Source organism: Camellia sinensis, chromosome 5 (assembly GCF_055761805.1).
Source record: "Camellia sinensis isolate YWXY chromosome 5, ASM5576180v1, whole genome shotgun sequence".
Classification (NCBI taxonomy): domain Eukaryota; kingdom Viridiplantae; phylum Streptophyta; class Magnoliopsida; order Ericales; family Theaceae; genus Camellia; species Camellia sinensis.
The window spans coordinates 155,270,962-155,343,050 of NC_138965.1; the positions used below are offsets into that span (position 1 = coordinate 155,270,962).

At 36.2% G+C, this 72,089-nt stretch overlaps 1 protein-coding gene across 2 annotated transcripts; it reads right to left on the reverse strand.

Annotated features, from left to right (window-relative positions):
* Nucleotides 1–13,051: 13,051 nt before the first annotated feature.
* LOC114300893 (cuscuta receptor 1) lies at nt 13,052–29,545 on the reverse strand. Of its 2 annotated transcripts, XM_082870238.1 has the most exons (10): nt 29,133–29,545; nt 28,929–29,012; nt 28,727–28,801; nt 27,841–27,996; nt 23,493–23,558; nt 23,028–23,183; nt 15,326–15,391; nt 14,877–15,032; nt 14,022–14,087; nt 13,052–13,921 (listed from the first exon to the last, which is right to left on the reverse strand). In XM_082870238.1, the coding sequence occupies exons 1-10, from the start codon at nt 29,485–29,487 to the stop codon at nt 13,764–13,766; spliced, it is 1,338 nt and encodes a 445-aa protein (XP_082726364.1). In that variant the 5' UTR covers nt 29,488–29,545; the 3' UTR covers nt 13,052–13,763. The 2 variants fall into 2 exon arrangements, with proteins under 2 accessions (XP_082726364.1, XP_082726365.1); XM_082870239.1 differs by lacking the exon at nt 28,727–28,801.
* Between the last annotated feature and the right edge of the window lie 42,544 nt (nt 29,546–72,089).

Sequence of the window (72,089 nt, forward strand, 5' to 3'; positions counted from 1 at the left end):
TTAAATAGACAAAATAAAAATTCAGAATTTATTTATTATAAGACTCAAACCCTGAGGAATTTTTTTATAACTTCACCTTTCTCCCCCCCCCCCCCTGCAAATTGATATAACATTCAAAAATAGTGTGCTTGGTTTAATGTTGAAATCAATTTATCAGAGCTCAAAACCCAAAATTTGTTTAGTTTACAATTTTCTCAAAACTGTTTTCAATCACTTTTTCTATTTCCTCTCACCTTCTCACTTTTACTCTCTCTTCTCTCATTCTCTCACATCCGACGCACCATTCAATCATTTTTTTTCTCACACCCATCTATTCAACTACAAAAAAAAAAAAAATACAAATACAAATCATCTGAAACTACAAAACTTCAACTGCAAAATTAAAAAATTACAAAACAATTTTCAAAATATACAATCAAACAAATTTTTAAATTTTGAAAACTCTTTTCAAAAATTTATCTTTCAAAATTGATTTTACAACCAAACCAAACCAAACCAGACCAGACCAAACCAAACGGACCATAATTTTAGAATTTGAAAAGGGACTCACTTAATTAAACAAGATTGGAGCCACATTAATTTGTATCAAAAGTTTTGTTTGTTTGTAAACCTTTACTTTGTACAAAATATTCTTTACGAGCATATAAAGGTTGGTTGTATCAATTTTTCATTTTTCATTTTATGTTGCATAAACTTAGTCCAATTGATAGCTGCCATTAAAAATTAGATAGAATTCATAGAAATGATCCATTTATAAAGGAACAGGCCATTTTCAATTGGATAATAACCCCTTTAAGTGAATGAACTATTTTACTTATTGATTTAAGTCCAATTTTCACAGGGAAAATGCTACAATATGCACCCCTAAAAGGGTCTACATCATAAAAAGTCCCCAATTTTTTTGTGGTAAAAGTTATAATTTTTGTAGCAAAAGTCAATTTTTTTTGGAAAAAACCTTCTCTCGGCACTTTTCATGATGCAGGCATCATTCAATAGTTAATTTAAAGGCTACAATTAATGATAATGACTACATGTTGAATTGTAGCATTTGGATCAACTGTTGGATGATAGCTAAATCTGAAAAGTGCTGAAGAAAATCTGAATGCTATTTTTTATGGTAAAAGTTAAACATTGTTGTATAAAGTGCATAGCATATACACCCTTTTTGGGTGTGCATGATAGCCTTTCCTTTTTAAAGAATATTATTAATTGAATTAAATTAACATAATGTGAAAAAATCATGGTTAAAACTGATGTCATTAGAACTAGAACTGTGCAAAATATTGTCCAATCCAGTACGATCCATCCATTAACCATGGATTAAAGTTTGAAATTTATAATCCGCTTTCAAAACCGTTCCTCTCCACTGTAATTAATACTTATATTTTTTTATAACATCTAATGAAATATGAAAGATGATGTATAATCAGCTTTTGTGGGTGGCAGAAATACCCTGGATGGTGTGCTCATTGCCAAGGAAGTTGTGGATTGGTGGAAGAGATCAAAAAGAAAGGTTTGATTTTGAAACTTGATTATGAAAAAGCTTATGATTATGTAAATTGAGAATTCTTATTCTCTATGCTTTCCAATTTTGGTTTTGGACCTATATGGATATCTTGGATGAAAACTTTGTGTCTACTTCAAGAATCTCAGTGTTGGTCAATTGATCCCCTACTTCTGAATTCTGTCCTGAGAGAGGAGTCAGGTAAGGGATCTCTTCTCACCTTTTTCTGTTTAACTTGGTGGCTAAAGGGCTTAATATTTTGATGGTAAGAGCAAAAGAATTGGGGCTGTTTAAGGATGCAAAAATTGGGCAGAATGAGGAGGTCTTAACTCACTTGCAATTTGCAGATGATACAATTTTGTTTTGTGAAGCAGACTGGGTGGAGGTTATGAATTTGAAGAGAATTTTAAGATGTTTTGAGATTATGTCAGCTCTTAAGGTTAACTTCCATAAGAGTAGTGTATATGGGATTGGTGTATCTGAAATAGGAATGGCAACGGGCCGGGGTGGGGCCGGGGATGACACTCCCCGTCCCCGATCCCCGAAGGTAGAAAAATCTCCGTCACCACCCCCGATCCCTGACGGGGAACCCCTCACCTCCCCTACCCCCGTCTCCTAACGGGGATCGGGTTTCCCCGACCCCGAAACATCCCCGGCAAATCTGTTCAACACACAACCAAAAAAAATAAAAAAAAATTCTGTAGAATGGAGGTTTCATGGTTCATGATCTGTTCTTCAACACACAACAATCATCAACAACGACAGCAAATATATATAACTTAAAAAAAAAAAAATGTTCTTCAACAACAAATATATATATATATAGAGAGAGAGAGAGAAAGAGGGCAACCGAGGATTCATGGTTCATGATCTGTTTCACTATCTTTTTTTTCTTCAACAACAAATATATATATATAATGTTCCAGACCCCCTTTTTCCCCAGTCACAGAGACACATACTGATCTGTATATGTAACATACAGAATCAACATAAAAAAAAAATAGATCGGTATATGCAACATACAGATCTGTGTATCTGTGTCAGAGAGAGAGAGAGAGGAGGCCGATCGCGACGCCGCGACGCCAACAGTGGCGATGAGCGACGGAGGAGGCCGATCGGCGGAGGAGGCAGATCTGTGGCTGTGAACGACGCTGTGAACGACGGAGGAGGCTGATCGCGACGCCGACAGTGGCGATGAACGACGGAGGAGGCCAATCTATGGCTGTGAACGACGGAGGAGGCCGATCGCGAAGCCGCGACGCCGACAGTGGCGATGATCGACGTCATGAACAGGGCCAGAGAGAGAGAGAGTAGAGGGGGAAGAGAGAGAGAGACGGAAGACAACTGGATGAGGGTTTGGTTTGGTTACTATGTGTGTCTATATATATATCTAGGGGTAAATTAGTAATTTTAATTCGGGGAAAAACCGGGCCGGGAAATGGGGACGGGGACGGGGACGGGGACGGGCCGGGTACGGGGTTGGGATACTTATCCCCATTCCCGGCCCGAATCTGTTCGGGGATTGATTTTTAAATACCATTCCCGTCCCGTCGGGGGTATTTTTCGGGGAAAACCCGCACAATTCGGGATCGGGAGGTCGGATCCCCATCAGGCCGGTTTCAAATTGCCATCCCTAATCTGAAGATCTTCTTGAAGACTTTGCTTTTAAACTGAATTGTTCTAAACAGAAGCTCCCTTTCACATACTTAGGGCTGCCACTTGGTGCAACTCCAAGAAGAAAAAGTACTTGGGAGCCTGTAATTGCCCAATTCAAAATGAGGCTTGCATCATGGAAGAGGAAGTTCCTATCTTTTGGTGGCAGACTTACCTTGATCAGATCAGTACTTTTAAGTTTACCTATTTATTACCCATCTCTTTTTAAGATGCCTGAGGGAGAAGCAAAAAGTATTGAAAGACTTCAGTTTGCTTTTTCTTTGGGGTGGTTCCGATCTTAAAAGAAAGGTCATGGTTAAGTGGAGGATATTACCAGGGCCAGCTTTGACATTTGAGGCCCAAAGCAAACTCTTGATATGGAACCTCTCATATGTTTGAAAAAATATATATATGATCAAAAAGATCATGTATTTAAATTTTGATTATATATATGATTATTAAATTTATTTAAATATATAACAAAGTTCATAATAAATATAAAAAAAATTAAAATAATTCAAGCTAAAATACTAAATAAAAGGGAAACAAGCTATACACTTAAACATCAACCTTATTGAATTTTTAACTACAAAAATGCTAATCTAATTTGCATAATTCAACTTATTAACTAGATTATTTTCAATGGATTAAATTGTAAGTATTTTCAATCTTTCTTGTGAAATAGTTAACTGAAGATAAAATTTATTCAATTTTAAATTTGAGAAGTTTATTTTTCCAAAAACAACTATAACTGGTACAATTAATCTTGTTCTATACACAATCCATACTTTTAAAAAATAACCATCCATTAATTTAAAATAATTCACCATATCAATCGACTTTTAAGTTTTTGGCAATAAAAACAATCATATATTTGTCTTAAATAATTCGCTACAACAATCAACTAAACTTTGTCGGGGTTTTCAAATTTATATGGATTTTTTTTTGAACTAGCATAATAGCTGAAAAAATTTTGAGGCCTTTTTTCCACTCAATTTTTGGGGGCCCAAAACCGTGGCTTTGCCGGCTTTGTGCCAAAGCCGGCCTTGGATATTACCAAAAGCAAAGATCAAGGGGATTTGGGTATAAGAAGGATTAGGGACTGCAATGACTGCTTGCTTGCAAAATGGTGGAGGTTTGGGGGTGAGAATATGGCACTATGTAGAAGAATTATTTGTTGCAGATATGGTTCTTTTGGAGGTGGTTGGTTACCTGAACTGGATCCCAGCATTAAGTATTCTAGAATTTGGCTAGATATGGCTTTAAGCAATCCCAGCCTTAGGAATTTTTTTGTGTCTAATATTGAAATTGTTGTTGGTAATGGGAATAGAACAAAGTTCTGGAGTGATGCTTGGATAGGCAATCAACCACTCAAGGACGACTTTCCTAGATTATATGAATTGTCAACAGACAAAGATGGCTCCTTGAGCTTGTTTTTGGAAAATGGAGTTTCAGTTGGGTCTTGGAAGCTGTCTTTCAGAAGATCACTTCATGTCTGGGAGGAAGAGGAGGTTTCAAGGTTGCTAAACAAGTTGAATGCAGTAGCACCTATGTTGTTGAATCATGATGATTATCTCAGATGGAATTCAGGCCAATTCAATGCGTCTGCTCTGTATTTTAGGGATGAAATGGAGGCAGTCAAGTGTGTCCACATTTCTGACCTGCTATGGAGGAATGTTGCGCGCCCCTAACAATCCCCCCCCCCCCGGGGGCAAAGGTACAATTTCTGGGTTGGCTGGTTTGGAGGAGGGTTAGAGTCAAAACATCACTGAAGTGGAAAGTTTTAATGTTGTGTCTCCTAATTTGGAAGCTTGCTCTGAATTGTAGATTGGTGGGGAGTTCAATGGGTCATGCCAGGATCATTAAGTGATTTGTTTGGTGGTCTAGTTACAAGTATAAGAAGTTGGAAGCTAAGATCTGGAAAGCTATATTACTTGTTGCACTGTGGTCGATTTGGAATCACAGGAATGAGTGTAAATTTTAGGAGTTGCAGCCAAATCTGGTGAGTCTCACTGATCTAATAAAAGTTAGAGTGGCTATTTGGGTGAAGTGTAACTCAGGTGAGGTCTTTTATTCTATACAGGACTGTGTGTCTGACTGCCATATCAGACCTGCCTTGTTGACTACTTGCTACTAATTGGCTCTTGACATCTGAGGTGTATCAGCTAAGGTGAAAAGCTATTTGGACCCCTAGTCTGTGTGCTGCTGCTCATATTTGCTCTGTTTCCTCTACTGTGGTGTGCATCTAGCTTGGCTTTGAACTGATTTCAGTGGTTCTTCAAGGAGTTTGATGTTCAGTGGTTCTTCTAGGAGTTTTGATGTTAAGTTTGGGTGCTTTTGTTTTTTGTTCTTTCTGTGTGTTTGGTTTCTCACCAAACCCAGCGTGGTGCTAACATATAATTGAGTGTTCATATCAGTGCCAACATAGTTGGGATAGGTATGGTATGTTATGATGCTTTGTGCACTTGCCTTCCCTCTATTGATGTTGTATCATTGTATCTATTACTTTTGGTTCATCAATAAAGGTTCTTTTTTGTTGATAAAAAAAAAAAGCAATGTAAAAATTGTTGGTCAATCTTCACTGTATTTAAAAAGATTAAATTCTGTTGTGTACAAAACAACAACAAGAATAAAAGAAATAGAGAAAAGGAGAGAATTTGTTTGATTACAAAAATCAAACTCGAAATAAAAAATAAATAAATAAAACCACAGATTTTATTTTGTTACAAAAACAAAAATAAAATATGATTAAATAAACAAATAAAAACAGAATAAAATTAAACAACTTACTTGGTTAATTTATTTGAATAACTTTTCTTATCAAGTCCAGTGTTTAACACTGTGTCCTTAAGACAGATTCGTCCTCTCCACGGTGCTTTTAGAATTTGGACGTCTATCTCCCAAGATGAAATGATCTTACCACAAACAATAACAGCACTACAAATTGTTTGCCTTACGAACACACTAAGTGTTTACACTCTTTCTTTCGGAAATAAAATGCAGCAAGATGAAGAATATAATTTGCAGAGGATGGAGTACGAAAATTGGAATGAAATCCAAATTGGAGGCTAGTCTATTTGTAGATACAAAGGTGACTCTTGGTTTTGAATTGAACAGGAATGAAACTTGTTAGATTCAAATTTAAACAGATTTGAATCTGTTGGGTTAATAAATCAAACAGATAAAAAACGGGAAGGGCTCTGTTTGGATGAGCAATAAATCCAAACCAGTTTAATTCTGTTTGAAAACGGGAAGGGCCCTATTTGGATGCACAGAAAATCCAAATCAGTTTAATTTGAATTCTGGATTTTATTTTACCAAAAAATAAAATTAAATTCAAATGTTTTTTGCCCAAAAAGATTAGAAGCCCAACCCAACCACACACCACGCACCCAAGCCCAGGCCCAGCCCGCCTGACCGGACGGACGGCGGCGGCGCGCGCGTGTGGTGATTTTTGGGTCCAATGGTTCTAGCCCATTTTGCCCATAACCTCTCCCTCTAAAACACTTGGGTACCCCTTGGGGCACACCCCAAGTATCTCACCCTAAGCCTTATAAACCCTTTCAAAACTTCCCACCAAATCAATGTGGGACAAGCCAATTTACAACTTTAAGGAATTTCCACCATAACTCCATTTCCATGGAGCACACTTTGGCTTCAATTTCTCATTCACTCGGTAATGGTTTTGAGCAACCAAATATACCACGTGAATCACAACGCGGCATAGAACGCGTTACCACTTTGACCCGAGTAAATCGATGCTCGGGGCCCACCTAAAAAATAGACCAAACTTGAGAAAAAATTCTGGTTTTACCCAGAATTTTTCTACCATTTCCAACAATCCCCCACATGAATGGAATTTGATGACAACGGAAATGCAATAATATGCAGACTTTAACGAAAGAGTATAAGTCGAAAATATCTTGCATCAGGATAGGTAGTTTTCGGCCTTGAACCTTCCCTAGTGATAACTTATCGGACTTACTGGCTAACCAATGGACGCGATGCCTTGAATTGTTCAGCCGTTTGTGTAAGCCAAGACAATAGATTTCACACAAAATATCTTCTAACACATCGTGGTTCTCACTGTTGTGTTCATTTTGGCCTTGAACGCGCCTGGTTTTCATAAGTGTTTCTAGAGAATTTAGCCTTTTCATTCTCATAGAACCGGCCCCAGTTCAACACTCATATAGGTGATTCTTATTGTGAGTATCTCCTTATACTCATCTTGATTTTATGCCTTAACCAAGATATAAGTAATCATTAAAAGCAAAGCTTATCCTTATACCCCTCCAGACAACATATGTTTACAGATATCACTCTCACCATAGGAATGGGTAGGAATTTTAATCCCTTGGTGATTTCTGGCGAGCCATACATAACTTAGTTGTCCCTTTGAACTTAGTTCTTGGGATCTCCAGTCATATAAGTAGGGTTACCATTATGACGACTCTTATGTAATAGGCTTTAATCCCATCCCCTTCGATGAACTATACACTAGCTCTTTTGTCAAACCTTTTGTTAACGAATCCGCAATATTCTCTTTAGATTTTATATAATCTATTGAGATTATTCCGTTTGACAATAATTGCCTTACGGTATTATGTCGACGACGAATATGTCGTGACTTACCGTTATACATGTGATTCTGTGCCCTGCCTATTGCAGATTGACTATCACAATGAATGCAAATAGCTGGCACAGGTTTTGGCCACATTGGAATGTCTTCTAGGAAGTGACGAAGCTATTCTGCTTCTTCACCTGCTTTGTCTAAAGCAATGAACTCGGATTCCATTGTAGATCGTGCGATGCAAGTTTGTTTCGTGGACTTCCAAGAAACAGCAGCGCCTCCTAGAGTAAAGACATATCCACTAGTGGATTTTGAATCTTTAGTATCCGATATCCAATTGGCATCACAATAACCTTCGAGTACTGCTGGATATCGAGTAAAGTTCAAACCATGATCACGAGTAAATCTTAGATATCTAAGAACCCGAATGATCGCTTTCCAATGGTCTTCTCCAGGATTACTAGTGTACCTACTCAATTTACTGATAGCATAAGCTATATCATGACGAGTACAATTCATTAGGTACATTAGGCTTCCAATGATTTGGGAGTATTTTAACTGAGATACTGCATCACCTTTATTTTTCGATAAATAAAGACTGATGTCTACAGGTGTTCTAGCTAAATTCAAATCATCATTGATAAATTTATCAAGAATTTTCTCAATATAATGAGATTGAGATAATGTATATCCGTCAGATGTTTTAGTAATTTTCATTCCTAATATAGCATTTGCGACCCCCATATCTTTCATATCAAATCTTTTGTTAAGCATTTGCTTAGTTGATTTGATCATGTTTTGACTGCTTCCAATGATAAGCATGTCATCCACATAAAGACAAACTATGACATATCCTTGGTCAGTGTTTTTAACATAGACGCATTTGTCACATTCATTTATCTTAAACCCATTAGTAAGCATTGTATGATCAAATTTTTCATGCCATTGCTTAGGTGCTTGTTTTAATCCATAAAGAGATTTTACAAGTCGACAAACTTTCTTTTCTTGCCCTGATACTACAAACTCTTCGGGTTGTTCCATATAGATCTCTTCATTTAGATCACCGTTTAAGAAAGCTGTCTTAACATCCATTTGATGTATTTCTAAATTAAACAACGCTGCTATAGAAATAAGCATGCAAATGGATGTTATTCTTGTCATAGGGGAATATGTGTCAAAATAGTCCAGACCTTCCTTTTGTCTGTAACCTTTAACAACAAGTCTTGCTTTATACTTGTCAATTGAACCATCTGCTTTCATTTTTTTCTTGAATATCCATTTATATCCAAGAGGTTTAGAACCTAGTGGAAGATCCACCAATTCCCAAGTATGATTTTGCATAATGGATTCAATTTCATTTTTAACAGCCTCTTTCCACAAAGGTGCTTCAGGACCTGTCATTGCTGCCTTAAAGCTTTGAGGTTCATTTTCTAACAAGTATATCAGAAAATCTGGACCAAAGGATTTTGATGTTCTCGCTCTTTTACTTCGTCTTGGTTCATCATTAGGTAAATCCTGTTGGTCGAGACTATTACTAGTCTCTTGTGTTTGATTGTCATTAGTCTATTGACTTTGTATACAATCATAAGTTCTTTTCTGTGAACTTAATTCATGTCCTTTCTTGTAAGGAAAGACATGTTCAAAAAACACAGCATTCCTTGACTCTATAATAGTGTTCACATTTATATCAGGTATTTCTGATTTATAAGTCAGAAACCGATATGCACTACTATTCTGAGCATAACCAATAAACACACAGTCTATTGTTTTTGGTCCAATCTTAGTCTTTTTAGGAACAGGAACTTCAACTTTTGCCAAACACCCCCACACTTTTAAGTATTTGTAGGAAGGCGATCGACCTTTCCACAATTCATAAGGAGTGCTGTTGGTTTTCTTGTAAGGTATTCTATTAAGAACATAATTAGCAGACAATATTGCTTCCCCCCACAAGTTCTGTGGTAAGCCTGAACTTAGTAACATGGCATTCATCATTTCTTTTAGGGTTCTATTCTTCCTTTCAGCAATTCCATTTTGCTGTGGAGAATAAGGGGCTGTAGTTTGGTGAATAATGCCATGTTGTGCACAAAATTCATTTAATGGTGCATCATATTCACCACCCCTATCACTTCTAACCATTTTAATGGTTTTACCAAGTTGATTTTCAACTTCTGTTTTGTAGAGTTTAAACATTTCTAAGACTTCATCTTTACTTCTAAGTAAATAAACATAACAATATCTTGTGCAATCATCGATAAATGTTATGAAATACTTTTTGCCACCTCTAGTTTGAATAAATTTTAAATCACATACATCAGTGTGAATTAATTCTAGAGGTTCGGTTTTTCTTTCAACCGATTTAAATGGAGCCTTAGTTAGTTTCGCTTCTACACAAATTTCACATTTATGATTAGGATTAATTTCAAACTTTGGTATATGATCTAAACCAATTAATCTACGCAAAGCATCAAAATTCACATGTCCTAATCTACCATGCCATAAATTTGACTCAAGAATATAAACAAAAGATGTGTTATTCTTATTCATAGCAACTTTCGATACAACTGTCATTACATTCAACTTAAAGAGACCATCACTCATGTATCCCTTACCAACATACATACCACTCTTTGTTAATACAAATTTATCAGACTCAAATACAAACCTAAAACCATTTTTACTTAACAAAGACCCAGAAACTAAATTCTTCCGGATGTCAGGTACATGCAGTACGTTGTTGAGGGTTAATTCTTTCCCTGATGTCATCTTCAAGATCACTTTCCCTTGTCCAGCCACAGTAGAAGTAGAAGAATTTCCTATGAAAAGTTGTTCACCATTTGCAGCCTCATTGTAGGTAGTGAACATCTTCTTGTCCGCACAAATGTGACGAGTTGCTCCAGTGTCAACCCACCACTCTTTGGGATTTCCAACCAAGTTAGTCTCAGACACCACAGCAGAGAGGTTGATGTCATTCACTCCGTCAGAGATGTAATCCAATTCTGTTACATTGGCCTGATTGGTGGTCTTCTTACTTGTACTTCCATGACCCTTCTTAGGGCGGTGGCGGCAGTCAGAAGCTCGATGTCCAGTTTTGCCACAGTTATAGCATTTTCCTTTGAACTTCTTGCTACTATCGCCTTGTTTAGGACCATCTCCAATAAACTTTCTCTTTTTGTTATGTGGTTTATGAACTTGTTCAACCACATTAGCCTTAGACTCAATGGGATTTTTCCTATTCCTCTTTTCAGCCTTTCGGTTATCTTCTTCAATTCTTAATCTTACAATCAATTCATCCATAGTCATCTCTTTGCGTTTATGTTTTAAATAATTTTTGAAATCTTTCCAAGCCGGTGGTAACTTTTCCACTAAAGCAGCGACTTGGAATGACTCGCTAAGAGACATACCTTCTGAATGAATATCATGCAAAATTATTTGAAAACTTTGAACTTGAGATATTACCGTTTGGGAGTCTACCATAACAAAGTCCAGAAATTTACCGATGACAAATTTCTTCGTGCCGGCATCTTCTGTCTTGTATTTCTTCTCCAAAGAATCCCACAATTCTTTTGCTGTTTTCAGAGGACTGTATACATTATACAGCATATTGTCAAGGCCATTTAGGATGTAGTTTCTGCACAGGAAATCTGAATGTTTCCAAGCATCTACAGCGGCAACAACTTGCCGATCACTTTCACCCTCTTTAAGTGCTGGAGCCTCTTCATGGAGAAACCGGGCCAAATTAAGAGTTGTAAGATAGAACAGCATCTTCTGCTGCCATCTCTTAAACTCGGTACCGTTAAATTTTTCCGGTTTTTCTCCATGATTGATTGGTACACGAACATGGTTCTGGATAGGGACCGATGTAGGTGTAACAATAGGAGTACCACTGCCAGATGCAGTTTCAGTTGTAGTAGCCATAATCTCTGATTACAAAAATCAGAAAAAATTAAAACACAAATTAATTTTCTAGTTACTAAAACCAGAAAATAAATTATAACAACAAAATAATTTTATTTCCCTTGTTACTAAAACTAGAAAAATAAAATATCATAAGAATTTTCTGTAATACCAAATAATATTCTGAATTGTTAATAACACCAGTATCGTACTACTAGTTGTTGTTAAAGAAAAGAGACAGTATATTACTACTATCTGTCAAATAGCATAAATCACTATTTGTTTTTCCAACCAGAATATTAATTTGAAAACACAGAAAATTAAATAAAATGAAGATACCCAAAAAGGAATTTGTCTTAAGATTGTTGGTCAATCTTCACTATATTTAAAAAGATTAAATTCTGTTGTGTACAAAACAACAACAAGAATAAAAGAAATAGAGAAAAGGAGAGAATTTGTTTGATTACAAAAATCAAACTCGAAATAAAAAATAAATAAATAAAACCACAGATTTTATTTTGTTACAAAAACAAAAATAAAATCTGATTAAATAAACAAATAAAAACAGAATAAAATTAAACAACTTACTTGGTTAATTTATTTGAATAACTTTTCTTATCAAGTCCAGTGTTTAACACTGTGTCCTTAAGACAGATTCGTCCTCTCCACGGTGCTTTTAGAATTTGGACGTCTATCTCCCAAGATGAAATGATCTTACCACAAACAATAGCAGCACTACAAATTGTTTGCCTTACGAACACACTAAGTGTTTACACTCTTTCTTTCGGAAATAAAATGCAGCAAGATGAAGAATATAATTTGCAGAGGATGGAGTACGAAAATTGGAATGAAATCCAAATGGGAGGCTAGTCTATTTATAGATGCAAAGGTGACTCTTGGTTTTGAATTGAACAGGTATGAAACCTGTTAGATTCAAATTTAAACAGATTTGAATCTGTTGGGTTAATAAATCAAACAGATAAAAAACGGGAAGGGCTCTGTTTGGATGAGCAATAAATCCAAACCAGTTTAATTCTGTTTGAAAATGGGAAGGGCCCTGTTTAGATGTACAGAAAATCCAAATCAGTTTAATTTGAATTCTGGATTTTATTTTACACAAATGTTTTTGGCCCAAAAAGATTAGAAGCACACACCACGCACCCGCGCCCAGCCCGCCCGGACGGCGACGCGCGTGTGGTGATTTTTGGGTCCAATGGTTCTAGCCCATTTTGCCCATAACCTCTCCCTCTAAAACACTTGGGTACCCCTTGGGGCACACCCCAAGTATCTCACCCTAAGCCTTATAAACCCTTTCAAAAATTCCCACCAAATCAATGTGGGACAAGCCAATTTACAACTTTAAGGAATTTCCACCATAACTCCATTTCCATGGAGCACACTTTGGCTTCAATTTCCCATTCACTCGGTAATGGTTTTGAGCAACCAAATATACCACGTGAATCACAACGCGGCATAGAACGCGTTACCACTTTGACCCGAGTAAATCGATGCTCGGGGCCCACTTAAAAAATAGACCAAACTTGAGAAAAAATTCTGGTTTTACCCAGAATTTTTCTACCATTTCCAACAAAAATGAGTGTGAAATAGATTTAAGATGTGAAATTTGTTAGTAGTTATATATATAAAAAATTATTATATAAAATTAGTTTGTATTATATATATGAAAATATTATGCAAATTAGTGTTATATATTGTGCAAATACTTGATAATTGTTTAAAAATATTATTCAATCAACTAGTAAATTAAAATTGTCCTAAACCGCAGTTTGGTTATTTGCCAATTCACCATTGACGGTTTGGTTTAGAATTTTATTCTCAAACGCCCGAATAGCATCGCGCACATCCCTAATTATAACTACAAAAAATCAAATTGACAGGTACAAATTACAAGTACTATGCTTGTAATTTGTCTAAAAAGATAATTGATCTAATCGATAGTGTTTTTCACTTCTTATTTTTTTAATGGCCTAATAATAGAGCTTCGTGTTACTGTGAAACTGTGTAAAAAAGTTTTCTTATATGGGCATTGATTGTTTCATCAGAAAACATTATCAGCTAATTTTAGGAAATGGGTCGTTAAATTTTGTAATTAAGTGAATTAATGCCAATTCAAAGTAAGCTTCAGTTCTTACCATTACTAGTAACCAGTCCTTTCAATTCATTCCATCGGAGGTTCAACGTCTTTAGTGACAATGGTGCATCCAATGTCTGTAGACTACTTGCATGAAAATTGTTATATGTCAAGTCGAGAATTTTCAACTTGCCTAAGCTCTTCAAGCCTGTTGTGTGAGAAAACAATATTCTAAATATATGATCTTGTTCGTAAATCTTTTTCAACTTGGAAAAAGAGAGTACAACCCCTGAAACCTTCACCATTACCTTTTATGTTGTCTATGCCATTGTCACTTAAGTCCAGCTCCTCTAAGTTGCTCATATTATGCAATTCTAAAATGAAAAGAAAAATATTAAAAAAGAAACAAAAATTGACTAAATCTAAAGCCCTATTGGTTTATAAATTCGGCAGGATACACCTTTATATGCAATAGATTCAATCTCAATCAAGGCTTACTCTTTTGGTCCTATTATAATTTTTTTCACGATTATGAAATTGGGTAATTATTCAATATTTCAAAAATATCATGTGGCATTGTATACATGGTGTTTCTAACTAATGATGTTACCAAAACTTTAACAGAAAAGCCAATGTTTTCCCACATTTGTTAAGTTATTGGGAGATAAGGAATGACTCACCTAGTGTATTTCATGATTTCACATTGTCGGAGGCACTGTATAAAAAATGTTACATGATACTCTGAAACTACCTAATAATTTTTTTCCCCTCAAATTTGGTGTAAGACATGTAGCATTGCTTAAATGGTGTTCCAAACCAATTATGTAGCAGAAAATTTTACAAATAGAACATACTGACTAACTTTTCTTGGGTAATTGAAAAATAAAGAATGATTTGTTTCGTGTGTATTATGAGTTTTTGTTTGTCAAAAATACCACATAAACAATAGATTTAAGAAATTTTCTTAACATTGGTCCTAACAAACAACGATAAAGAATATATATAAACAACTTAGGGAATCTTCTAAGGGATTGTCTACCAGTCCTAGTAGGTGTAGAACACATGGATATTGTGCACTTGTTCATGTGGTTACCGATTCAATTTTGAAGCTTGAAAGATTGCCTTTGGTTGTGAATATGTGAAGAGTTTTATACTGGACTTACCTCCTATATCAATTGACCCATTCAAAAGGTTATGAGATAGGGATAAAGTCTTGAGTGATGAGAGCACATCAAGAGACGATAAGGTGCTATTATTGAATGAATTGTAGCTCAAATCAAGTAGATCCAGCTTGCCTAACACAGATAGTCGTTCAGAACCTGCAAAAATCAATTTCCTTTTCAAGTCACCACCATCCGTACAAACTAAAAGGAAATGCAAAATTATTATGAAATCCTTTATATATATATATAAAGAATAGTTAGTTTGTTTACTAAGAAACTTGGACAGCTTCATTTGGGTTTGGGATAATGATATAGAAACATTATTTTTGTACAAAACCTGTTGTGTAAAGTAATAAGTGAATAATATTGCCTGTATACCTTTTTCAGCTAGGAATATGAGAGTACAACCTCTAAATGCTTTTTTTTTTTTTTTAATCACCATTGTATACCTTTTATATCTTCTATTGAATTGTAACTCAAATCCAGCTTCTTTAAGTTGTTCATTTTGCAGAATTCTACAATGAAACAGAGAAAAGAAAAAGAATTGAGTGTAAATCTGATCATATTTCTTTATGAGTCATATGAATAACAGTCCATTGAATTGTCAATAAAAGAAAGAAAATGCCAAAATAATTAACATATCAATGTAACAACAATGCTTGGTAGCCCAAATTTTCATGGCCCGAATAGCTCGAATGTTTCAAAACAACGTCGTTTGGGGGATAAAACGATGTCGTTTTGATACATTCGAGCCATTCAGGCCATACAAATTCGAGCTATCAAGCATTTTTTATCAACGTAATGGCCAATGGGTATCATTTATTATTGAACGTTGGTGGGAAAAAAATTTCATAAAACGATATATATCACCATCGCCGGAGCTTTTAAATACACATTTAAGTTTTTTTTTTTATTTTTTATAACCACCACATTAATGTAGGGAAATATTTTTAAAGGAAAATATTTTCGTTATTACAAAAAATATATATAATTTTCACAATGTGGAAAAAATAAATTGTCTCCCAAAGTTTACTTTCTGTAACGAATGAAATCCTATTGCTAATATTTTTCATCAACAATTTTTTTGTGACGATTTTTTCATTGTAAAAATGTTTTTTCATGTAGTACATCACCTAATATTTATGTATATATGTAAATAAAATAAAAGTAACATGTATATACATTTTGGATGACCAGGAATACTTCACAAACATGATTTTTTTTTTTTTTGGTTTCCATGTTTTTACTTCGATTCAGATGAAGAGAGACAAAAATAGGCTCGAAGACCAAATTTTAATACTTTTCATACTTTGGGAACTAAATTCATATAATCTAAATATTAAAAATTAAAATGATACAAATCTCATACTTTGGAGACAAGAAGAGTACCTTTTTAATTGAATTTTTATATTTACTTTTTTTTTCTTTCTTTTTTTTATAACATCTACAAATGTAATTAGGTTGGGGATCAAATCGTAACTTTTTTTATATATTAAAAATTAAATTGATACAAACCTCAAAAATCGATCTAGATAAGTGATTTTCTTCGTATTGTTTTTGTTTTTGAGTCACATTGTAATTTTCACTTTCAATCACATTCCATAAATGACTTACAGAAGCCAAGTGGGTAATTTTAGTAAAACAAAATTAAAAATGTAAGATCCAAATTATTCAAATTAAAATTATGGAAATTAAAGTAATACTTCACTCAAACTAAAAGGATCAGTGGTATAATTTATCCAAAAATATTTTACCCAATTATACGTAACCAAACACCAAAAATTTAGGAAAATATTTTGTAAGAAAATATTTTACATGCAAACAAAACCTTAGAGAATAAAAAGGTAACTAACCGTTGTTTATAAATTTGCCAGACTATCTTATGTATTAGATTCCATCTCAATCTGATGGACTTACTCTTTTGGTGTTGTTAATGTATATATTAGATTTAGATTTATACTTATATCCTTGTATTGTAGATATAGCTTATCTTTATCTCTCTCTATCTCCATCTCCTTGTATCTCTATCTCTCTCTATCTCTATCTCCTTCTATACTTATCTAGGTTTGTGTTCAGCCTATAAATACAGACTCTCATATTATATTCAATTCAATTCATTATAATACAGATACACATTTTCCATATTTCTTTCAACCATTCTAACATGGTATCAGAGCACTAGGTTCTACACTTACAGTTTTTCTTTTTGTGCTTAGTCCCGCACACAGTGGCATTATAGTATTCATTCCATCACTCATACACTTTATTATCTTTGTTCTAGCACTACTTCATCGTTATTTTCACCCAAAATTTTTTCCTTACCACCAAACTGATAAGAATATCCTCACGATTCCAACGGCACCAACCATGTCACCAGCAAGTACTCCACGCGCCCTCGCGTGCTGTTTTTGTGCTCGACACGTCTCAACCTTCCACCGCCACTCTCTCACGCGCCATCACGCGCCTTTCAGTTGCTTGCTCACGTTAGCACCTGATGTCAGCCCTACGCCCGCGTACGCCGTTCCTGCTGCTGTGCGCCACGCGTACGCCGTCCTGCTACCATGAACCCACATGCGTCGTTCCTACTACCGTGCACCCGCATGCACCGTTTCTACTACTGTGTACCACGCACGCCTCTGTCACTACCATATGCCACGCGCCTCTTCTTCTAATGTGCGTCGCGCATGCTGACATTATCCACTGGTTGCTAACGTCATTTTTGGCCTATTTGTCATCTCTAGGTCCATTTTTTGGCTATTTTTGGGCCAACTAGCTGCTCTCTAGCTATTTTCAACGTTCCAGATTCATTGAGACACTCTGTTTCACCCAGTTCTACTCTGACACTACTAAGCCCTCTTTGTGACTCACCCAGCTCTACTCCGACAATACTGGGCCCTCTTTGTGACTCATACTTTGATCACTTCATGGATCATTCGGATAGTTCTCCTCTCTACGGTGGATTTTCTGGATCCGTTGTTAGTCGACATGACTCTTCGATTCAGTTTGCTTATGTTGCTGTTGCACTTGCCTTCTATTCCACTCACACTGTTCATGATATTGAAGCTATTATGCAAAAGGTTCTTTCCACTTCTGGTACACCTTCTACTGCTATCTCAATCACCCCAGGTACCTCGTCATGGTATTTTGATTCGGCTTGTTGCAACCATATGACCTCTGACCCTACACTGTTTTTTTCCACTACATGTCCTTATAATTTACCTAGCATTCATACTCCTAATGGTTCTCAAATGCATATTAGTCATGTATGTCATATTTCTACCTCTAATGTCTCTCTCCTTCATACTTGTCTTATCTTTAATCTTATCTCTATTGGTTAACTTTGTGATCTTGTCCTCACTGTTCTATTTTTTCCAACTGGTTGTGTTGTGTAGGATCCGAAGATGGGACGAACCCTTGGGATAGGTCGTAGACATGGACGTCTATACGACCTCATCCACCTTCACATCCCTTCTCCAGTCCTTCCAATGTTGAGATTGCTGCTTCTGCTACTATTAATTCCCTTCTTGCTTAATGGCATTCTCGGTTAGGTCATTTGTCATTTGGTTGTTTACGTTCTCTAGTTTCAAGTGGTCAGTTAGGTGATGTTCCAAATGATAAAGTAGACTGTCTATCTTTTCAACTTGCAAAACAGCCTGCCTTGCCATTTACTGCTAGTACCTCTATGTCTCATGCACCTTTTGATCTTATACACTCTGATACTTGGAGGCCTTCACCTAATACCACTATGGGGGGATCTAAATACTTTGTTATATTTGTCGATGATTTCACTCGTTTTACCTAGTTATTTCTTATGAAATATCACTCTGAGTTACACCAAATATACTATGATTTTTCTCACATGGTCAAAACTCAATTCTCCTCCACCATCAAAAAATTTCGTGCTGATAATGCTTAGGAATACAAAGAAACTCATTTTTTAAAATTCCTTCGTCAAAATGGTACGCTTTCTCATTATTCTTGTCCTGGTACCTCCCAACAAAATGGTTGTGCTGAGCGTAAACATCGCCATATCCTAGACACTGTTCGTGCTATTTTAATCTCTTTTTCTTATCCTGAACGTTTTTTTGGAGAAGCTGCTCTCACTGCAATCTATACTATCAACTGTGTTCCTTCTCTTACCATCAATAATCAAACCCCATATGAGCGTCTGTATAGCACACCTCCTGCCTATACTGGTCTTCGTGTGTTTGGATGTGCTTGTTTTGTTCTTCTCTAACCACATGAGCGTACAAAATTAGAGCCTCGTGTCCGTTTGTGTTACTTCTTGGGGTATGTGATTGAACATAAAGGTTATCGTTGTTGGGATCCTCTTTCTCATCATCTTCGTGTCTCTCATCATGTAGTATTTTGGGAACACAAAATGTTCTCATCTACATCTAAGTTTCATTTGTCCACTCCTCTCACTACACCATTCTTTACAAATCCCTCTCTTTTGTTTGATAAGCTTGATACAGACACTATGACTCCGGCCCATCCTGAGGATTCTGCACTGCCTCTTGGTCCTGTTGCTCCACTCCCTGATCCTGAGCCAGCTTCTGCACCTACTCATGCTCCACCTCCTAGTCCTGTTATCATTCCCTCTCCCAGTGAGCCTCATACATCATCTTCTTCACCAGAGGTACCTCTTCGTCATTCTACTCAGGTAACATAACCTTCTGTACTTCTTCGTGATTTCATTGTTGGTTCCAATATTTTTTCTTCTCATGAACCTACTTCTTATCAAAAGGCTTGGTCTAACCCTCTTTGGCAGCAAGCTATGAGTGATGAACTGCAGGCTTTCGATAAAACTCATACTTGGAATGTAGTTGACCTTCCACATGGCAAGAGTGTTGTTAGTTGCAAATGGGTTTACAAGATCAAAACTCACTCTGATGGTTCTATTGAGTGTTACAAAGCTCGTCTTGTTGCTCAATGATTAGGAAACATTTGCTCATGTTGCTCGGCTTACTTCAGTTCGCAGCCTACTTGTTTTTGCTACTACTTGTCATTTGAGTCTTTGTCAGATGGATGTCAAGAACGCCTTTCTCAATGGCGATCTCATTAAGGAAGTTTATATACAGCCTCCTTCTGGTTTTTTAGTTCCGCCCACCAAGGTCTGTAAACTTCGCCGTGCTTTGTATGGTTTGAAACAAGCTCCTTATGCTTGGTTTGCCAAGTTCAATTCTATCATTAGTGACTTTGTATTCTCTTCTAGTGCCTATGATTTTGCTCTGTTTATACGCAAGACAAAGCGTGGTGTTATTCTTCTTCTTCTTCTCTATGTTGATGATATGATCATCACCGGAGATGACATAGTGGATATCTCTAGTCTCAAACAGTTCCTCAGTTGCCAATTTGAGATGAAAGATTTAGGGTTTGCTTAGTTACTTCCTCAGCTTGGAAATTTCTCATGATCCTTTTAGTTACTTTCTCACCCAGGCCAAGTATACTTCTAACCTCTTGGCTCGTGCTGGTCTTACCGATTGTAAGACTGCTTCTACTTTAGGTGATCCTCAGACTCGCTTCACACCTCTTGACGATCACCTGTTGTCTGATGTTACCTTATGCCGTCAGCTAGTTGGTAGTCTTGTCTATCTCACTATAACTCGTCATGACATTGCCTATGTTGTCCATCTTGTTAGTCAGTACATGTCAGCTCCCTGCACCTCGCATTACACTACTCTACTTCGCATACTTCACTACCTCAAAGACACTATGTTCTATAGACTCCACTACTCTGTTCACTCTTCTCTCAAGCTTTGTGCCTTTTCTGATGTTGATTGGGCTGGGTATCCTATTGATCGACACTCTACCACTGGTTTCTGTTTCTTCTTAGGAGATTCTCTTCTTACTTGATGCAGCAAGAAACAGTTCCTTACTGTCCGCTCTAGTATTAAAGCTGAATACCGCGCTCTTGCTGACACTAGTCAGGAACTTTTATGGCTTCGTTGGCTCTTTGCTGATATAGGTGTTTCTTTCCCTGGTGCTACTTCTCTCTATTGTGACAATCAGAGTGCCATTCAGATTGCTCAAAATGATGTCTTCTATGGTCGCATCAAACATATTGAATTGATTGTCATTTCATTCGATAGCATGTTACATGTGGCATTGTTCGTCTTCTCCCTATTTCTTCTGCTGATCAACCTACTGATATTTTGACCAAGGCTCATCTTCCTAGTCGTTTCAGTGATCTAGTTTCCAAACTCAAAGTGGGTAACTCAAGTTGGTTGATGCTTATCCACTTTGAGTTTAAGGGGGGCTATTAATGTATATATTAGATTTAGATTTATACTTATTTCCTTGTATTGTAGATATAGCTGATCTCTATCTCTCTCTCTATCTCTATCTCCTTCTATACTTATCTAGGTTTGTGTTCAGCCTATAAATACAGGCTCTCCTATTGTATTCAATTCAATTCATTATAATACAAATACGCATTTTCCATATTTCTTTCAACCATTCAAGCAGGTGCTATGGTTTTTGTCAAGTCTGACTATTGCGAAATTGGACAATTGATAATTATTTAATAATATTATGTGACATTATTCATGTAATGTTTAGAGGTATTATCCACCACTCCTAGCAGCCTGCAGAACACATAGAACTCACATTGTTGATAGAAAGATTGTCTAGTTGTGAACATATGAAGTATTTTATTGATGGACTTACCTTTTATATCAATATCAATTGATCCATTCAAATTGTTTTCTCATAGGCATAAAGTCTTGAGTAATAAGAAAACACCAAAAGATAGTAGGATGTAATTATTGAATGAATTGTGGCCTAACACAGATAGTCTAGTAAAATTTTGTATTAGGGGTGTTGGCTGAAAAAAAATTCTGCCATTTTTTTGGCATAATTACAACTAGAAGCATGAGTCAACTAATTTATTGAAATTTTTGCTTAAAATGGAATGAAGTAAGAAATACTCTAGTAGTTCTTTTCAGAAGAAGTTAGGGAAAATTTTCTATTTCTCTCTCTCTCTCTCTCTCTCTCTCTCTTCTTTGGTGTTTACAGATAGTGTTTGTTTGGATAGGTTATGGCTGGAGGAGGGCCAACAGTTGTGAAGAGGCATCACAGACAGATCTGTTCATCTGTTGAAAAATGGAGATAGGGGATTCTAGGTTTCCGACGACTAGAGATGAAGATTGAACAAATCTATTTAAAAAGGCTCAGACCTTGTTCATTCCCCTCTTCCATGGGTCTCTGATCCAGATCTGTTGAATTCAACAAATCAAATTTTTTTTTTTGTTAAACAGATTGAAATTTTTTTTGGATGATTGTTGTTGTTGATGTTGATGACTGTTGTTGTTGATGAACAACTAAAGATAAAAAAAAAAAAAAAAAATTAAACAGACAGAATTTGAACATATAATAAATTTGGACATATAGAATTTTATTTGGGCAGATAGAATTTTATTTGGACAAATATTTAAAAAGATAAGGGAAATTTGAATTGAAAAGATTAAAAAAGTAAATAGATGATAAAAAAAATTTAATAGATAGGAAAAAATTTTGAACAGATAGGAAAATCTTTTAACATATATAGGAAAAAAATTTGAACAGATAGTCAACGAAAGTCAATAGATAAATTAAGGGGTAAAATTGGAAACAAAATGTCCTTCCAAACAAATAAAAAGACTTTTCATCAAATTATTTCACAAATGGTGGATCTCTCACCAATAAAAAGTATACACTGAACCTAATGCCTTATATCTTTCTTAGCTTGGATTTATCACCAATTTCTTTAATTCCCCACAAATTTGGTGCAAGACATGTGGCATTGCTTAAATGGTGTTTCAAACCAATTACGTAGCAGAAAATTTTACAAATAGAACATACTGACTAACTTTTCTTGGGTAATTGAAAGATAAAGAATGATTTGTTTCGTGTGTATTATGAGTTTTTATTTGTCAAAAATACCACATAAACAATAGATTTAAGAAATTTTCCTAACATTGGTCCTAACAAACAACGATAAAGAATATATATAAACAACTTAGGGAATCTTCTAAGAGATTGTCTACCGGTCCTAGTAACTATAGAACACATGGATATTGTGCACTTGTTCATGTGGCTACCGATTCAATTTTGAAGCTTGAAAGATTGCCTTTGGTTGTGAATATGTGAAGAGTTTTATACTGGACTTACCTCCTATATCAATTGACCCATTCAAACGGTTATGAGATAGATATAAAGTCTTTAGTGATGAAAGCACACCAAGAGATGATAAGGTGCTATTATTGAATGAAATTTGGCTCAAATCAAGTAGCTCCAGCTTGCCTAACACAGATAGTCGTTCAAAACCTGCAAAAATCAATTTCCTTTTCAAATCACCACCATACGTACAAACTAAAAGGAAACGCAAAATTGTTATGAAATCCTTTTTATGTATATATGTAAAGAATAGTTAGTTTGTTTACTAAGAAACTTAGACAGCTTTATTTGGGTTTGCGATAATGATATAGAAACATTATTTTTGTACAAAACCTGTTGTGTAAAATAATAAGTGAACAATATTGCCTGTAAACCTTTTTCAGCTAGGAATATGAGAGTACAACCTCTAAATGCTTCTTTTTTCTTTTTTTTTTTCTTTTTTTTATCACCATTGTATACCTTTTATATCTTCTATTGAATTGCCACCCAAATACAGCTCCTTTAAGTTGTTCATTTTGCAGAATTCTACAATAAAAAAGAAAAAAGAAAAAGAATTGAGTGTAAATCTGATCATATTTTCTTTATGAGTCATATGAATAACAGTCCATTGAATTGTCAATAAAAGAAAGAAAATGCCAAAATAATTAACATATTAATGTAATGGCCAATGGGTTTCATTTATTATTGAATGTTGGTGGGAAAAAATTTCATAAAACCATATATATCACCATCAATGGAGCTTTTAAACACACATTTATTTTCTTTTTATAACCACCACATCAATGTAGGGAAATATTTTTAGAGGAAAATATTTTCGTTATTACAAAAAAAAAAAAAAAAATTTCACAATGTGGAAAAAATAAATTGTCTCCCAAACTTTACTTTCCACAATGAATGAAATCCCATTGCCAATATTTTTCATCAACAATTTTTTTGTTACAATTTTTTCATTGCAAAAATGTTTTTTGCATGTAATACATCACCCAATATTTATGTATATATGTAAATAAAATAAAAGTAACATGTATATACATTTTGGATGACCAAGAATACTTTACAAAACATGATTTTTTTTTTTTTTGGCTTTTTTTTTTTTTTTTTGGTTTTCATGTTTTTACTTTGATTAAGATGAAGAGAGACAAAAATAGGCACGAAGACCTAATTTTAACACTTTTTATATTTTGGAAACTAAATTGATATAATCTAAATATTAAAGATTAAAATGATACAAATACTTGGGAGACAAGAAGAGTACCTTTTTAATTGAATTTTTATATGGTTAAATTGCCAATAGGTCTTAATAGTTGGACTTTTTTCCTATTAAGTCCTATTTAAAATAAGTCCTAGTAAAATCATCGTTAAAAATAATTTTTTGTGATAATTTTTTACATATATCGTTAAAAATTGACAATTAGTGACCTTTTTTGTTAAGATTTTTATAAATTTTTGCTAAAATTTACAACTAATGACGTTTTTCTGTGATGAATTTTTCAAACTATCGCTGAAAGTTTAAAATTAGTGACTTTTTTTATGACGATTTTTTAAACTGTTGCTAAAACTTATAATTAGTGATATTTTTGTGACAATTTTCAAACTGTCACTAAAAATTAATAATTAGTGACCTTTTTAATAGTGTTTAATGAAAAATATTATTAATTATTATAAGACCTATTAGATAATAAGTTTACCTATTAGGACTTACACGCAAGTCCCTTTTTATATTTACCTTTTTTTCAAAAACATTTACAAATATAGTTAGGTTGGGGATCAAATCCAAACACTTATGTTATATATTAAAAATTAAATTGACACAAATCTCAAAAATCTAGATAAGTATTTTTCTTCATATTGTTTTTGTTTTTTAGTCACATTGTAATTTTCACTTTCAATCACATTCCGTAAATGACTTACGGAAGCCAAGTGGGTAAATTTTAATAAAACAAAATTGAAAGTGTAGAATTCAAATTATTTAAATTAAGATTACGAAAATTAAAGTGATACTTCACTCAAACTAAAAGGACCAGTGGTATAATTTATCTAAAAATATTTTACCCAATTATATGTAACCAAACACCAAAACTTTAGAAAAATATTTTGTAATACATGCAAACAAACAAAACCTTAGAGAAAAAGAAAAAAAAAAAAGTAACTAACCCTTGTTTATAAATTTGCCAGACTATCTTACGTATTAGATTCCATCTCAATCTGAGGGACTTACTCTTTTGGTGCCATGGTTTTTGTCAAGTTCGACTGTCATGAAATTGGATAATTGATAATTATTTAATAATTTTATAATATTATGTGACATTATTCATGTGATGATGTTTAGAGGTATTATCCACCACTCCTAGCAACCTGCACAACACATGGAACTCATATTGTCCATAGCAAGATTTCTGGTTGTGAACATATGAAGTATTTTATTACTAGACTTACCTCTTATATCAATATTAATTGATCCATTCAAATTGTTTTCCCATAGGCATAAAGTCTTGCGTAATGAGAAAACACCAAGAGATGGTAGGATGCAATGTTTGAATGAATTGTCTCCCAAATCAAGTACCTCCAGCTTGTAATCCATTCAAAACTTAAAACTGACATGTGATCTATTCTATTTATTATAAAATAAATTCAAAAAATAGTTTGTCTGTTTACTAAGAAACTTAGAAATCTTCATTTGGGATAATGATTACAAACATTATTTTTGTACAAACATGTTGTGTCAAACGATATTGTAAATGAAAAATCTTACCGACAAATCTTTTTTAACTTCCAAAAAGAGAGTACAACCTCTAAAAAAAATTCTCCATTATGCACCTTTTTTTTTATTTTCTATTGAATTGCCACCAAAATTTAGCTCTTTTAAGTTGCTCATAAAAAAATAAAAATAAGTAAAATAAGAAGAAGAAGAAGAAGAAGAATTGAGTGTACATTGGGTCCTAATTGTTTTATGAGTTGTATAGGATTGTATCAATTTAGCTTGCAACATATAAAAAATGTGTTTTGATTTGGTCCCCAACTTAATTTTGTCCACCTTTCTGTCTAAACTAGGGGAAAAGTTTGAAAACTATAAATACACGTCATCAAAAATTGAAGAAAATAAAAAAGAAAAGCCAATATCTCTGGAGAGGAATATTCACATTATTATAATAAAATGTAATTTTTGTGATGCAGGAAAAAAAAAAAAATTGTCTCCCAAAGCTTATATTTTACAATGTGTCTGTTTGGTACAGCTTAAAAGCTGTTTATTTCAGCTTTCAGCTTAATTTAAACTATTTTGATGTGTTTGGTTTAGCTTATAACTTATAACTTATAGCTTTTTGTAAGTTATAAACCAACTTATTATTTAAGTGGGGCAGAAGATGCTTAATTTATAAGTCAGAAATCAACTTATGTTCATAGTTATAAGCCATAAGCTGTTAAGGTATAAGTTATAAGTACTTTCCCACAGCTCTACCAAACAGGGCTAATAAATGAGATCCTTGTCGCCCAATTTTTTCTTGATAATTATTTTGGCAATTTTCTCTATTTTTTTCTTGCAATACATCATCCAATATATTTTGATATATGAGCATTCGCTTTTTGTTAACGTGTGTTTATGATTTTTATGTTTTGCCCTCAGTTCAAATAAAGAAAGACAAAATAAGGTTAGAAGACCAAGGGTATGTTTGGCTTGTATTTGAGAGATGTGTTTAAGAGATAAAAAGTACGAAAAATTGTTTGGTTTGATTTTTTTCAAAAGATGTTTTAAAATTTTATTTTGAGAGAGAATTTTAGAAAAAGTGATTGATTTGATATGTGTGAGAGAGAGATTTGTTTGGAAAACTTGTTTGGTTTACAAGTTTTAAGAAATTTTTTTGAAAAAATTTGTTTGATTTGATTACTTTTAAAAACTTATTTGTAGAGAAAATTTCCTAAAAATTTTTTAAAAATACAAATCAAATGAACCCCAAACTTTTTTATAGTAAAAATTTTATTAAAAAATATGAAATTAAAGGTATAAAAAAGCGCAATTCATCGGAAGATGCAATGTATCAAAAGAGAGATTCAAAAATTATAAATTACCCCTATAATTCCTACTCGCAAACATATAACCAATTACTCGGCCGAGAGCCACCCATGGCCGAGAGCCACCCACGACAAGAGCACCTTCCATGGCCGAAAAACTCCCTAGGCTGAAAACTATGGCCGAAACCACACCCATGGCCGAAAATCACACCTCTCCCACCAGTTAAAAAACCAAGAGGCACCACCCATAGCCAAAAACCCACCTCTCCCACCTGTCAAACACCTCCCTGAACCGAACCAGCCGGCACCGAAACACCACTCCCATGGCCCAAAAACTCCCAAGATTTAACACCTCCCATGGCCTCCATCCATGGCCGAAAATCACCACCCATGGCCAACCCCAAAGACCCAGATGAAATCAATAATTCATGAAATCAATGAAAGATTGGTTATTCAATTAGATTGGTAGGATAAATAATCCCCCCTTTTTCACGTTTGTTTTGCAATAAATGTTGAAATATATAATACCAATTATATGTTTATTTTGTATTATTAATTATAGGATTAAAAAATTCACTAATTTTGTTGAATAAAATGTCCAATTGAAATTTAATCTGAATAACAAAAATTACAACCAAATGTTGTGAATTCTATAGATAGATAATCCCAATCCTATGATATAATTTGTCCAATAAAAATGGCCCATAAAACTCACATTGATGCTGCAAAGATTGTCCATATTGATGCTGGAAAGGTTGTTTTAGTTGTGAATAGGTGAAACATTTTACACTGCACTTACCTCCTATATCAATTGATCCATTCAAACGGTTTCCAATTAGGCTTAAAGTCTTTAGTGATGAAAGCGCACCAAGAGATGATAGGATGGTATTATTGAATGAATTCGCATCCAATCTAAGTAGCTCCAACTTGCCTAACACTGATAGTCTTTCAAAACCTGTAAAAATCAATTCCCATTTCAAGTCACCACCATTCTCACGACTAAAACAACACAGAAAATTGACATGTATTCCATTTTATTAAAAAAAATAAAACCAAAAATAGATAGTTTGTTTAAAACTCAATTTTAAAGCATAGTGATCTACAAAGATAATTTTTCTATTGAAATTTCATATAAAATTGTGTGGTTTGTTGTGATCTTTTTATTACAAGCCAAAACATCAATCATTAAATATTATGTAAAATTTTTAATAATTTTTTTTGGGACCCTAACATTTTTGGGCAAATGAGTCCATTTCAGCTATTCAACAAATGTTACATGGTATGACAAGTGGTAGATGGGATAAATCAAGTGATGGACCCATAAATCATGTACAAAGATCGAGTGTTCAAAAAACAAACTTTACCATCATAAAATAAATAAATAAATAAAATACACAAACTTTTTTTCCCAAAAAAAAAAAAATTCACTAGAATCATTAATTCAGCCGCCATCCAAGTAGGCTGTTTTTAATCTTGGGTTGGGCACGGAAGGGTGTTGTCCGGATCTATCACGAGTCTTATTTTAATTATTCAAACTGTTTATTTTGTATGTCACTTTATATATATAATCATAATTTATTTAATTTATCACATTTGTCCTAAAAAAATGTATTTTCGAAACTAGAGCATCTATATTTTTTTTGGTTCATTATTTTCTTCATATTGAAGTGGTATTGTTATCATACCTGGGTGAGTTATGAGACCATCAAACTGATTTAAGCTAATATCAAGCTGCTCCAAGTTATTCAAACCTTTAAGATCTACTCTCAAGACAAGAAAATAGAAGCATTAAGTAGTTGGAAACCAAAGAAACCTGCTTATTTTTTAATTCTTACACTAGTCTCAAACTCTTAGTTAAGAATGAAAAGAAATAGACTTTAAACTCACCATTAATATGAATAGATCCCTTCAAACGATTAAAAGCTAGATTTAGAGACTTTAGAGATGTTAATTCACCCAACTTCTCAAAACCTGTAAAACAGTCAATAATGTATATCATAGCATAGGCCACAACGTGATTTCTGGAAATATTGTCAAAAAGAAAACAATAGAGTAGACTTGTTTGGTTGCTATTCTAGGAATCAAGAAAACCTTCATTCTCAAGCCAACCCGCTAATTGATTTTCTGATAAGTCGAGATTTTGAAGTTCTTCAAATGGAAGAAACATGGAGGCATTCAGATACCAATCTCCAGTGTCCTGATAAATAGTAAAATCGAGTGAGAGTTGGATCACTCGCCCTGTTGTAGTGCTGCACTTGACTCTTTCCCATTCACAGCAGTCAGTAGTCGCTTCCCCGTTCCAAGTCTCCTCCGTTGCATATTTGCTGTTGCGATTTTGGTGGTTAATGGAAGCTTTTAGCTGCAGAAGAGCAATCCTCTCATGCTCCAAACACCCATAGCACTCACTAGCCAAAACCAACATTACCCACAACCACACCAACCTCATCTCTCTAAACACGATGGCACACCTATTTCTTCTTTGAATGTTCTGCACAAACTCAGAATTGCACATTTAGCACCCAAGCGGTCTGAGCCTTTATAAAGGCACTAAAAGCACCACCATCATTCTCTGGGCCCTCGTACTTATTGATTTGGCCAATATTTGTGGAAAAATTAAAGCAAACTCTCTCCTCGATAGGAATTAAGTGGTTGGCGGACTTTGATTAACTTGGGCCTCCTACCTTCAGAAAAGCATTAGATACACGTGAGGTATCATATGATATTATTTATGTAGTAATTTTAGTAAATGTAAAATCGCAACATATAGTAAGTAAATTATCATTTGTCTCTCAATTACTTAATAAAAGTAATTATTGTGTGGGTTTTGGGATTGAAAATTCCTACATATTACCACTGCTACTACATAGAAAAAATAAATAAAAAAAAAAAAAAATAAAAAAAAAAATAAAGTAAACAAACAAACTAGCCTCAATGTTTAACCTTTAACCCTTGTAACAAAATAAGCCTCGAATTTTTAATTTTATCAATTAAAATCTTAATCTTTTGATTTATTTTCAATCTAAATATTTGCTTATTTTTGTTAAGTAAAACAACATAAAAAAATAGTAATTTAGTAATTAAATTCAATATGGATGTACATAAAATGAGTCTAAATTGACAAAATTTAAAAAAATTTATTTATTTTATTTTTAGGATCAAATCTTGAATTCTTTTAAAATTACCCCTAATTATATAAAGAAGAAAAATTATATCACAGCTAGCTAATTTCATGTTCAGAAATAATTAGACAAAGGAAAATCCTATACAAACTAACACTATCAACTTTTCTAACTAAATGACATTATCATGCAATAATGAAATTTTAGAATTTGAAACAAAATACACTTAATGTGATTTGTGCCATATTAGTAAGAAAGAAAATTTTACAATTTTTTTAATTTGTATAGTATTAAATTTAATCCCGCCTCTTACCAAGGTGGTGTCAATAGTAATGTTGCTTTGTTTCAAAATATAGTGATAATTTCCTCTCACTTAAGCTTTTATTTGCTTGCAGAGTATAGTTGGCTCTATAGAAAAATACCAACATGGACTAATTAGACGGACCATAAAGAAGTAATGTTGGCTTTATAGAAAAACACTAACATAGACTAATTAGACGGATCATCAAGAAGTAACGCTGGCTCTGTAAGAAAACACTAACATGGACTAATTAGACGGACCGTCCCTCCTTGAGGTTTTTAACAAATAAACAAATCTTAGTGTAATTTTAGAATTAAAGGGAAGGTCTGTGTATTTATCAATTAAGATGATTCAATTCTTAGGGTACTGTCAGATTAATCTAACTCACTCTATAATGGACCATATATTTATTTTACACACAAATTTATAACTCACTCTATACTTATTTATTTATTTTTATCTTTTCCTTTCAAATGTTGCCATTAAAATTATAGGGAATTTTATTAATTTCTAGAGACATCAATGGTGTGTATCATATGCACCTTATTATAAATTGACATAATTTCATTACAAAATTTTATAACATCAACCACAAAATGAGTAACCTTATCAGAAATTGACATAAAAAAATATTATAACCAAGCCACAAACTTTTATTATATGAATCACAAAATTTTAAATATTTTACTATGCTAATTTGTGGTTGATGTTACAAAATTTTCTAATAAAATTATACCAATTTATAATATGGTGCATATGATACAAACCTTGAAAAAATATGAACCATAGAATTTCCGTAATTTCTATATCTATATATTAACTTTTTAAAAAAAATTCTTCTGTAATGAGTAGTTAATGTTGAATCATAAGTGTTCACATCATTGATGTAGCGATCCTGATTTTGACCTGTCTCTTGTGGTGTTCCGGGCTCGAGTTGGTATGGTTTTGAATGGTGTTATGTATCTTAGTTTCCCTGTATTCCCCGTATTTTGGTTATCGGGTTGGAACGGTGTGTTTGGAACAGGTAATGTTTCATGTTTATATCGGGTTGTAGTGTATCTTCCATGTTTTGCCACTTCGTTGACTATATCGGGGATCGAGCTGCCGGGTCAGCTCACGGGGATCCAGGGGGTAACACCCCTTGACGGGTCTGAGGGCAGTGCCCTGGCAGGGTCGAGGGGCAGCGCCCCCGAAGAAAAAATGCAAAATACATTCGAAGTAGCTTGTCCGCTCGAACGACCGTTTCTGTGCTCTAGCAGAAAATGTTTGATTCTAGAAGTTTGACCTGTCTACAAAAGTACTAGGAAAGTGTATTCGACGCTCGAGCAGGGCTTTCCACGCTCGAGCGGACCATGTTATATCAGTTCGTGAATCTGATATTTCATATCACTTTTGTATATCTCTCTCTCTAAAAACATTTCCTCTCCCTTCTCTCTACATTTCTTTACACAAACTAGATAAAAAAAAAAACTTGATTTCTCAAGATCCATTTGAGTTTTGCCATTGTTTCTTCATCAAAGTGGGTTATCATCTCGAGGGCTTCGTTCTGTGCGGTAAAGATCGAGTTTCGACACCGTTGATTTTGGGGGTTTTCATCTCATTTCTTCTTCAAAACTTGAGGTAGGGATTTTCTTAGAGTTATATATATATTTTTGCAAGATCTATATGATTTTCGAAATCATCTTTCGACAGCTTTGAAAATTGATTGTTAATTCAAGAAGTTGAGTGATTTTGAAAGTGGGCTTGTCTCTTGTTCTTTTAAAATGACCTTATGGGTTTTGATTTTCATTGATTGAAGAAAAGATGATTTTGGAAAGTTTTATTTCAAAAGATTTGAGTTGTATAGTTTTAGTGAAAAAACCTAGAATTTGGGAATTTTTTTAAAAGAGACTGAAAATTCATGAATGAAATTGTTATATTTATTTTGTGGGTCAAAATAAATGGATGTTTGGAAAATTTCTTATTTATATTTATATAAATAATGAATTTCAGGAAATATGAGAATTGTTATTCATTTTGAAAATTATTGTTCAAAACGTTGAAATAGTCTTGAAATGACTAATTGTTGAGGATGCTTGAGAAGAGTGAATTGTGTTATTCCTTAGATGATGAATTGGAATAAAAGTATTTATATTCATCTTGTGTTATTGGCATAACAATTCATTTGATTACATTAAACTTTGAAAGTTGATTTGAAAACTTGCATTGAGAAAAGAATGTTGAGAAACAAGTTTTCATGAAATGGTTTTGGGGTAAATACGTTGGTAAGTCTTGATAGGTGGTGTAGATGATATTGAATAAGTTGGCCTGAGAGTCCGGGGTGAAAGACCGAAAACCCACTCGGATAGGTGTCGAGCTGTAACAACCCCGATCCCTGCGTAACGTTAATCCATACTTAATTATGCCTAATCAGTAATTAAGGAGGAATTCTGAATTTATTTGCATGTGTGCTTTGCGTTATAGTGTTTATATCTGTTTAGCGTAGAAAGATCTGTTCATGTTTTAGTTTCGGTTTGTAAATTGAAGGCCTTATCGGCATCCGATTCAGAAATTGACTTGATATATGTGATATGTGGAATTTATAGAATTTTATGGAAGGTTTAATTGAAATTTGATTTGGAACGATTAAATTAGATTAAATTTATGCCATTTGATTAGTCTTGTTACCGATCACTTAGTGAGCCTTTCTAACCCCACTAGTTCATCTCCTTGCATTCATTATACACATTTGAGCCTCTTCAAGGAAGAAAAATGTGAGAGAGAGAGAGAGAGAGAGAGAGAGAGAGAGAGGAAGAAATAATTGAGTTCAACCCAAGTGATTTGCTAGAGAATTGAAGGCAGCTAAAGAGAATTAGCTTGATCACTCAAGAATTAGACTACTTGAAACTCAATTGGGAAGTTTAGGTGAGAATTCAAACTTTTGATGATATAATTAAGTTAGCTAACTCATGAGATCAAAAGAAAATCCATATTAGGAGAAGGATTGAGCTTGAATAGGTGAATTCCATACATGCATGCATATAGCATAGCATATCGAGTTGAACTTCACATAATTCTAACATGCATGTTCATATTATGGTTGTAAATTAGGAATTCACCATGTTTTCCATCTATTTATCAAGTTTGATCATGCTTTAAAGTGAGTAAGCACAAGGGCGTTCATGCATGCCTAGTTCATGGATCATTCTTGAGTTTCAAGTTGAATTTTTGTACAATTGGCAAGCCATTGAGCCATGATTTCTTGAATTGATCTTTAATTTATGTTGTTTTAAGGGTCTTCATGTATTTTCTCAAGTTTTGGCCCAGAAAAAGGAAGTTTGATACCTTGGAGGTCGAGTTTGGACTTGCAGATCAAAGCTGGAAATTCCAGAAATTTGATCCATGCTCGAGCGGGGGACTTCACGCTCGAGCGAGCACTCTAAGTACGTGCATTTCCGCTCGAGCGACGTAAGTCACGCTCGAGCATGAAATGCATATACCCAGCAGTTCATATGTTTTGCAGTCTACTCGAGCGAGGGAAGTCACGCTCGAGTAAGGATCTGAGTCTCACGCTCGAGCGGGGATCGAGCGTCCGTCGAACGTGAAAATCATGCAACCATTACTTGTATCTACATTTGCTGTACGCTCGAGCGAACCTTCACATTCTGCATGTCCGCTCAAGCGAAAAAAACCACGCTCGAGCGTGGACCCTGTTTTCAGCAAATTTTGAAAAATGTTTTCAAGTGTATTTTTACATCCTCATTCCATCCTAGGTATTCCTAGGCCATGATTAAGACTCCACAATGAGGTTGAAGACTAGAAACACACCAAGAACAAATAAAGCAAGTTATGAATAATTCAAACGTGTATTTCAAGTGTGTATTTGTATGTATGTTCGTGTAGGTCGCGTGCCTTGAACCATTTCATTAATCTACTCTGTTTGTCTACATCCGAAGCCAACTGTGAGTAATAACTTTGTAAAGTTATGTTCAGTTATAAGTATTTTCTGAATGATATAAGATGATCTATTTTCTAAAATAACATTTTCTGTATGAATGATTGGTTGTCCAATGTTTCTGAAATGTATTCGTGACATTCTTAGCTTCAAATGATATCTGTTATCTATTCTGTTACGTCCCAATTATGGGTCAACTGTATGTCTCATGAGCCAACTGTTATGGATCCTTGCGTCCTATTTATGGGCCAACTGTACGTCTCACGAGCCAACTGTACCGTCTCCCTGCACGTGAGTCAACTGTATGCCTTTATGGCCGTTCCTTTATGGGCCAACTGTCTCTGCTAAGGCTAATGAATGTACCACGTACGATTAACTACAAATTTTGATTATGAATATGATTCTGAATCTGTATCTATTATGAACTATGATTTCTGAACAGGTTTATGAAGCCATTTCTGACAACTACTGAATACCGTTTTCTGTAACTATTATGAACAACATTCATTAAACCCTTTACTCTGTTATTGTTCACCGGGCTTCCGCTCACTATTTATTTATATGTATGTAGGTGAGCAAGTGCGTGACCTAGAGATGGCAATTTAAAACCGGCCCGATGGGGACCCGACCCCCCGATCCCGAATTGAGTGGGTTTTCCCCGAAAAATAGCCCCGACGGGACGGGGATGGTGATTGAAAATCAATCCCGAACAGATTCGGGCCGGGGACGGGGATCAGTGTTCCAGTCCCGTACCCGGCCCGGCCCCGGCCCCGATCCCCGGCCCGGTTTTATCCCCGATGTTAAATTACAATTTTACCCTTACATATATATATATATGTATATAAACCAACAGGTCAGTCCTCCCTCTCACCTCTCATTTCTCTCTACCCGTCTCTGTCTCTCATTTCTCTCTACGGTAGACTCTACCTCACTGACTTCTCTCTCTCTCAAATCCACCACCGAGCCTCGCACGGTCGCACCACCACGGCCGAGCCTCGCACCACCACGGCCGACCACCGCCGAGCCTCGCACCACCACGGCCGAGCCTCGCACCACCACGGCCGACCACCGCCGAGCCTCGCACCACCACATCGCAGCTCTCATCCACTCCCTCTCTCTCGACGAGCCTCGACCACCAGATGAGATCTTTTTTTTTTTTCTTTTTTTTTTCAGATCTGTTTCAGATCTGATTCACAATTTCTTTTTTTTTTTTAGATCTGTTTCAGATCTGTTTCTGATCTGTTTCTGATGTTGTATAACACATCCCTTGTGATTAACTTGTATTTTCAGATCTGATGTTGTTGATGTTGTTGTATATTCTGAGTTGTATTTTCTGATTTTTTCTGATTTTTTCAACTTGTATTTTCTGAGTTGTATATTCTGAGTTGATGTTGTTGTATATTCTGAGTTGTATTTTCGGATGATGTTTTGAGTTGTATTTTCTGATTTTTTTTTTTATTTTTAGCCGGGGAATGCTCGGGGTCGGGGAAACCCGATCCCCGTTGGGGGCGGGGGTGGGGACAGGGATAGGTTCCCCGTCGGGGATCGGGGCCGGGGCCGGGGGAAATTCTACCATCGGGGATCGGGGACGGGGAGTGCGATCCCCGGCCCCGCCCCGCCCCGTTGCCATTCCTAGCGTGACCAGGCCTAAAATGCCGCCTGGCGAGTTTTGGTGTCAACCAGCTATCATGCCTCCCGTAGAGGTTCCCTTTTGTGATCTGTTGAGTTTTGTGTCCTTGGGACTTTTGTACTTCCAAAATGTTTATGTCTGGTCTGAACATGCTTGAAATCTTGTGTATGTGGCTTGGGTGATGTAAGGGTACTGTCGCCATATCTGTATATCTGCATATATGTATATGAAAAGTTTTTAATTTCATGTCCCATATATATCTGCACAGCTCTATGGACTATGTAAGTTTGTTTATTTGCTTCCTCAGCCCCTAGCTATATGTTAATCTGTTTAGAGGCCTTCGGTAATCCAAGGATTACTGACCGGTTACGATGCTGAACCTATAGGGGCAAGTTTGGGTCGTGACATGAGCCTTCCGGTTAATACCGGTTAAAATGACAATTTGGTAGTACTTGTATAGTCTACTTGCAGACACCGACCTAGGGATTACCAGAGTCGTATTTACAGACTTTGAAATAAATTGTTAAGTTTTGAACAATTGAAATTGCATGACATCATTGAGCATGATGGTTTTTAAAAGATGAAAATGTGATTTATCTTCAAAAAGGGCATAGCATGACATGTGCATTTCATCTCTTGAAACTTGTATAAAATGTATATACTTTTTTAAGGATTTCCTACTGGGCTTTATGCTCACCCTACGGGATTTTTGTGCAGGAAAAGATATGGTGATGCCATCTAACTAAAGGCGAGGAAATCTGTGTTGAGAGTATGAAACTCTCATTTTGTTGTGACTCTGTGTGTAAACCAAGGGTTGTATGTGTGTGGGTTTGAATAACCGTTTTGTGTAACTAGGCTCAAGCCTTGGAAACTTGTAAATCCTTGGGGGTATTTATTTGTTTATTTACTTGTTGTTAGATTAATTTATTGTTGTATGAAGAACTATTGTGTCATATAATGTTAGTTTGGAGATTTATATTTGGTTTTCCTTGAAAGAGCCATAGTTACTGTATTATCATTTGGGCTAGAAATTTGGGGCATTACAACTTGGTGTTAGAGTTACCGGGTTTGAATACTTGGAGTTCGTGGGAAGTGGTTGTTTAACCACAATGGGTTCATTTAGCATGCTTAGGAAGTGTTATGCATTTTGTGACTATGTGATAACATGCTTATGTGACTAAATGGGTATGAGATTGGACTTTTGAGATGTTGTTTACGCTTGTTAAATTCATTGAGGTCTTATTAGAAGGGTACTTAATCAATACTCATTCTACTAAGAATTCTTGGTTTTTCATGGGACAAATCTCATCATAAAAGTATAATCCATATGTGTTTACATGACTAAGTGCTTATGTGAGATGAAATTTAATTGTTATATGGTAGAGGAATATATAGAATTATTGTGATCAAACGTGTAAGGCAAGTTGTGGGCATGTGTGGGTTAGTGTGCTAAATTAATTCTATTGTCATTTATAGGATATCAGGAAGAGGTCAAACTCATGGTGGTAGAGACGGGAGGCGTGGTAGGGCTTGCCGAGGTATGTGTGAGGTACCGGTCCATGAGGTTCCGGTGCAAGAGGAAGAGTCCGGCCAAGCTAATGTGGCCGAACAAGTGGGGCAGGCGGGAATCCTGGGACAAGCGGGTCAAACCACAATGGGGGCCCTAGCTCCAGAAATGGCAGGGTTTTTAAGAGAGTCTAGGAACTTGTTGAGGGTGGAGAATCAAGCCCGAGAGAGCACCGCAGAGTCAAGGGCGAGTTTCCTTACTAGAGAGTTCTTGCGAGCCAAACCGGATGAGTTCCATGGTAGCCCCGAGCCCAAGAAAGCGGATGAGTGGCTCGAACAAACTGTAAAGACATTTGAGATGCTTCACATCGAAGATAGTGAACTAAGAGTGACTCTAGCGAGTTACTACCTTAAAGGAGACGCGGGTCAATGGTGGAAATATGCCAAGGGTAGAGTGGAGTTGACATGGGAAGCCTTTACGGTTGCTTTCCAAGATAAGTACATACCTCCCACTACTAGGGAGAGATTGAGGCAAGAGTTTAAAGACCTCAAACAACTTGACATGCCCGTGGCAGAGTTTGAGGTGGTCTTCTCTAATTTGTCCAGATTTGCACCAGAGTTGGTGGCAACGGAAGAGCGCCGTTGCATTGAAGTTGAAAAGAAATTAAAAACAAAAATTATGTTCAAGCTTGTCGGCAATATGATTCGGAAATATGACCATCTTGTGGAGACGGCGACACACGTAGAAATTTCCATACAAGCCGAGGATGAGAGGCTTCGGAGTTCGAGGTCTAGGGGCCAAGAGTCTCAATGAGACTATAGGCAGAACAAGAAGAGTAGGAACACCTATCTATCCCAATCCCAACCACAGCAGTCTAGATTCACTTTTCCTTTGCCTAGTGCGAGTTCGGGAAAAAGTGCATCGAGTAGCTTCTTGTGTTTCAAGTGTGGCCAACCGGGTCACAAAGCCTTCTCATGCCCACAGAAGGGAGGAATGCAGTTAATGTTACCACCACCTAACCGATCTCAAAGTCAGTCTCAATCTCAGAATAAAGGTCAAGGGTTTAATTGTTATTAGTGTGGTCAGCTGGGGCATATGAAGAGAACTTGCCCAGAGTTGGGAGGCGCATCTGGCACATCAGGGTCGAGATAGACTAAGAGCCACCAGCAGGCTCAATCAGTCCAAGCTTCGCGAGTTAATCAGGGAGCCGCTTCAGTTCAGTCAGTACAATAGGCCTATACTCCGAGAGGGGAGCAAGTTAATCAAGGGCCACAAGGGCGCGTGTATGCTGTTACCGTGCCAGACCAGTTGCCAGAATTCTCAATTGTGAGAGCTATTTTTGTTGTGTGTAATTCTTTGGCTAATGTGCAGATAGATACGAGTGCGTCTCATTCATTTATATCTACTGCATTTGCTTCGGCATTGGGGTTAGAGGTAGCACGGTTAGTGTCTCCACTCAGAGTAGAGTCAACTATTGGGGGTACAGTTGATTTAGACCGGGGGTGTAGTGATTGTGAGATAGAAGTTGCCAGGCGTCGACTTCCATTTGCTTTTGTGTTGCTAGATATGTTGAGTTTTGATGTCATTTTAGGCATGGAGTGGTTGTGTTCTTACCAAGCTGTGATTGATTGTTACCGTCAGAGAGTTACGGTGTGCACTTCGAGTGGTGATTGTTTTTACTTTTTGGGAAATCGAGTTGATAGGACCTTGTCGCCAATTGTTGACCCTCGTAGTAGGAGCAAGCTTAATGGCCTTCTTCCAACTCTCTTAGATAGTGAGAGTGACAGGGCTCGTGTTGAGTTACCAAAGGTAGTTTGTGAATACTCGAATGTCTTTCCCGAGGATCTTACTAGTTTGCCACCTCACCGGGAGATCTAGTTCTCTATTGAATTAGTGCCTGGCACGGCACCGATTTCCATGTCACCGTATAGATTTGCACTTGCCGAATTGCATGAGTTGAAGATTCAACTCCAAGAACTTTTAGACAAGGGTTTCATTCGCCCTAGTACATCGTCTTGGGAAGCGCCAGCTCTCTTTACGAAGAAGAAGGATGGGTCATTGCGGTTGTGTATTGATTACCGCAAGTTGAATAGAGTTACAGTTAAGAACAAGTATCCTCTACCCAGAATAGATGATTTGTTTGACCAACTTAGAGGATCTCGCTACTTTTTGAAAATAGATTTGAGGTCGGGGTACCTTTAGTTGAGAGTCCGAGAGGAGGACATTCAGAAGACGGTCTTTCATACGCGTTATGGCCACTATGAATTCCTTATAATGCCTTTTGGGTTAACCAGTGCACCTGTTTCCTTTGTGGATTTGATGAACAGAATTTTTCGAGAGTACTTGGACCGTTTTGTGGTCGTCTTTGTGGACGACATCTTGATTTATTCAACCTCTGAAGAGGAACACGAGACTCACTTGCAGGTAGTGCTGGGTTTACTTAGTGAGCACCAATTGTATGCCAAATTTGAAAAATATGAGTTTTGGTTAACAGAGGTGAAGTTTTTGGGGCATGTAGTGTCTAGAGAGGGAGTGACTGTGGACTCCTCAAAGATAGATGCCATATAGGATTAGGAACAACCCAAGAATGTTTTTGAAATCCAAAGTTTCTTGGGATTAGCGGGGTATTATCAACGTTTTGTAAGGGACTTCTCTAGACTAGCTGCACCTTTGACTAGGTTGACTAGAATGAGCATCAAATTTGTGTGGAGTGAGGCGCATGAAAAGTCATTCCAAGAGCTTAAGACTAGATTGACTACCGCATCGGTTTTGATAATTCCGAAAAGGGGTTTGAATTACACTGTCTACTGTGATGCGTCCAGGGATGGACTTGGTTGTGTCTTGATACAAGAAGGAAAAGTTGTGGCCTACGGTTCACGACAATTGAAAACTCATGAGAAAAATTACCCCACCCATGATCTAGAATTAGTAGCAGTGATTTTTGCTTTGAAAATTTAGAAGCGTTACTTGTATGGTGAGAAGTTTGAGGTTTTCTCCGATCATAAGAGTCTAAAGTATTTGTTTCTCAAAAAGACTTGAATTTACAACAACGGATGTGGATGGAATTTATGGAGGATTATGACTTTGAGTTACACTATCATCCAGGGAAGGCCAATGTGGTAGCCGATGCTTTGAGTCGAAAATCTGTGAGTAGTTTGGCAAGTGTTGCCATTCGGGAATGGGATATACTAGATGTTATTGGCAAGTTTGATTTGCACTTGGGTGAGTCCGGAGAGAGTGCTACCTTTTTTACTTTGAATGCTCAACCTACCTTGGTTAGTAAGGTCAGAGAGGCACAACGAGAAGACCGTGATGTGGAATCAATCCGTGTTAAGATTTCCAATGGGAAGGAAGAGAAAGGTTTGAACGTTCACTCGGATCTGAGTATACGTTACCTAGACCGTTTGTTTGTACCAGAATCTTGTAGAAAGGAAGTACTTCGGGAGTTCCATCACTCACACCTTGCGGTACACCCAAGAGGCACTAAAATGTATCATGATCTTAGTCGTCAGTTTTGGTGAAGGGGTATGAAACAGGATGTCACTTCATTTGTATCAAAGTGCCTTACTTGTCAATAAGTGAAGGCCGAACACCAATGACCAACGGGTTTGTTACAACCCTTACCGATGGTCGAGTGGAAATGGGAGCGTGTTACCATGGATTTTGTAGTTGGGCTTCCTAGAACACAACGAGGCAATGACGCCGTTTGGGTGATTGTTGATAGGTTGACTAAGTCTACCCATTTCATTCCAATGTGCACCAGCAACTCAGTTGAAAGCTTGGCAGAGTTGTACATTAGAGAGATAGTTCGAGTTCATGGAGTCCCTGTGACTATTGTGTCGGATAGGGATCCTCGTTTTACTGCCCGGTTATGGCAAAGCCTTCAAGAGGCGTTGGGAACTAAGTTAACTCTTAGCACCGCTTATCATCCTCAAACCGATGGACAGTCGGAACGTACCATTCAGATTTGGAGGACATGCTTCGAGCTGGTGTCCTTGATTTTAAGGGGCCTTGGGAAAGACACTTACCATTGATTGAGTTTGCTTACAACAATAGTTACCAAGCTAGTATTGGGATGGCACCATTTGAGGTCCTGTATGGCCGACCTTGTAGATCACCGGTTTGTTGGCCCGAAGTGGGTGATGCACCGTTACTGGGTCCGAAAATTGTTACAGAGACAACCGAGAAAGTTGTTCTCATTCGGAAGAGGTTAACTACGGCCCAAAGTCGACAAAAGAGTTATGCTGATAAAAGGAAACGACCTTTATCTTTTGAAGTTGGTGACCATGTATTTCTAAAAATCTCACCAAGGCGGGGTTTGATGAGATTTGGTAAGAGTGGTAAATTATCTCCAAGGTTCAATGAGCCTTTTGAGATCTTAGAGCAAATTGGGGAAGTGGCATACCGGTTAGCTTTGACGCCACAACTTTCGGGAGTTCACAACGTATTTCATGTAGCTATGCTTAGGAAGTATGAACCGGACCCTTCTCATGTGCTTGATTGGGTTGACTTAGAGGTAGATGAAGATGCCTCTTACGAAGAACGACCGGTTCAAATATTAGATACCCAGGAGCAAGTGCTATGGGGCAAAACTATACTGTTGGTAAAGGTGTTGTGGATACACCATGGGGTTGAAGAAGCGGTGTGAGAACGGGAGGCGGAAGTCCACCCTAAGTATCCGGATTTATTTGAAAATGCTTAAGTTGTTTTTCCTTGTAATATTCCCTAGTGTTTGAGGGAAATGTATTAAAATTGTTGACCACATGTTGTTATGTATGTTGTTATGTTAAGCATGAAGTAGTTACAGATTGTCATTTCTTTGCTTCATGTTTAGGTTAATGTGGACGGTTGTTGTTAATGAGATAACCATGGTAGAAAATGACAAAAAAAAGAAAAGAAAAAAAAAATGATTGAGAGTTAATATTGTGATTTTAAAATGAAATAACGTGGTTTTGATCGCTAGAAACCCCCTTTGTTTGGGTAGTTTGATTTGAAATTTCGAGGACGAAATTCTTTAAGAGGGGAGGTTATAGCGATCCCGATTTTGACCCGTCTCTTGTGGTGTTCCGGGCTCAGGTTGGTATAGTTTTGAACGGTTTTACGTATCTTAGTTTCTCTGTATTCCCCTTATTTTGGTTATCGGGTTGTAGCGGTGTGTTAGGAACAGGTAATGTTTCATGTTTGTATCGGGTTGTAGCGTATCTTTCATGTTTTGCCACTTCGCTGACTATGTCGGGGATCAAGCTACCCAGTCAGCTTGCGGGGGTCCATGGGGCAGTGCCCCTTGGTGAGTCCGAGGACAGCGCCCTAGTGAGGTCGAGGGGCAGCGCCCCCGAAGCAAAAATGTAAAATGCATTTAAAGTTGCTTGTCTGCTTGAGCGGCCGTTTATGCGCTCGAGTGGAGAATGTTTGGTTCCAGAAGTTTGACCTGTCTGCAAAAGTACTGGGAAAGTGTATTCGACGCTCGTGCAGGGCTTTCCACGCTCGAGCGGACCATGTTATATCAATTCATGAATCTGATATTTCAGATCACTTTTGTATATGTCTCATTCTCTAAAAACATTTCCTCTCCCTTCTCTCTACATTTCTTTACACAAACTAGATCAAAAAACCTTGATTCTCAAGATCCATTTGAGTTTTGCCATTACTTCTTCATCAAAGTGGGCTATCATCTCGAGGGCTTCGTTGTGTGCGGTGAAGATCGAGTTTTGACACCGTTGATTTTGGGAGTTTCATCTCATTTCTTCTTCAAAACTTGAGGTAGGGATTTTCTTAGAGTTATATATATATATATATATTTTTGCAAGATCTATAAGATTTTCGAAATCATCTTTCGATAGCTTTGAAAATTGATTGTTAATTCAAGAAGTTGAGTGATTTTGAAAGTGGTTAAAATGATCTTATGGGTTTTGATCTTCGTTGATTGACGAAAAGATGATTTTGGAAAATTTTCTTTCAAAAGATTTTAATTGTATAGTTTTAGTAAAAAAACCTAGAATTTGGAAAAAATTTTAAAAGAGACTGAAAATCCATGAATGATATTGTTACATTTATTTTGCGTGCCAAAATAAATGGATGTTTAGAAAATTTCTTATTTATATTTATATAAATGATGAATTTCAGGAAATATGAGAATTGTTGTTCATTTTGGAAATTATTGTTCAAAATGTTGAAATAGTCTTGAAATGACTAATTGTTGAGGATATTTGAGAAGAGTGAATTGTGTTATTCCTTGGATGATAAATTGCAATAAAAGTATTTATATTCATCTTGTGTTATTAGCATAACAATTCATTTGATTACATTAAATTTTGAAAGTTGATTTGAAAACTTGTATTGAGAAAAGAATGTTGAGAAACAAGTTTTCATGAAATGGTTTTGGGGTAAATACGTTGGTAAGTCATGATAGGTGGTGTAGATGATATTGAATAAGTTGGCTTGAGAGCCTAGGGTGAAAGACCAAAACCAGCGCGGATAGGTGTCGAGCCTTCCTGTTAATACCGATAAAAATGACAATTTGGTAGTACTTGTATAGTTTACTTGCAGACACCGACCTAGGGATTACCAGAATCGTATTTACCGCCCTTGAAATAAATTGTTAAGTTTGAACAATTGAAATTGCATGACATCATTGAGCATGATGGTTTTTAAAAGATAAAAATGTGATTTATCTTCAAAAAGGGCATAGCATGGCATGTGCATTTCATCTCTTGAGACTTGTATAAAATGTATATACTTTGTTAAGGATTTCCTACTGAGCTTTATGCTCACCCTACGGGATTTTTGTGCCGGAAAAGATGTGGTGATGCCGCCTAACTAAAGGCGAGGAAATATGTGTTGAGAGTATGAAACTCTCATTTTGTTGTGACTCTATGTGTAAGCCAAGGGTTGTATGTGCATGGGTTTGAATAACCGTTTTGTGTAATCAGGCTCAAGCCTTGGAAACTTGTAAACCCTTGGGGGTATTTATTTGTTTATTTACTTGTTGTTGGATTAATGTATTGTTGCATGAAGAACTATTGTATCATATAATGTAAGTTTAGAGATTTATATTTGGTTTTCCTTGAAAGAGTCATGATTGTTGTATTATCATTTGGGCTGGAAATTTGGGGCGTTACAATTGATGGTGACACAAAAATTTGAGCAATTATTCATTGCTCACGGGCATTGACGTGGCGATGTCACAAAGTCATTCAAGTTATTTATTTGTGTGGGACTCATGTGAGATTCACACAAATGAATAATTTGAATAATTTTGGGACAATATTATAGGGGCATGAATTTTTTTTTTTATAGAAAATCATAGCAAACTACCTTTTCCGTATAATTGAAGTCGTTGGACGTAATTGATTAAAGGATCATTCTCAGCTCCTTTTAATATTTTTCATGCTTTTTCATATTTCTCTTGGAGGTCTTAACCTAGACACGTATTGATAATTTAAACCATCTATCTCGTACGCCTGATAGTAAATATTATTTATGTAAAAAATTAACTTTTTCAAACAATTAGGCCAAGTTTGGGGACTTTAAAAAAAGCCAAAAAGTCAAAAAGTTACTCAAAAAGTTAAAAAGTTAACACTATTCACCAAAAGTCAACAATTACGGCTGCACAACTCCCAATTCAAATTTTTCCCTACAAATCAATTTTTACAATTTTTTATTACACATTTTTCAATAAAAAGTCAAAAAGTTAACCCAAACATCCATATTTTTAACCTCAATTTTTTAGTGCAAAAAGACAAAAAGTGCACTTTTTTAGTCTTCCCAAACTTGGCCTTATAACATAAATAAATTACATCTTGTTTTATAAAATAGATAATTTAAGTTTTCAATCATATTTATCGTTCATTTTATAAAATAAAATGTGATTTATTTTTATATGTATAGTTGTTCAATGAAATTAATTTTTTGCATAGATGACTTTTATTGTGAGATCTACAAAATAAACGGTTCAGATTATCGAAGCGGACCCGAATTGAGACCTACAAGGGAAATATGGGGGAGAGCCCATTTATACCATTGAACCCAGTCTAATTTTGACCTCACTATCATACATTAGTCTACAAAATTATTATTCATATGTAATACCGTATGAATTTGGGTATCAAAATTTTGCTTCATATTAGCATTACAGATAGATACAATTCACAAACGTAAGAAAAGAATAGGGAAAAAAAAAAAAACCCATAATATCATAATATGGCTAGTTCGTTTGGCCATAATATTTGACTTTCAGTTGTTGGAATCTTTCTATCTATGTTTGGATCAATTATATGTTATATTTAATTTTTATTATTATGATTACAAATTCATTAGTTTTACTGTAATATCATATATAAATTTAAAAAATAAAATAAAAGCTTTATTCAACATTGTAAAATAGGATTAAATTTAAATAATTGTAATCCACTATTTATATCATATAACAGATTACTAGCCTACTGTGGGGATATATTTTCTGAGTACCAACACGTGGCATGGTGACGCCGATGTGTTAGCCTAGGTGCCACGTGTCGTAGTAGTTATGCTGAGGTTATCTCTGAGTTGCCGAGGTTATCTTCGAAGATATCGGAATCCGAGATAATCGGATGGAGGACAAGAGTCCTAGGACAAAGAGGAAACTTGGCCAAGATAAGGATAACACTCTTAGGGAGTTTATCTTTATCTCTTGAGAAATCCAAAGTAAGTACAGAATTGGAGTCCATAGAAGTCAGGCTTCTAGTGGGACTTGGATTGAGTAAACTATAAAAGAGAGGCACCCCCATGGGTCTAAGGTACGCAATTTATGCTTTGAGCATTGAGTTTAGCACTTGATTTATCTTTGAGAGATATACTGACTTGATCGTCGGAGTGCCCCCGGGTGGACGAACCACCGCCGGAATCTTCTCTTTCTGTTGCAGGTTAGCCAGGTGCCATCTGTTCTGCCTGTGTTCTACAGCTGAATAACTAAGGAGGGCAGTGTGGTCAGAAAATCACTCACACAATTTGGCGCCGTCTGTGGGAAAGATAGACGAATAGATGGCTAGTGACGGACAGCAGGAGAAGATAGGGGACAACGCTCCTACGGGAAGCAACAGACCTATTGACCTTGACGTCGAAGGAGACAACCACAATACAGAAAATCATAACCAGGGCCACGGAGGAAAAGACGTCGGCCAGGAGGGCAACACTTCGAAGAAGGCAGACCAAAGCAGGTATTATAATGAAGATAACCTCCAGGTATGGAGGGACAGGTGCCTACGGAGGGATTATGAAGTAAAAGAATTGGCAAACAAGTTGGCGGACCTGCAGTCGGTCGTCAACTTCATGATGCAAAATAATGTCATGCAGCCACCGTACCCATTGCAGAACACGCCGATACTAGCAACAAATACCCAGAACGGAGGAGGGAAAACAATTCCCGAAGCACCTCAGCACACCAGGAACGGAAGGCACTCTCACCGGCCTTCCAGGGAAGTCGGACGAGAGGAGCCGAGACAAGGGGAGTCCCGAAGGACGCATCACACGAAGGACCCAGAGCCCAAGAAACATCGGCATGTTCAAGGGCAGGCGCTATGCTTTGACACAACACATGGAGAAAGATCAAAACGGGCCCACCACGAGGCCGAGAGTAGTGTGCCCAAAAGATTGAAGTCCAAAGACAGCCGAGCTCCAGGAAGGAGTAAAGAAGACTTGAGAAATTACCTCAAGAGGAAATAATAGAACGCTGAGGCCGAGGTTACCTCACCTGACAAGCCGAGGACACCATTCTCGGTAGAACTGGACAAATTTGAGGCGCCGAAGAGATTTAGTATGCCGAGGTTTCAAATATATGATGGTAAGTCAGACCCTAACTTCCACGTTGGACTATTCCTGAACTCAATGGCACTATACAGTGGGAACGAGCCATTGCTCTGAAAAGTGTTCCCCTCGTCCTTTGGGGAGATCGCATCAGATTGGTTCCACAAACTGCCAAAGGGGAGCGTAAAGACGTAGGAAGGCCTGGTCGAGATGTTTGTGGCCAGGTTCGTAACAAACAAACTGCAACCATTAAGGGTGGACGCATTGATGGCTCTAAAGATCAGCAAAGACGAAGGCCTTAAGGCCTATGCGAAAAGGTACTATGAGGTGTTCAATCGAATACCAGGATGTAATCAAGAAGTAGCGGTCGTGTCATTCAAGAACGGCCTGAAAGACAATTGTCCACTACGGAAGTCTTTGGCAAAAACTTTGCCAAAAAGCATAGAAGAGCTCATGGTGAGAATTGAGAAATATGCCAGAGCCGAGGAGGACACAACGGGGAATAAGGAGGTAAAGCAGGAAAAAGGGAACGGCTCGCCGAAGCAAAGCCAAGGTGACAACAGATTTAACAAATCGGAGATAGAATTACGGGGTAAACAAGCAGTGACGACTGTGTTCCGAATCCCAGTACACAAAGTCCTGGATCAAATCCGAAATCAACCTTATTTCAGAGCACCAGCAAAGGCCCCAGGGGAATACATGGGAAGGGACGTTGGTAGGCGTTGTGCTTACCACAATGAAGAAGTGCACCCAACTCAGGGCTGCAGAGCCCTAAAAGCATACTTAGAGGACTTAGTAAGGCAAGGCCATCTGAGGGACCTTGTCGACAAAGCCAGGACAAGAGAAGAGCAGGCAAGATTGCCTCAAGCACCAGCGGCCCCGCCTCCCCCAGCACAGCAACCATAGGGAGGGAGACCTAGAGTGGTTAATGTAATTCACTCAAAAGTGAACGAAAGCGACATTCGGGGAGAAACCCAAAGAGTAAAACACCTGCAGCACGTGAACCAAGTCAGACATAAAAGACCTCGACCTGAAGAGTGCCGAGGACCGATGATAGCCTTCACTGAAGCTGACCTAGAGATGGTCCAGCATCAGCATAATGATGCCTTGGTAGTATCCCTCCACGTTAGGAGTGCCAAGTGAAACGCATCTTAATAAATCAAGGCAGCTCTTGTGACATCATGTACGTTAGATGTTACAAGGAGCTAGGTCTTCACCCAGACGACATGGAGCAATCGAATGGCCCGATGGTCGGCTTCAATGGAACGCCGACGTGGCCACTGGGCGCAACAAGCTTGGAGGTACAAGCCGGCACTAAGAAAATTAGAACAGAGTTCGTCGTGATTGACACGCTTTCACCTTACAACATCATCTTGGGAAGGCCATGGTTGCATGCAATAGGGGCAGTTCCCTCAACGTTGCATCAACTATTGCGGTTCCCCACAGAACATGGGATTGAAGAAGTCAGAGGAGACCAACTGCAGGAAAAGAATTGCTCTATGGAAGCAATGAAAACTACTTGCCACATTTGGGAACCAGGGAAGGCAGAGATTGAAGACGAGGACATGGAGTCCTAGATGATGTCGGCAATGAGCCAGCCGAAAAGAGTGAAGAGACACTAAAAAAAATCCTCGTCCAGGAGAGCGACGAAGAGCGCTTCTTTCTTCTCGGCTCAGGCTTAGCCGAAGAAGAGGAAAGAGAACTGGAAGATTTTTTCAGAACAAACATAGAGGTGTTCGCCTGGACACCTTATGAAATGCCTGGTATTGACCCCGAGGTCACATGTCACAAACTGAACGTCAACAGGTTAGCCAAACCTGTAATACAGCGAGCCAGAAGACCAACGTTGATGCACGTCGAAGCTGTAGAGGAGGAAGTAGACAGACTTTTAGAAGCTAGAGCCATCAGAGAAGTCAATTACCCGAAGTGGCTATCAAACACTGTGGTAGTAAAAAAGAAGAACGGCAAGTGGAGGGTCTGTGTAGATTTTACGAGCCTAAACAAAGCCTGTCCCAAAGACAGCTTTCCTCTGCCCAAGATTGACCAGTTGGTGGATGCCACATCTGGACATGGAAGGATGAGCTTCCTAGATGCTTATAGGGGGTACCACCAGATAGCCATGTACCCCCCAGACGAAGAGAAGACAGCGTTTATCACCCCAAAAGGCCTGTACTGTTACAGAGTGATGCCTTTTGGGTTAAAAAACGCAGGAGCAACCTACCAAAGGCTAGTAACCAAAATGTTCAAACACCTGATTAGCCAAACAGTAGAAGTCTACATCGATGACATGGTCGTGAAGACCAAGGAGCTTAAGAGTCATCTTGCCGACCTAAAAGAGGTATTTGAGATCCTCAAAACATATCGGCTCCGACTCAACGCATCAAAGTGCGCGTTTGGAGTTGGATCTGGTAAATTTCTAGGGTACCTGGTAACAAGGAAGGGCATAGAGGCCAGCCCAGATCAGATCAAGGCCATCCTAGACCTACAGAGCCCAACATCGGCAAAACAGGTACAAATGCTTACTGGAAGGGCCGCAGCCCTAAACAGGTTCATAAGCCGAAGCTCAGACAAATGTAAACCCTTCTTCAACCTAGTGAAGAAGACCACGGACTTCCTATGGACTGAGGAATGTGAGGCCGCTTTGGCCGACCTAAAGAAAGATCTGACCATGGCTCCGGTCCTCTCGATACCTGAACGTGGGAAAGAGCTGTTTTTGTACTTAGCTGTGTCAGAACACGCAGTAAGTGCAGTGCTAATCCGAAAAGAACAAGGAGAATAAAAGGCTGTTTATTATGTAAGTAAAACCTTGGCCGACGCAGAAACAAGGTATTTACCACTAGAGAAATTAATGCTGGCCTTAGTAATGGCCTCAAAAAAATTGAACCATTACTTTCAGGCGCACAAGATTGTAGTGCTCACAGAGCACCCACTGAAGTCCCTATTGCAACAAGGAGACTTAACAGGAAGAAAAACAAGATGGGTAGTTTCCTTGGGCCAGTATGACCTGGAGTTCAGGCCCAGAACAGCAATAAAGGGCCAAGTTTTGTCCGACTTCGTGGCAGAATTCACATCTGAAACCATCGAACATCGGGCTCCGTTGAGCCAAGATGAGCATTGTCCCAGCAAGCAAGGAGAATCCCAGCCTAAGGCAAAAGAGCAAAGGAAGGAAAAACTCAGACCCTGCAGCATCTATATCGGCGACTCATTCAGACTGTTTGTCGATGAAAGTTCAAACCGACAAGGAGCGGGGGCAGGAGTACTGCTGATATCTCCAGATGGAGAAATAATAGAACAATCCATCCGCTTGGGGTTCAAGGCCTCAAACAATGAAGCGGAATACGAAGCATTAATTACAGGGCTAAAACTGGCAGAAACAGATGAGGTAATAGTTTTTTGTGATTCACAACTTATTGTTAACCAGTCAACAGGAGAATTTGCAGCCAGAGACGAAAGGATGTTGGCATATGCAAAAGAGGTCATCAGATTGGCAGCCCTATTTCAGAACTGCTGACTACTCCAAGTTAGCCGAGATGACAACACCCACACCGACGCGTTGGCTAACCTGGCAAGTTCAATGTAGACTGGAAAAACAAGGACATATGATCGACTATATGTTGGGCCCGAGCATAGAACCACAGAGCACAGAGCAGAAAGCAATGTGTGTGGACATGGGACCAAGCTGGATGGATGCAATTGTTGCATTCCTGAAAGAAGGAAAGCTGCCAGAAGATCGTAAGGAGGCACACAAAGTCAGATTGAAATCGGCAAGATTCAGTCTGACAGCAGATGGACACCTCTACAGAAGGTCCTTCACTGGACCCCTTTTAAGGTGGGTACACCCTTTGCAGGTTGAAGATTTCCCATATGAAATTCATGAAGGAATTTGTGGAAGCCATGTTGGGGGCAGATCATTAGCCCACAGGGCCATTACCCAGGGGTATTGGTGGCCCTACATGCAAAAAGATGCTGAAGCCTACGTGAAGAAGTGTGAACAATGTCAAAGGTTTGCACCTTTGATACATCAGCCAACTGCTGACCTGAACCCAGTATCCAGCCCTTGGTCGTTTGCCCAATGGGGCATGGATCTTGTTGGGCAACTTCCCCAGGCAACTGGGCAGAGAAAATACTTGCTGGTAGTAACAGATTACTTTACAAAGTGGATAGAGGCAGAACCTCTTGCCAAAATCGGAGATGTGGACGTCAAGAACTTTATATAGAGAAACATCATCACCAGATTTGGGATTCCAAGAACAATAGTTGCCGACAACAGAACACAGTTTGACAGCAAACTCATCAAGAACTTTTGTGCGAAATTCAAGATCAAGAATTACTTTTCAACACCAAGTTTTCCCCAAAGTAATGGGCAAGCAGAAGCATCCAACAAAGTAATTTTGGATGGAATAAAGAAGAGGCTGCAGGCAGCAAAAGGAAAGTGGGTAGACGAATTGCCCAACGTGCTTTGGGCATATCGGACTACGCCGAGAAGATCAACAGGGGAATCCCCCTTTGCCATGGCTTATGGCACAGAAGCATTCATTCCACTGGAAGTCAGCATCCCAGGGATCCGAACCCAGGGAGTTGAGAACGGGACTAATGACATACTCTTAGCCCGAGATCTAGATCTTTTGGAAGAGCGAAGAGAGAAAGCTGCAATTCAGCTCGCAGTATACCAGCAACAGCTTGCCAGAGCTTACAACAAGAAGGTCAATCAAAGAGATTTTCAAGTCGGCGACCTAGTCTTGAGAAAAGTCGTTGGCAACAAGAAGGATCCCAGAGAGGGCAAGCTTGGCCTAAACTGGGAAGGACCCTACAGAATTACTTCGGTATTAGGCAATGGAGCTTATCGGCTTGAAGATAACAAGGGCAAAGCACTACCAAGACCTTGGAACACTTGTAATTTGAAATTCTTCTATCATTAGATGTGCATTATTTTTGGCCGATGTCATCAATAAAATCTTTTCCCTTTTGTTTAAACACATATGATTGATATAGTTACATATTGGTGTTTTTGGAGACATGAATAATGAGAACCCAAGTAGAACTCAGGTTCACATTGGGGGCAGAGAGAAGACAGAGACACTTAATTCACTTGTTGAAATTTGTAGCAATTTACAAGTTAAAGTTAAACCAAGATGGTTCCTTATCTTCACTTGTTGAAATTTGTAGCAATTTACAAGTTGAAGTTAAGCCGAGATGGTTCCTTATCTTCACTTGTTGAAATTTGTAGCAATTTACAAGTTGAAGTTAAGCTGAGATGGTTCCTTATCTTCACTTGTTGAAATTCGTAGCAATTTACAAGTTGAAGTTAAGCTGAGATTATTCCTTATTAACACTTGTTGAAATTTGTAGCAATTTACGAGTCGAAGCAAAGCCGAGGTTATTGCTTAAACATTTGTAGCAATCTACAGGTTGGTTAAACCAAAGAAGATGCTTAACACTTGTTGAAATTTGTAACAATTTACAAGATAACGTTAAGCCGACATATGATCATCTGTTGAAATTTGTAGCAATTTACAGGTTGAGGAAAAAGCTAAGTATGTTGTTTAAACACTTGTTGAAATTCGTAGCAATTTATAAATAGATTATTGTTTAACACTTGTTATGTTAATCCTTGTTGATCCCTGTTACAGTATATGTTAATACTTCTTGAAATTTATAGCAATTTACAAGTAGGCTAGACCGAGACCACCGTTTAAACACTTGTTGAAACTTGAGAAAAAGTTTGCAAAGTTAACATTGAGTAGTATATGTTTCACACTTGTTAGAATTTATGAAAAGTTTGCAGGTCAGTATCTTGCTGAAGTAAAAGTTTTGTAGCTATTATACCCGAGGTATGTAACCCCGAGAAGATTGCACAAAGGAGGCAAAGTATGAAAGGCATACAAAAAATTCTAAGTATAGAATCAAACAGAGGCAGTCAAAGAAAAGGCAAAAAAGAATGCAGTCATTCAAAGAAAGATAGTTATGTCAAAATATCCAACACAAACAGAAGGCACATCGGCCGTACAGAGAAGCTTCTACTGTCCAGGAGACAAAAAGTACAAAAGACAAGAAAAGAGGGACATCAAAGTTATGATTCTTCAACTTCAGGCACAATTTGAGACTGGACCTCGGCCGATTCTTGGAGAACTACCTCGGTTGATTCCTGAAGAGCTATTTCGGCAGTCTTTTTCGCCTCGATTTCGGCGTCAATCTGCGCAAGGGTTTCATCAAGACTTTTTTCGACTGGAGGAACGTCAGATGAGGCCTGTTCAGGAGTAGTTTCCTTGGCAACTGCATCACCATCATCATCTTGAGTCAGGTCCAAGACCTGCTCATTCAGAGAAGGAGACTTAGGCCCAACAGCCTCCTTGGATTTCCTTACTAAAGCCTCATCCTCACATTCCTCCTCATCTTCAGACTCAGATTCCGATTCTTCTTCAGCTTGACTTGGAGGTGGAGGAGGAGGAGGGAATGGGAGAGGAATAGCTTCGGCCTTGCGTAGAGGTGAATCTTCAGGAATATTGAGCTTTTTGGCCAGGGACATCCAACCAACGGAAAAGCCCCTATTGCATGCCTGCCTAACTTGTAATTTGTATTCCTCTGTAACGTCGGTCATTCCTTGGGTATAGGCTTTTTCATCGGCCGCTTTGATTTCAGCGTCTTTAGTGGCCAAGGCCTCCTGAAGTTCCTTTTCGGCTTGGGCCTTTTTGTCCTCGGCTTCTCTCTTCTCGGCCTCGGCAACCTTCTTGATGGCCTCAGCAGATTCGGCTTTTTCTTCGGCTAGGGTTTCGGCTTTGGTGGCAGCCTCAGCCTGGTCTTCCAGTTTTTTCATTTTTGACTGAAGAGTTTTGTTCTCCTTTTTAAGGGCAGAAACCTCCCTCTTCATGTCGGCCAACTTTGCCCTATTTTCAAAAGCTTGCATAGAGAGAGAGAGTGGGCATGTTGAATGGCCTGAAAGAGCACAGGGCAAAAATTATTACAAAATTTTACAAAGTAAAAGAGAAGACAAGTTTCCATGTAAAGACACTTACTTGGACAGAACGTTGGAGTATAAAGGCATAGTTCTCGTACTCACTCATCTTGGCATTCCGCTCAAGATCACTTGGGAGAAGTAGGGCGGTACTGAGTGCTACGCCGACATTAATGTCGTCGGCACTATCGCTGGCAAGAACAGGCTTATCTTCTAAAGTAATTTCAGGCGTCCAGGGGACTTTTGGTATTCTGGACCCTGAGGTCGTCGCAGACGATGACCTCGGCTTCTTTGATTGTGTGGACTCTGATGGCTGTGTCTCAGCAGACCTTTTTTTGGGAACGGAAGCCGTCTTCTCACTCCCTGCCAATTGTGAAATTGTCAGGGTATCCTCAGCCTCAACTTCAGTGGCTTTAGCCTTTGGCTGGGCTTTCTTGGTTCGTTTCGGCTTTGGTGGGGGCATGGTTTGCGTCGGCTGAGCATCGACGTCAACAGGGAGATCGGCAAGGAGATCTTAAGCAACGGGCTTTGGGCGACCCATCTCAGTAGTTTTGACAAGTCTTTGCCGACGTTTTCGTTCTTGTATTGGGACCAAGTATGGGGCCGAAGTAGATGGTTGATTGGTTGGGTCAGATATTGACTCTTGATCTGTTCGTGATGTAGAGGCGGTTTGAGTTGTGGCAGTAGGAGGAGAAAGGCTTTTCTTCTTTCTTTTGGGGACGTCGGGAAAAATTGATTTGTATGTAGGAATAAAGTTGAGAAGAAGAGGTGCTTTTCTTTTGTGAACTAGCAAGTCCAGGAGTTTTTTCAAGTCCTTACTGGGAACGTAAGATTGGCGGAAGTTTTTCGCTGGCTTGCGAACGTCTGCAAGAAGAAACAGACATTAGAAACGGATAAAATATTGAAGACTTGAACAGAAACAACTAAGTATTGACACTGGGCTCTTACCCTTGCCCTCTTTAACTGATCGGGGAAGAGGGTAGAGATGGGCGTCCTCGTCTGCGCCAAACTCCCAATTTCCTGAAGCAATAACATAATCATCTCCAGCCTCCTTGTTAGAGTTTGGAAGGTTGGCTACGATTTTGAATTCAGTGGACCTCGGCTTGAGGTAATAGAAGTAACCTTTTTCCTTCAGGTTAAGGGCGTACATGGTATAACAGTATTGGATGTCGGCAAGGGTGATCCTAACGTTCTCCTGCCTAGCTAAAACTATGATGCCATTGATCACTCGATAAGAGTTTATGGCAAGTTGCATAGGGTTCAACTTGTAAAAGTGAAGAATTTCGTGAAAGAAAATGTTAAGTGGGAGCCGAAGTCCACACTCTGTAAAAGCAACTACAGGGAAGGGCATGGTATCGTTAGTAGGCATGATGGAGTCGTCATCCCCAGCCAACCTCAAATTGATGTCAGCTGGGATTCCGAACTCCTGCCTGAAGTGCTCTAATTTCGTCGGGGTGTCAACCCTGTGCCTCCACATACCCATAATGTCGGCCTAAAATCAAAGGGCTAGGTTTCAGAAAGAAGATGCTCTTAAGGGGTTATCGGGACCTCGGCGAAACCCTAGGTATATGCTGGTAAGGATTATTTCAGTTTTTTCCTAAGAATTGATAGGTTCTATAGACAAATCCCAAACCTAAATCTATGAAGGCAAAGATTGAAAGCAAAAATTGAAGGCAGAGATCTGGAAAACAACACAGGAAACAAGAAACCAGAACGCAGTTTCAGAATGAAGAACAGAAGTGGGGTTCTCAAAAGCATAAAGAAAACAAGAACTACAGGGCCAAGAACAATGGCAAAAATGCAAGAAATAGTGAACAATAAATATGATTCACAGAATTAATAGTTTAAACAGAACAGTAATGGCAGCAAGAAGATAGAAGAACATCAGTGAACTGAATACATAAAGAATAGTGGCTTACCAGAGAAATTGAAGCCGGAATGAAGTTCGCCGAAGACAGACGACGGTTACAGAAGTGACAGAGTAGCGAGAGCCTCACCAGAGAGACGAATGAAGTTGCAGAGCCTGGAGCTTGAACAATGGCGGATTCGAGAGACAGAGCTTAGAGAGAGAAAAAGCAAGTGAATCAAAGCGCAAAGTGAAGAGACGAAGGCAAAGGTAGTGTTTTTGTTGAAAACGTGAAACGGCGGCAAAATAAGGCATTTACTGCGCCTGGAAAAACGCGTGCGTCAGACGGCGCAGACAGATTAAGACGGCTTACAAGTGCGTCACAGGCACGTGCCAATAAAGATGAAACGTGTGCAGGAAACGGTTGAGAAGTGATGCATAACAGCTCATGCGCGTGGGAAAGTTCATTTGAGTTCTTGTTCTTGAAAACAAGACATATCAGCTTGACATGAATGATCTCGGCCGAAGAGTTCTTATGCCGAGGTACTGAAAGGAAGGCACGATATAGGTTTCATCACCTCAGAATGCCGAGGTAATAGAACCTAGGGGGCAGTTATGGGGATATATTTTCTGAGTACCAACATGTGGCATGGTGACGCCGACGTGTCAGCCGAGGTGCCACGTGTCGTGGTAGTTATGCCGAGGTTATCTCTGAGTTACCGAGGTTATCTCCGAAGATATCGGAATCCGAGACAATCGGATGGAGGACAAGAGTCCTAGGACAAAGAGGAAACTTGGCCAAGATAAGGATAACACTCTTAGGGAGTTTATCCTTATCTCTTGAGGAATCCAAAGTAAGCACAGAATTGGAGTCCATAGAAGTTAGGCTTCTAGTGGGACTTGGATTGAGTAAACTATAAAAGAGAGGCACCCCCATGGGTCTAAGGTATGCAATTTATGCTTTGAGCATTGAGTTTAGCACTTGATTTATCTTTGAGAAATATACTGACTTGATCGTCGGAGTGCCCCCGGGTGGACGAACCACCGCCAGAATCTTCTCTTTCTGTTGCAGGTCAGCCAGGTGCCATCTGTTCTACCTGTGTTCTACAGCTGAATAACTAAGGAGGGCAGTGTGGTCAGAAAATCACTTACACACCTACAATAGCTAGAAAGTGATCAAGAAATCGACCAAGCCCAACAGGTGTTGTTGTTCCATACGTTTAGGGGCACCCCATAACAGCTCAACCAGACATCTCTTTCTTGTGCAATGGCCATCCCCTGTTTCCATTCTGTAATCGATTCAGCCCAATCCTTAGCCCAAACCTCCATTTGCTTGAGTTTTTCACACATGTTTTCCACCGATGGAAATGATAGAACTATGTCTCTACCCACTTTTCCCAGGCCTTCCTAACCCTCTTTAAGTTATCAACCTGGTACTGTGCACTGTCTTTTAGATTGGTGGGCTAGTACAAGGCTGAAAAAACAAGAGAGGGTGTTCTGGAAAGCCATGCCTCTGGCTGTGCTTTGGTCCATCTGGAAATTAAGAAATGATTATATCTTTAATGGCATTCATCCAAATTTTGAGGAGCTGTGTGAGGTCATTAAAGTGCGAGTTGCGATGTGGAGTAAAAATGCCGGCTCTTTCTGCTCAGTTTATTCAGTAACTAATATTGTGAACAATCTGCAATAGGTAAGGTTCTGCATTAGGGGTGTTGGCTGAGTTAAGATTTCTATTGCTGTTTCTGTCTTCATCAGTGGAGCGTGGTCTGCATCAGTTTTGGCCTTGATTTCTTTGGAAAATGGTTTGCATTGATGTGAGGTCTGCTGGGTTTTTGTGTTGCTGGGTGGGAAGATTTCTGTTGTTGTTTTTTTTTTTTTTTGGTTGCTGGGTGTGAGGTCTGCTGGTTTGCTTTGGTTCTGATATGTTTTCTCTGCTTAGGTAGGGGAAGTGATCTGTTTTGATTTGTTTTCTTAGCAGAGATACTCTCAACTGTGGTCTGCTCTATAGAATGGAGGTGTATGGCTGGGTGTTGCTGTATTTCAGTGATGCTGTATTGTTGTGATGTTGCTATATCAGATCAGTTTGGGGCTGCTTTGGCACTGGTTTCTGCTCCTACTGGTGTTCTGTGGATGTTCTTGCCTCTGCAAAAAGTAAGCCAAGCCCCAGTTCCCAGAGAGTACATAGTGTCCCTCGTTTGAAGTTTGTGTGGGAAGGTAGCATCAAACAGCCATGGTCACTGCCAGATGTCTGTGATCTCAGGATTGAGTAGCCAGATTTTGAAGATTTGACTGAGGAGGTGTAAGCATGCTAGGGTGTGTAGTTGATAGTGTATTTAGTTCAGTGTATGCCAATGCTTTTGTCTTATTTGTTGTCGTATTGGGTGGTCCTCTTTCTCGTTGGTCTCCACCAACACAGGGGTGCTAGCAAGTGATATGATGAGTTAGATGGTGCCAACCTCGTTGGGATGATTTAGCTCATTGTGATGCTTTTGCATCTCCCTTTTTCTTTATTGATGTAATTCGCTCTGTACTTGGTACTTGTTTATTCCATCAATAAAGTTCTTTTTTTACCGATCAAAAAAAATAATCACATACAATCAACCAACACAAAGGATATCAAACTTCTCTTTATAAGAGTTGAATTCAAAATTTTACACCACAAAGATCGCTATACAATTACTAGACCAAATGCCGTGGTGAAATGTTGCTGTAATAGTGCATCTCAAAAATGTAATTTTATTGCACACTCACTTTCATAACATCATGCATTTAGTAAAGTCTATATATCTCAAAATTTGAAATGAAGACTTGGAATTAATTTGTATGATTTGAGAGGACCTTGACTTGGGGTTTACAATAAATATCCCATGATTTTATAAATCTTGAAATTTGTATAAATAAAATTCAAATTGAGTGTATTTATTACTGTCAGTTTTTTTGCTTAAATTTCACTCACATCATTCTTATTGCAATTTATCTTAATTTCAAACTAATTTTATTGTGAAGTTGAAATATAATATGACTTTATTTATATATATTTTTTATATAAACTTGGAATTTTAAAAATTTTATAATAGCAATTCAGGGATCAAAGTGAACCTAAGCAAAATTGAGAGACTTGAAGAGTGAAAAGTATTATAAAATGTAAGAGCTAAAAACATCAAAATGAAACACCATCACTCCTAAATGTCAAAATTATGATTTGATGAAATTATTTCAACTAAACATCTTATATGCTTTTTATTTTTTATTTTTTTAGGGGCATAATAATAATAATAATAATAATAATAATAATAATAATAATAAAATTAAAAGGGTGAATTACATTTTTAATCTCTATATTTTGACTCAAATTTTACTTTGGTCCTTATAATTTCAAATTGAACAATTTTTTCCATACACTTTAAATTCAATTTCAATTTGGTCTTTCTGTCTAAAATTTTGCTAATTTTTCTTACATATATACCTTTTTTTTATATGGTAAAAAAAAAAAAATCTTACATATATGCATATATACTTTAAGAGACTAACAAATGTCCCAAAATCATTAACTTTAACCTCCAACTTAAACAGGAAGACCAAATTAAAACTAGATTTAAAGTATAGGGACAAAACTATTTAATTTGAAACTATAGGGACCAAAATGAAATTTGAATCGATTATAAAGGTGAAAAGTGTAATTAATCAAAATAAAAAACGTTTGGAAAATTTAAATAAAAAAATAAAAATAAAAAACCCCAAAATAAAAATAAAAAACCCCATAGTTTGACTATTTTGTAACAAAATAAATCATGAATTTTAATTATATGCTTATATAACATTTGATGGAATGACCTCAATTTCCACCAATTTAATTCCCCAACTTTGTTCATTATAATAGAACAATAACAAATTTACAGTGTTCTCTTTTTTTTTTTCTTTTTTTTTTAGGAAGGGGGGGTGGGGGGTTGTATGATATGTTGGTGATAAAATATAATCTTGCAATGACTTTATCTTAATTATAAAGAGTTTATTCCAATGGAAAATTTTTCAGGTTCAAATGCTTCTGAGGCTTATTTACACTAAAACCCCTTAAACTATTGAGAAGTATCATTTTGATTCTTTAAATTATAAAAGCGTAGAAATGGACGCCTAAACTATTAAGAAGTATTACTTTGCCCTCTAAATTATAAAAGCGTACAAATGCTTCTAAATTATAAAAACATACAAATTGGACAGTTAATGGAAACGATCAAAGTGAAACACGTCAATAGGTTAAGAGGCCTATTTGCACGTTTTTATAGTTTAGGGGGGCAAAATGATACTTAATGGTTTAGCGAGTCTATGTTTATACTTTTAAAATTTGAGAAGTCAAAGTGATACTTTTCAATAGTTTAGAAAATTTCTGCATAAATAACCCTGCAGGAAGATGGAACAATCTTGGTTCTGGGGTTTATTAACTTAGAGAATAATAAATTTAGTATGACTGCGATACTTTCTTATCATAAACACTTTGTATTGTAAACTAATAATAAGTAACTATTGTTTAAAAAATTAATAGATAATATTTGGGCATACTTTTTTTTTTTTCAATTAGGAGGAGATTATTTATATGTGTTAAGAAAATTATATTAAACTAGACAATCAACTATATAAAAAATTTTTGCAAAAACATCCATTGAAGTCCAATATCAACAATTACTGCTAAAAAAAACCAGAAAGGCCCATAATTAGGAATGATAAACATCTAAACAAGACCCTCTAACAAAGGAATAAGTAGTCAATCTACCCTTTGCAATGATTGACCATCCTACCTATAATTTCAGAATGTACAAGATTGCCAACTCAGCTAATTCTTCCTCAATTGATTATGTGGATATAGATGAAGTAGGTAATTATTCAGTAGTCTCGGAGTGTCATATGAAGGTACCTCAAGTTAAAGAAAAGTATTCCTTAAGTATTCCAAATCTCAAGTCTATCTAATGTCAAACTCTTTATCACGTGTTGGTTCATGAAATTTAAATGAAATGGTTGGATTGAATTAATTAAAGAACCACCCAACATGGACCTCCTTATATTACACGTTAGTCTATGAAATTAAAATAAAAGGGTTGGACTTAATTGATTAAAGGACCACCTTCAAGTCAGTCTAATGTGGGCCTCCTTATCACACGTTAATTCAATGAAATAGTTAATCTTAAAGGACCACCTTTAAACTTGTCTAACGTTGGTCTCCTTATCACACGCTATTCTATATGATTATTATTCAACTATAATATTATATGGGTCTTAGAATTAAAAATCTCTACATATTCAAACTACTGGTAAATACAATTTATCAATATATATATATTATGTTCGTTAAGATTAATTTTCACACTCAAGATTAAATGAATTCAATCCCACTTTTTAACGAGGGTGGTGTCAATGGTAATTTGGCTTTATTTTAAAATCTTGTGATAATTTCCTTTCACTTGAGCTTCATAATAGTGCAATTTCAACTATTACAAAACTTAAATGTACTTAATAAAATTAATATAGTAATTAGGTACTCTAAAACTTTATTCAACATTTTAAAAGTCGCCAAATTCGAATTGTAATCCACACCTACCAACTGTAGAGCCCACCTTGACTATAAGTTGTGATAGTGCCTCAGTCTCACATCCATAACACCGTGCATTCTATATCTCAAATTTATTATTGAAGACTTAGAATTAATTTGTACTATATGAGGAGACCTTGAATTGAGGTCAACAGAAAATATCCCATGTTAATAATTCTATAATTTGAAGAAGAAAAAAAAAACAGAAAAACAAAAAACAATACCAAACTAAGTACCAACATGAGAAGAAAAAAAAAATAGTGCAAATTATATTTATCATCATTCAATTTTTGCTCAAATTTTATTATGATTTTTTGCATTTCAATTGTCACAATCTTAATCCCATATTTTCAAACAAATTTTTAATATAGTGATAATTTCCTCTCACTTGAGCTTTTATTTGCTTGCAGAGTATAGTTGGTTCTATAGAAAAATAATACTGTTATATGCACCAAGTAGTGTATTAATTAGTGTATCAATTAATGATGTGACATAATTGAAGATTTTTTGATATTTGTAATTTGTATAATGAGTGAGATTAATAATAATGTCATAACTAGTGTTGGTACACTAGTTAATATACTAATTGGTACATGTAACACCACCGATAGAAAAACACTAATGTGGACTAATTAGACGGACCATGAAGAAGTAATGCTGGCTCTATAAAAAAAACACTAAACATGGACTAATTAGACGAACCGCCCCTCCTTGAGGTTTTTAACAGATACACAAATTTTAGTGTAATTTTAGAATTAAAGGGAATGTCTATGTATTTATCAATTAAGATGATTCGATTCTTAGGTACTGTCAGATTAATCTAATAATGGACCATATATTTATTTGACACAAGAATTTATAACTCACTCTGTACTTATTTATTTATTTTTATTTTTTCCTTTCAAATGTTACCGTTAAAGTTATAGGGAATTTCATTAATTTTTAGAGACATCAACGGTGTGTATACACCTTATTATAAATTGACATAATTTTATCACAAAATTTTATAACATCAATCACAAAATAAGTAACCTTATCAGAAATTGGAGTAAAAAAATATTATAACGAAGCCACAAACCTTTATTACATGAATTACAAAATTTTAAATATTTTATTATGCTAATTTGTGATAAATGTTACAAAATTTCTTAATAAAATTATGCCAATTTATTATATGGTGCATATGATACACAACTTAAAAAAATATGAACCATAGAATTTCCCTAATTTCTATATCCATATATTAACTTTTTAAAAAATTTCTTTTATAATGAGTAGTTAATGTTGAGTCATAAGTGTTCACATCATTGAAGGTGACACAGAAAATTGAGCAATTATTCATTGCTCACCTAGCATTGACATGGGCATGTCACAAAGTCATTCAAGTCATTCATTTGTGTGGAACTCATGTGAAACTCACACAAATAAATAATTGAATAACTTTGAAACAATATTACATGGGGGCATGAAATATATTTTTTTTAAGAAAATCATAGCAAACTACCTCTTCCATATAATTGAAGTCGTTGGACATAATTGATTAAAGGATCATTCTCAGCGTTAAGCTCCTTTTTATATTTTTCATATTCCTCTTGGTGGTCTTAACGTAGACATGCATTGATAATTTAAACCATCTATCTCATACGTTTGGCAATAAATATTATCTATATAAAAAATTAACTTTATCAAACAATTATAACATAAACAAATCAGATTTTATTTTATAAAATAGATAAGTTAAGTTTTTAATCATATTTATCGCTCATTTTATAAAATAAAATGTGATTTATTTCTTCTTCTTCTTCTTCTTCTTCTTCTTCTTCTTTTTTTTTTTTTTTTTTTTGTAGTTGTTTGATGAAGTTAATTTTTTGCATAGATGACTTTTATTGTGAGACTTACAAGATAGACGGTTCAGATTATCGATGTCGATCTAAATTTAGACCGACAAAAAATAAAATAAAAGGGTGTAAAAAAAAAGGGTAAACTATCAATAGGTCCTAATAGTTGGACTTAATTCCCATCAAGTCCTATTGAAAATAAATCTTAGTAAAATTGTCGTTAAAAATATTTTTTTGTGACAATTTTTTACATACGTCGCTAAAAATTGACAATTAATGACTTTTTTTGTCATGATTTTTTAAAATTGTCGCTAAAACTTACAATTAGTGACTTTTTTATGACAATTTTTTCTCATAGGACCTATTAGACAATAAATTCACTTATTAGGACCTACACGTAAGTATCCCTAAAAAAAATAAAGTATGGAGGATAGCTCATTTCTACCCTCGAACCCAATCTAATTTTGATCTCTTTATCATACATTAGTCTACAAAATTATTGTTCATATATAATACCGTGTGGATTTAGGTATCAAAATTTCCTTCATATTAGCATTACTAATAGATACAATTTACAACCGCAAGAAAAGAAAAGAAAAAAACCCCATAATATCATAATATGGCTTAGCTCTTTTGGTCATAATATTCCATTAGATGTTCAGTTGTTTGAATCTCTCTATCTATGTTTGGATCAATTATATATTGTATTTAATTTTTATTATTATGATTATAAATTCATTAGTTTCACTGTAATAACATATATAAATTAAAAAATTAAAATAAATGCCTTATTCAACATTGTAAAATAGGGTTAAATTTAAAATAATTGTAATTCACTATTTATATCATTCAACGGACTACTGACCAATAATAGTTAGAAAGTGATCAACAAATCGACCAAGCCCAAGAAGCACTAATAATCACATACAATCAACCAACACAAATGATATCAAATTTCTCTCTATAAAAATTGAATTTAAAATCTCACACCACAAAAATTGCTATACAATTATTGGACCAAATGTCGTGGTGAAATGTTGTAATAATAGTGCATCTCAAAAATATAATTATATTGCACACTCACTTTCATAACATCATGCATTTAGTAAAGTCTATATATCTCAAAATTTGAAATGAAGACTTGGAATTAATTTGTATGATTGGAAAGGACCTTGACTTGGGGTCAACAATAAATATCTCATGATTTTATAAATCTTGAAATTTGCATAAATAAAATTCAAATTGAGTATATTTATTACCGTCAAAGTTTTGCTCAAATTTCACTCGAATAATGCTATATATACCAATCAGTATATTAATTAGTATACCAATTAATCATGTGGCATAATTTAAGAAATTTTTGGTATTTGTAATGTGATTAATGAGTGGGGTCAATAATAATATCATAAGTAGTATTGGTATACTAGTTAGTACACTAGTTGATGCATGCAACACCACTGATTTCACTCTCATCATTCTTATTGCAATTTGTCTTAATTTCAAACGAATTTTATTGTGAAGTTGAATTATAATATAACTTTATTTTTATATTTTTTTAATATAAACTTGGAATTTTAAAAATTTTATAATAGCAATTCAGGATCAAAGTGAACCTAGAAAGCAAAACTGAGAGACTTGAAAAGTGAAAAGTATTATAAAATGTAAGAGCTAAAAACATCAAAATGAAACACTATCACTCCTAAATGTCAAAATTATGATTTGACGAAGTTATTTCAACTAAACATCTTATATGCCTTTTATTTTTATTTTTTATGAGCAAAATAATAATAATAATAATAATAATAATAATAATAATAATAATAATAATGATAAATTAAAATGGTTAATTACATTTTTAATCTCTATATTTTGACTCAAATTGTACTTTGGTCCTTGTAATTTCAAATTGAACAATTTTTTCCATAAACTTTAAATCCAACTTCAATTTGGTCTTTCCGTCTAAAATTCTATTAATTTTTCTTACATATATACCTTTTTTTATAGAGTAAAAAAAAATCTTACATATATACATATATACCTTAGGAGACTAACAAATGTTCCAAAATCATTAACTTTAACCTCTAACTTAAACAGGAGGACCAAATTAAACATAGATTTAAAGTGTAGGGACGCAAATATTTGATTTAAAACTATAGAGACCAAAATGAAATTTGAATCAAACTATAAAGGTAAAAAGTGTAATTAATCCAAATAAAAAACTTTTAGAAAAATTATATATATATATATATAAAAACCATAGTTTGACCATTTTGTAACAAAACAAATCATGAATTTTTAATTATATGCTTATATAACATTTGATGGAATGACCTCAATTTCCACCAATTTAATTCCCCTACTTTGTTCATTATAATATTAATAGAACAATAACAAATTTACATTTTTTCTTTTTTTTTTTTTGCAATGGAAAATTTTCAGGTTCAAATGCTTAGGAGGGTTATTGACACTAAAACCCCTTAAACTATTGAGAAGTATCATTTTGATTCTCTAAATTATAAAAGCGTAGAAATGGATTCCTTAAACTATTGAGAAGTATCACTTTGCCCTCTAAGCTATAAAAGTGTACACATGTTTCTAAATTATAAAAACAGACAAATTGGATCGTTAATAGAAGCAATCAAAGTAAAATACATCAATAGTTTATGGGGTCTATTTATACGTTTTTATAGTATAAGAGGGCAAAATGATACTTCTTAATAGTTTACGAAGTTTATTTTTATGCTTTTAAAATTTAAGAGGTCAAAGTAATACTTTTCAATAATTTAGGAAATTTCGATGTAAATAACCCTCCGTCTATGAAATTACAATGAAAGGGTTGGACTTAATTAATTAAAGCATCACTCTCAAGTCAGTCTAATGTGGGCCTCCTTATCACACGTTAGTCCAATGAAATAGTTAGTCTTAATTGATTAAAGAACCACCTTTAAATTTATCTAACGCTGTCTCCTTATCACGCGTTATTTCATATAATTATTATTCAATTATAATATTGTATGGGTCTTAGAATTGAAAATCTCTACATATTCAAACCACTGATAAATACAATTTATCAATGTATATGTTATGTTCATTAAGATTAATTTTCACACTCAAGATTAGATGAATTCAATCCCACCTCTTAACGAGGGTGGTCTCAATGGTAATTTGGTTTTATTTTAAAATCTTGTGATAATTTCCTTTCACTTGAGCTTTAAAATAGTGCAATTTCAACTATTACAAAACTTATAATAGTGCAATTTCAACTATTACAAAACTTAAATGTACTTAATAAAATTAATATAGTAATTAGGTACTCTAAAACTTTATCCAACATTTTAAAAGTCGCATTCGAATTGTAATCCACACCTATCAACTGTAGAGCCCACCTTGACTATAAGTTGTGACAGTGCCTCACTCTCACATTCATAACACCGTGCATTCTATATCTCAAATTTATTATTGAAGACTTAGAATTAATTTGTACTATTTGAGGAGACCTTGAATTGAGGTCAACAGAAAATATCCCATGTTAATAATTCTATAATTTGAAGAAAAACATAAAAAACAAAACAAAAAACAATACCAAACTAAGTACCAACATGAGAAAAAAAAAATAGCGCAAATTATATTTATCATCATTCATATTTTGCTCAAATTTTGTTATAATTTTTTGCATTTCAATTGTCACAATCTTAATTCCATATTTTCAAACAAAATTTTTTAATATGATCTTTTGATCAAATTGTTGTTAAATTATATCCAAATTTCATATCAGTACTTGAATTTTCCTAAACTTTGAATCATATATATTGATATGAGAACCTTTATATTTAATTTAATTACATAGAACTCAAGTTTATTATGCTAATTAAATTTGGTGGTAGATTATTGTGCGAAGAGCCTTTAAAAAACTCAATCAGAATATCGATGGTTATGAAAATGCATAACAAAAACTAATATCACAAAATGAATAAGAGCGGGAAGGATAATCACAAATACACAAGACCAAAATTTATGATGTTTGATTTAAGTCTATCTAACACAAAAAGAATAATACTCTTAAGAACTACAGATGATAAATAATAATAATAATAATAATAAAAATAATTTTAAAAATTTAAAAATTAAAAGAAAAAGAAAAACCAAAGACTATGTTGGCTCAATTCTCGGCATTACAAAATATTAAAGTTTTAGAAAGCAAAATTTAGGAACAAAATTATTTTTTAGAGATTAAATAATTTTGTTGCGAAAAGTGTCATTATATTTTTAGTAACAAAAATTGGACATTAGTGATAAATTATTATCTTTTTGGGACCAAATTTTTTGTCTAAAAAAAAACTATTTTGCGACCAAATTATTTTGTCCCTAAAAGTCTATTTATTAGTGACATTTTTAAAATTTTGTCTCTAAAAACCTTGTTTTTTACTTTTCGGGACGACCTTGTAGTGAATATCCTCACGATGATGGAAATTAGTCCCTAAATATTTTTTGCAACAAAATTTTCACTTTTAGAGACCAAAATATTTTATTTCTAAAACTCTTATATGTTGTAATGCGGGTTACACTCAAAGAAAATTCAAACCAACCCGAAAGTTGATCATATATTTGCTTTCTAAAAAGATTTATAAATCATTATTTACAATGAATTTTCAATTTTACCTTTTAAATATTTTGTTATATATTGAGCAGTCACACCAAATTTTTACCCATCAAGGTGTTTGGTTTAGATGTTAAAAAAAATATTTGTCACAAGTATATTATATCATTTAGGTTGTATTTGAATTATAAATTTAAGTATAAATTTAAAATAAAAAAAAAAAAAAAAAAAAAAAACAACGAAAAAGGTGAGGGCAATTATTTTCTTTTCTTTATCAAAATTTCTAATTTAAATACAATGTTAAAGATGATGCGGAAAAATCAAAGCAAACTATAGTAGAAAGATTAAAGCAAAGTATCTGAAGTTGTTGGACTTATTGATTAAAAGTCACCAAATTTGAATGGTAATCTACACCTATCAAAAGATTGAGCCCTCATTGGCTAAAAATTGTGAATCGCAGTATTTGACTTATGGTTGTGTAACATATTTATGATGTGAAGTAACGGATTCAATTTCTATGGAAAAGAATTTGATATCCTTTTGTGATGATAATTTATTTTTATCCTATAATGGGAGTTATATGTAGTTAGTTGGTTTTTATTGACTACGTTAGATTTGTTGACTTTTTAATTATTGTAGAATAGTAAAATGTTTAATGATATAAATATTTTTTTGTACTTATAATTACTGTCATATTTATTGAAAAAAAAAGGATTAAAAAATTGTGATAGTGTAACACAAAAATGTAACTATAGACTATAGTGCACACACTCTCTTTCATGACATCATATCCATTTAGTAAGGTGTATCTCTCAAAACTTTCAAGGTAGACTTGGAATTATTTTTTTATGATTTGAGGAGACTTTGACTTGGGGTCAACAATAAATATCTCATGATTTATAAATTTTACAATAAAAAAATAAAAAAATAAAACATAAACGATCATGTAAAAAATAGGAGAAAATAAAAATAAGTTACAATGGAGAGATGAGATTAATATTTACTGTCCATGTTACTAAGAACTGTTGGCTACATATTTTGTAAAAGCCAGTTACAGTTCGACACGTGGCATAGTAAGGGTAATAAAGGAAGGTTATTCAAGCCTTTAATCCTGATCGTACACGTGGCAATAAGTATTGGTCCTCACATGATCTGAGTAACACTAGATCAAATAACGGGATGCAAGATGACGTGTCTTCAACGGTTACTCATATTCAAATCCAAGTACAAGAGGGAAGCTCAACTGCAAGTAATGGTGTAGTGGAGCTACTTGTAAGGAAGCATGATCAGCGATCATGGAGGAGCAGTTCGACGGTTCGAAGTGCAGTTCGAAGGTCATTACTGACGAGTATAAATAGCAAGGCAGCCCCCAGAAAAAAGGACGGACTCAGATCATACAAACCAGTCATTTACTTCATATATTTTCTTTCCAGTCATTTACATTTCCAGTCTTTAAATACCTGTTCTTTAAATACCTGCACTTTAAATACCAGCACTGCACTTCGATTCATAGGAGTAGCTTCAAGTAGATTCAAGTAGATTGCTGTTGTAAACCTCTCTGAGGCTGAGTTCGGACCATTGTAAGTGTTCATTTTTATGAAATACTTCAATTGTTCTTCGTATTACTGTTTTCTCTCTTAATTTCTCCTAAGTCAAGCCACCAGTAAAAGTCCTCTTCATTGAGGCTGAAAAGAACTAAAACACAATCGTCTGATAATTGGTTGGCAATCACCGTTTCTGTAAGGACTGATTGATCCTTGCTGGCACGCTCATATTCACAAAAATACCCTTCGAAAAGCCAAAAAGCCAACATATATTTTTGGCACGCCCAGTGGGACTTAATTAAAAATGGCTAGAAGAAGACGACAAGGAGAAAATGAACGCTTCGAAGAAGGCGTGGAAGGAGAGGTAGAAATACCAAATCCAGAGGATAATGTGGTAACACATCCTGTGGAAACTCCTATATTGTCAGAACCTATGGTCGAACAGACCAGTACTTCTGGACAAGAACCATATGTTCATATTATTGGACAAAACCAAGGAATTGGACCGTCCACTATGCCATTTATTCAACCAACAAATCCGTGGGATGGTTTAGTGAATGCCATGGGACAACAATTAATGAACACAATGGAAAGGTGGGCAACATCCTTTTTGGATCGAATGAATAACCACCAACCAACAAACACAAGACAAACGGAGGAAGTTGTAAATGTCCCCCAACAAAGAGTGGCTAGAGAAAAACAGCCTATGCAAGTTAATGGACATACTAATGGTCAAACTAGTATCCAAAACTTTGAAAGACCATCACCTCAGTCTTGGTATGAACCCATTTCAAGGCCTATAGCAGGCCAAAATGTCTCAGTACTTAATAATGAAGCCACACAAGTTGGTGGATCTGGCCAAGTACAAGAAACTGGCGTAAGAATGGTTACAAATCCCATGTTCGAAGCCATACCTAGCACAAGGGGGTACACTAATCCCTTATTCGAATTTACACCCGGGGGGTTGGAGGGTTTTCCTACAAATGGTAGAGACACAACACCTGTTCCAGCACCTTTTGCAGGTCCTTTCGTAGGTCATGCTCAAAGGGGTTACCCATACCCTCAACAGCAACCTGCACCGCAAGGACAACCAGCCCCAAATTTACCACCTTATGGACCAAGAGGACCACAAGCACAAGTTTGTCCACCAAATCCTGTGTTTGCTCCTCCAGTAGTGGTTCAGCAGGCACAAAATATGGTCCCTAGAGACCAGATTGTTGATATTGTTAGGGAGATATGTGGACCAATGGCTCGGGGGGTCCAGACTCCTATATACAGAAAACCATACCCGGAATGGGTAGATAGGGTACATGAATACCCAAGGGGATTTAGGATACCAGATTTTACCCTTTTTTATGGGACTGGAAATCAATCAACGATAGAACATATTGCCAGGTTTGTTGCTCAATGCGGTGAATTTACTAACCATGACTATATGAAACTGAGATTATTTCTGAATTCCCTAACAGGGGGAGCATTTGTATGGTACATCAACCTTACACCTGGCTCCATTCAAAATTGGCAACAAATGGAAGAGGCATTTCATGCCCAATTCTTCCAATCAGAGCCAGAAGTATCTATGGCAGATTTGGCTAGGTTGAGTCAAAGGCCTGAAGAAAAGGCTACTCAGTTTATTGCCAGATTTAAAAGGGCTCGAAATAAATGTAGAGTCATCCTGCCAGAGCCAGAATTCGTCAGATTGGCTCAAAATGGTTTAGAATTCAGGCTTCGAAAGAAGTTTGATTCAACTGAATTCAGAGATTTGGTCGAACTGACCTATAAGGTGTCTCGATATGAAACATTATTAGAAGAGGAACAAGATCGAAATAATGCATCATATAAGACATATTATAGAGATCCTAATTATGAAATAGATGCAGCAGAGATTGTAGGCAAAGAACCTGTAATCTGTGAAGCATTAATTCGTAAGGATACAACTATAGACCAGCAGTTTAAAAAGAAAGACTTTCACAGAAAATACTCTTTCGATTTGACAAAAGCAGATGACATCTTTGATCATTTGTTCGCGGCTAATTTCCTTAAGTTGCCTAAAGGAGTAAAACTACCATCTCCAGATGAACTGAAAGGAAAAGTATACTGTAAATGGCATAATTCTTGGTCTCACTCGACTAAAAACTGCATTGTTTTTCGAGACAGGATCCAAGAACAGATTCGGAAAGGAAGTTTGAAGTTCTCAGCTAAAACAGAAAAAGCCATGGGAATTGACAGTGATCCCTTTCCAGAAGTTGGAGAGGCAGCAGCCAATGTCATTACATCAGATTTCCAGAACTTGTCCTTGACAGAATTGGAGGAAGTCAATGTGCAGATGCATGTTGCTAATCAAACCAACGTCAAGAAGAATACTAGAAGACCACCAGTTATTGAACAGGGTTCCTCACACCAGATGGAACGTTCTGAT

What these genes read in the sequence shown, in the direction of transcription:
- LOC114300893 (XM_082870238.1), bottom strand. Translation starts at nt 29,487, where the DNA reads ATGAGGTTGGTGTGGTTGTGGGTAATGTTGGTTTTGGCTAGTGAGTGC. An exon ending in GGGATCTATTCATATTAATG is followed by an intron (nt 28,802 to 28,928) that starts GTGAGTTTAAAG and finishes TCTTGAGAGTAG; the next exon opens with ATCTTAAAGGTTTGAATAAC. An exon ending in TGGGTCAATTGATATAGGAG is followed by an intron (nt 14,088 to 14,876) that starts GTAAGTCCAGTA and finishes TTTTCATTTTAG; the next exon opens with AATTGCATAATATGAGCAAC.